The 72,089-nt window shown below is 43.4% G+C and overlaps 1 protein-coding gene across 3 annotated transcripts; it reads left to right on the plus strand.

The window, feature by feature from the left end:
• The first annotated feature begins 10,434 nt into the window (after positions 1-10,434).
• Positions 10,435-54,118, plus strand: LOC121232795 (activated RNA polymerase II transcriptional coactivator p15-like). Of its 3 annotated transcripts, none has more exons than XM_041121264.1 (6): positions 10,435-10,862; positions 12,797-12,869; positions 14,563-14,682; positions 46,290-46,398; positions 48,856-48,931; positions 50,573-54,118. In XM_041121264.1, exons 2-6 carry the CDS (start codon positions 12,798-12,800, stop codon positions 50,658-50,660), a joined length of 465 nt encoding a protein of 154 aa, XP_040977198.1. In that variant the 5' UTR covers positions 10,435-10,862; position 12,797; the 3' UTR covers positions 50,661-54,118. The 3 variants fall into 3 exon arrangements, with proteins under 3 accessions (XP_040977198.1, XP_040977199.1, XP_040977200.1); XM_041121265.1 differs by lacking the exon at positions 10,435-10,862 and adding an exon at positions 10,938-10,989; XM_041121266.1 differs by lacking the exon at positions 10,435-10,862 and adding an exon at positions 11,023-11,063 and having other exon boundaries at positions 48,856-50,117; positions 50,573-52,436.
• Positions 54,119-72,089: the final 17,971 nt, after the last annotated feature.

Genomic DNA, 72,089 nt, shown 5'->3' on the forward strand with positions numbered 1-72,089 from the left:
TCTCCCTGGTTACCCTTTGTCTATTGTTTCAACCATAATGTTAATATATGATCATTTATCAAATCTCACTTATACAGTCACCTAGCAGCAAACCAGTTTTCATAGAAGGTACAAAATATTAAAACCATAAAAGTTTGAACAAACAACATGAAATGTACGGACATATGCTATCAGATTGGGGTGTTACATTTGGATTCACATTCTATTAACAATTTTTACTTTAGAAATTTTTGTATTATCGGTACTAACCCTTTCCGACTTTCCAGTTTTAGGGGGTATTGTTTAATTCTTACCGGACTCGAACCTGGCTTTAAATCAATTCTCACAGGCTCTGCTCTTTTGGATTTACCAGGAACTTCCCCAGCCCAGACAATTGGAATTACAGCATTATCTACTTCGACTGGTATGATCCTCTGCTTTCGGTAACCATCCTGTAACAACAAAGCCACTGCTTCGATATGTTTAGTTTCTGGAATTAAAATTTTAATCTCACCATTTTAAAATTTAATTTCTGCTTCCAATTTCTCAAGTAGTTCTCTCCCTAACAGGGGTTTAGGAGAATCTGGCAAATACAGAAACTGATGAGCGACCCATTGCTTTCCTAATTTCATTGCCAAAGGTTTAAAGAAGGGTCTAGTCTCTCATTCACCTGTCCCACCAACAACACTAATTTCTTCAGAACTTAACTCCCCCTCTAAGGTGTTTAAAACTGAAAAGGTGACTCCAGTGTCAACTAAAAACTCAATTTTCTGTTCTCCCAGGATAGCTGTAACCAGAGGTTCTGCTGGGAGACTCCCCTCCAGTCCCTGTCAGATATTTTCACTCAACTTTCCCAGGAAAGGGAGAACTTGCTGAGATTGTGCGGTCGAGATTGGGATCACTTGTGACCTTGTAGGTCTCAGGGGACATTCCCCTTTCCAGTGTCCTTCTTGTTTACAGTATGCACACTGATTCGGCCCCAGGGGCTGGTTTAATCCCACTGGTGACCCCAATCCAGTTCCTCTCCCTCGTCCCATACCAGCTCCTACTTCCAGAGCAGCTACTAAGTTTGCATTCATTTTACTCTGTAATTCATCTTTATTTCTATATGCCACCCAAGCAACTTCTAATAATTTTCCCCAATCTCAAGAATCTGCTCATTGTAATTTCCTTCTGATATCATCAGAGGATTGTCCTATAAATAAAGGAGCCAATTGAGCTTTTCCTTCTTCAGACTCAGGATCCATATTAGTATATTTCAAAGGTTTCCTAGCATCTTTCCAATCAGGATCCCGAATCTGAATCATTGTTTCAAAAGGGTGGGCTGTTTGATCAGGGTTTTCTTGATAGCTCCCAGCTGCTACTTTCCAATTATTTAAATCCACAATAGAAAAGGGTACTTTAATAGTTGCCACATCCTCAGTCCCAAGCACCTGACGAAGAGGAGCTTGAATAACTTCACTCTGTTTAGCTCTTGTTTGCCCTGTGACAGGACTATTCATGGGCTCTCTTTCATCACTATTTCTGGGAGCAGCTCTAGGTGGGGCCCTTTGAGATCCAATTATCATTTCAGTATCATCCTCTCATTCTTACTGGTATAACTTTAAACATCTTTGCCCAATACTACATGCAGAACAGTACCTTTTGAGCTTATTGTCACCTTTTTGTTTCCTTCTCTTTTTCTAAAGATAGCACAAAAGGATCGCTGGGTGGCATATTAATTCCACAATCCTTTTGCCACTCAGGATGATTCTTTAAGGTAAAGAACAAATTACAATACATAACTTCATCCCATTTCTGCTCATGTCTCAAAAATAACATAAGTTGTAACATGGTGTTATAATTTAGTGTCCCATTCACAGGCCACTTTTCCCCTTCATCAAGCTTATACAGAGGCCACCAATTATTACAATATTTAATCAAATCTTCTCTCCGCATGTTACCACCCGGGACACCCCCAGATATTTCCAGTGCTTCAAAATACACCCCAGAGGTGATTTTTTAGGGAGTTCACTTGAGTGTCCTGTTCCCATTATCAATACCTTCAATATACAAAAATCAAAAAAATCGGAAAGTCAAATATCAGAGCCTCAGTCAAAATACCAAACAGAATCAATCAGAGATCTAATGTCATATCCAAAACAATAGGCAAATCCCAAAGCCTTAATCAAAGTACCGAGACCAAACCAAATGAGTATCTCTGCCTTCAACCAGCGAGACGAATACCCTTTACCAGAGAAGTACTTCTACCAGAATACCAGATTTTTAAGGATCCTTTTATACCTCTTCCTTGCTGACTTCTCTTACTCAGGCTTACAGGTAAGAGTACCAGACCAGAATACCAGAACCAGGTTAATCAAAAGAATGCCTTTAAATAAAATCTTACCAGTGACCTTGGCTTGTGAGCCCGGGGAATGGGGATCAAGTGTCTCCCCGAGAAATCTCGGTGCCGGCTGGAGGTCCTGTGATCCCACGTCCATCGAGTCTCAGAAGCCTCGTCCCATTCTGGGTCACCAAAATGATACCAAAAAGCCGGTTGAAGAAACTGTCTAAGACTCGTTTTGGAGTTTTAGAAAGCAGGCATTCTTTATTGCAGCGCTGGATGCACGGGGGATAATGCCACCTAGTGTGCATACCACAGCTTTAGCACAAACAGGTTATATAGAATAACTAATTGCATATTAATCAGATTAGTATACATATACATAGAAATGATTGCAACTGATTATCTTAGTACTGCCTACATCCGATCATGCGCAATGAAGGATCCATTTGAGTCGAAGGGCTGCTTTTGTGACCACTGATCCATTTGAAGTTCTTGCTGGCTGTCCTTGAAGTCTTTATTCTTGTCCTTGTTCTTTGATCTTGAAGCTTAACGCAGCTTCAATCACATGTGGTCAGTTTCAACATTGTTCTCATCTAGCGTACAGGAACATCTAGTCATAAGAGCCAAGAACTGCAAAACTTAGGAGTAACTACCTCTACTAGTTAATTGCTTGGCTATACTTTTGTCTGTTGTTTCAATCATAGTGTTAGTATAAGATTTCTAATAATTATTTACCAAATCTCACTTATACAGTCACCTAGCAGCAAACCAGTTTTCATAGAAGGTACAAAATATTAAAACCATAAAAGTTTGAACAAACCACACGAAATGTATGGAGATATGCTATCAAGATGAACTAAACCTACTGCCCTTCAAATCCTGACACAGGAAACAGCATCAGCAGGGCACTTACGATGCAGTATTCTGGTGTAAACATGCTATGGAAATAGGCAAGACTGTCAGATTATATTTTCAATTTTTTTTTCCTTAGAGGGCTTTTAAAACGTGTTTAGAACAGAAGTATTTTTTTAACCTTCTGCCCCCAGTGCTTCAGACCTTCACTTGACCCAAGATTGTTGTCTCTCAAACAGGGTTCATTTACCCGGTGTGCAAGCCAATAACACACAGAGTCGAGGTATTTTCAAATTAATTTCATTGATGCACATGAATGGGTGCCTGTCTCAAGACAGCACACCCTTGTCTCAAAAATTCTCACATTTATATACTGTAGGGAACACCGTTCGGAAGATCTCGCGACGTCACGGAAAGGTAGAAGGCTAGTCGTCGCATCCCTATGACATATCAGTAATCCCACCTACCGTTGTTAGTATAAAAGGAATTAACTGCGCAATAAAGGACGGAGTTGGCACTCACACCATGTGTGTTATCTGTCTCTTCCCTGGTCCAGGCCGACCAGTGATCTAATCGCGGCACCTTGATATGTAGCACTGCTACATAGTGGTGACCCCGACGTGATCGGTCGCACAGGCGACGATGGAGCTTGCGCAAGCGATTAAGGTATTAAAGGTGTTAGCTTATGAGGTGGGTGCCCGCGGTTCGATTAGGAGGGGCCCCACGGGCGAATGCATCCAGTGGATGCTGCGCCGGGGGGACATTGAGTTTCCTAGATAAGTTTTGAGCCCCCCAAATTGGGGAGAGATTCGGGAGTCCTTGCTCCGATCCGAGCGCGGAGCTGCTGAACGATCGCAGAGTTGGGGGAAGGTGGAGCAGGTGGTCGCGGCGGGACGGGAGGCTGAGGCGTGCTGGTTGGCGGCGCGAGCTGCTGCGTCTGCGGGTGCAGCGCCGCCTCGGGGACAGCGGGGACAGCGCCCTCGGGGACAGCGGGGACAGTGCCCTCGGGGACAGCGGGGACAGCGCCGCCTCGGGGACAGCGGGGACAGTGCCCTCGGGAACAGCGGGGACAGCGCCCTCGGGGACAGCGGGTCGGACTCAGACGGAGCGGGCGGCCGTGGAGCGGGGCTCGCAGAGTGGTCCGTCTTTGATCGCGGACATGGGCACGGAGGGTGCGGCGGAGACGGAGGTTTTTCCTGCAGAAGCGGCACCAGCGGGACCTGATGCGCCCCCCCCCAGTATCCATGAGAGGAGTTGCGGCGGGTGGTTCGGCAGCTCATGGGGGAGGGACGGTTTGCAACGCCTCAGGCGCAGGCACGGGGCATACGCGGGCGTGACTTTACGGCAGTTGCAACAACTGCCTTGGCCGCTCTTAGGCGTGTCGCGGCCATGGATAGAGCGGACCCCCCTTGGGTGAAAGTTCGGCAGGGGATTGCCGAGAGGTTTACTGCCTTTTTAGATCGGCTTCAGCTTGCTGTGCAGGCGGCAAACCTCCCGGAGGCGGCTAAAGAGGCGATTGTGGTTGAATGTGCTAGGGCTCAAGCTAACCCACAGAGCGCGGCGCTTGTCTCTCATTTGCCAGCGGGTTCGTCCCTAGGCAACATGATACGCCAGGTACTGGAGAGAGAGCAACACCGGGAAGCGCGTCCGATAGTGGCGGCCTTGCAACAAGTTTTGCAGGCGGGTACAGCCTGATACTGCTTTTGAGGAGGCAGTCTGTGAGCAGGCCGCTAATGAGCAGGATTCTGATTCTGATAATAATTCTTTTGTATCAGGCAGGGTGGACTCTGAAAAAGAGCCGGATTTATATCCCTCATTACCTCCACCGCTGCCTGCCACGGCCTCTGCGCGGCCGGGACCGCTGCCGTGCCGCCGCCGGCCCCCGCCCCCCCACCCCCCCACCCCAATCGCCTGGTACTCCTCTCCAGGGTCTGCAGAACTTACAACGGAACCTGGCTTTGCTGCACTGCCTGTATCTCCTTCTCCTGCTAATCCCTCTAACTCTGTGCCTCTGTCTAATCCATGACGATTCACTTAATGATTTGGGAAAAAATACACATAGTTTGATGCAATGCTGTCGAGGAAAAGCTCTACAGCAAGGAGATACCATGTTTACTTTTCCTGTTGTATGCACACCTGCCTCAAGAAATGCAAGAACCTCAAGAGTTAGAGTTCTTAGGATCAGTCATCATGAATCCCTGTGTGATGTTTAATTACACCTATAACACCACTCGAAAGGGTCAGAATGTAAATGCTATTTTGCCTGTATATAGAAATGCTACAGCTTGGTGTAACTATATCTATTCCAGAATATCACACTCTTTTCTATTCCAGCTGCTTTACCTATGCGGATGTTTTTAATTTGTGGGAATAGAGCATGGGAGAGGAATTCCATCACAACTTAACAGGAGGCCATGTAGCCTTGGACGACTTACGTTACTAACACCCGATATTAATATGATTCACAGTAAAAGGCTCACGATAACTGACACAGGTTTAACTGGATGGCTAACAAGTTTGAGAATTACGGGATGGTTGAAAGATTTGCTTATGCATGGCTTAGTTATTTTAATTGTAATATTAGCGGTTGTAATGATTGTACCACATATCATAAAATAGTTGAACGTATGATTGCAAAAGCATTTCATGTAACTTGGCTTGCATAAAAATAATTTAAAAAAAAAAAAAAGAGAGAGAGGAAGAGACAGAAAAAAAAAAAATTAATGAAAACAAACGGCTGGAGAGGGGGAAGAGAGATGCAGTTGCGGAACACACAGACATGGCAGCTGAAGAGTGAGAACATCTAAGAGAAATAACCCTGCAGACACCAAGGTCAGTGCAGAAGGAGGGGGAGGAGATGCTCCAGGCACCGGAGCAGAGATTCTCCTGCAGCCCATGGTGAAGACCATGGTGAGACGGGTCATTCCCCTGCGGTCTATGGAGGTCCACGGTGGAGCAGTGTGCTCCTGAAGGACTGCACGCCGTGGAGGGGACCCATGCTGAAGATCTTCGTGGAGGACTGTCTCCCGTGGGAGAGATCCCACGCTGGAACAGGGGAAGAGTGTGATGAGTGCTGCCACTGAGGAGGATGAAGTGACAGAGATAATGTGTGATGAACTAACCGCAAAACCTCATTTCCCGTTCCCCTGTCCAGCTGTGGAGGAGAGAGTGATAGGATAGCTATGGTAGGTAACTGGTGTCCAGCCAGGATTAACCCATCACATAGACAAAATGCATTGTAAAATAGAATGAAATTACATTGCAATTGGGAATTTCAAAAACAAGGGCTCTGTGTAACTCCTTTACAAGGGAATGAAAGTGTATGTGATTGGAATTAGGTGAAGGCACATTTGCAAGGTGCATTTGCTACTAATATTGCAGGAGAGACCTAAGACCTTGCACAGATATTACAAGATCAAATGGGAAATATACGAAATTAGCAGAATAAGGTGTTTTTCAAAGAATTGTCTAATACTGTTGAATGCTTAAATCCAAAAACATGATTTGAAGGTTTAAATTTGTATATCTGAATTTATATTGCTATTGGAGAATTATTAATCATTTGTGTGTTTGCAGCAATCAGAATCACCTGAGGAGCAGTACGAGGATTGCGTCAGTTCGAAGCTAGAGTCCTCGCTGCCTTCCTCGTGAATCTGATGTTCCTAAACAAAAAAGGGGGAGATGTGGGAGCAGCTCGGAACACCTGGCATTTGTTTTCAAGAGTGACCGTTAGAATTTGTTGTGCTGCATGTTTGCCAAGCCTTGAAGAACTAGTTTTACAAGGTCAGGTTGGAGGATGGCCTTGTGTAGGCCTGGGAAGATGTGGCTGAAGACACTCAGGAGTATGTCTATGGAATGTTTTTATCTTTAACTGTTCTGAGGACTGGCAAACATCCCAGCTGGGTCAGATGTGCCCTCCTGTGCTAGTAGTATTGGCTGTGAGTCGTTAGTACTTTCTGGATCTTTGTTGAAACATATATAAGTTGGATTCTTTTGTGAAATAAAGGGAATCTTGCACGGAAAAAAAAAAAAAAAAAAAGGGAAATTGTGGGAGATTTCATAGAAAATGGGGGAACATTTCTTTGAGCCTGATTATTTAGAATTAGCATAAGTAGCCCGCAGTCAACATGAGTGGACTGGAGTACGCTCCCTTTAAGCCACTACAGTATTTGCATGTTACCGTAGACACCTATAGTAAATATATTCTCGCTACAGCGCACAGGAAGCAGAATAGCTTGGCGGTTGTACAACACTGGCGTGCTTGCATAGCCCAACTGGAGATTCCACGACAGATCAAGACGGATAATGGTACAGCTTATACTGGGGAAAAGGTGAAACGATTTTGTGCAACCTGGGGTATAGCCCTTGTACATGGCATTCCTTATAACAGCACCAGCCAGGCCATTGTAGAACGCCCTGCTAGATCGTCTTAGGGAGGGGGATCAGGCGGAGCCCTCCTGCTTACGGGATAATTCACCTGTTCTCCGTACACAGCGTCTCCTGTTAACTGCGTTAACTTCATTAAATCAGACAATTCGGGGGGACCTGGACCAGACGACGGCGCAACGACATTTTACGACTACGGAAGAGAAAGGCCCCTACCCACTGGTCCGTGTGCGTGATGCCCAGACACGCCAATGGGACGGACCGTTTGAGCTGCGTTGCCTCGGGCGGGGGTACGCCTGTGTACAGATACCTGAAGGGCTACTGAAATGGGTCCCTAGTCGTATGGTTCGTCCTGCCCTAACCTTGTAGTGTTTGAGTGTTTTTCTTTACAGATTGCTGTTATCCTTCCTGGCTTGTGACGTCTTGGGTATCTGCTACGAATTTCTGACGCTGGAGCAATTAATAAACAAGATAACAGAACTGCAGAAGCAAGAAGGCGCTGCAAGACCTTTATAGCAATTAAGAAAACTGTCATTTTGGCTTGGAGCATTTAGCTGCGGGATGGGGACTTAGGAGTTGGTTTGTATCTTTGTTAAAAATCGGGGTTTCTTTTATTCTTGTGTATTTTATTAGGTATAATGTTGCTTTTACTGTGTTTAATTAATTGTGTTCATATATCTTGTAGGTCACCTTAGCCAACATAACAGGTCAAGATTCTCTGTGCACTGCAACCACATCACAAAGCCCGTGAACCAATAGACAGGATGGCTATGACTCGTGCGGCACGTCTGGCCAGCGACCGCATGTGCCATAGGCTCCCTATGTTTCAACTGAGGCGAATTTTGGCACCCGCTGGCCACGTGTGCTGAAATCCATTCCTCTGCAAATGTACAAATACCGGGATTTTCCGAAGAGCATCGGGCTGGTGTACGGCAAGGCCATCGTTGCCTCTGTGGGGACGCCCACGTAAAGCTGGCACCTACCGATTGCTGGGCTGAGTTCGCGGATGGTGGTGACTAGATCTGCTAATGCTCTTCTAATAGAAAAAGGGAGGGGGAATTGTTGTGGGAACATATTTAGCTAACGGTCACAAGAGCATTCCAGACGCCTTTAGAAGGCCTTGAACAGAATAAACAAGAAGACAAAAATAAGAAAGATACCAATTAGAAAAACACAGGTGCATATTCCACGATAAAGAGAACTTGGCACAAACAACCTCAATTCGGCAGTTTATCTTGACCAATTAGACTGAAACAAGTCTCGTATGTTTTAGTTAGTATGACCAATTATATTTTATGTTTATGCGCGTGTGCAGTGTTGATGCAGCCAATCATTGAGTGCAACTGGATGCGTAGACAGTGCATGAATAGTGTGTGTAACCAATGGGAGCTAGTTGGACATGAGGAGGGGGAGATGTAGGGAACACCGTTCGGAAGATCTCGCGATGTCACGGAAAGGTAGAAGGCTAGTCGTCGCCTCCCTATGACATATCAGTAATCCCACCTACCGTTGTTAGTATAAAAGGAATTAACTGCGCAATAAAGGACGGAGTTGGCACTCACACCATGTGTGTTATCTGTCTCTTCCCTGGTCCAGGCCGACCAGTGATCTAATCGCGGCACCTTGATATGTAGCACTGCTACAATATACTTAAGTAATAGATATTAATTATTATTTCTCTTAACGATTGGTTCTTTCTTCTTCGCCCCTCATGTAAATTAGTGCGCAGACTCCGTCTTCTTCCTTCATTGTCTTCTTTTGAGTAGGTGGTATCACTTGAGTAGGTGGTCAATGAGTCGGTGGTTGCCGTCTCCCCCTGTAGGAATTACCTTTTACCTACTTCTTCCCTAATCTTGGCAGTTCCAAGCGGTTCTTTAAGGTTTGCTGATCAGACTGTTAAAGGTCATATTTGTTTCTCAAACAACCATATAATTCACAAAAAAGGTGCTTGTATAAGCTATCTCTTGAAGTGCTTTGCTTAACAGGAAACAGAGACTAAAGCTAACAGGAAACAGAAACTAAAGCTGACAGGAAACAGAGACTAAAACTGAACATACACCTTGAAGTAAACGATAAATCACGAAACTGTTTGCCGAAGACTCTTGAAAAACAACTCTAAAAACTACAACACAGCAAAATAAAGGTCATCCGAAAATAACTGAGGAAGACTTCAATCTTCAGCCTCAACGACCATCAGGAGACAGAAAACGACCCCCCTAACAATAACTGAAACATGCGCAGAGTATCTCCATTACTTCATGAACACGGAAGTAAAGATGTATAAAAAAGGGACTAGTTAAACTGCTTAGCGCGGCAGTTGGCGGAGCGGAGACTCCCCTGTCGCCCAGCGCTGCTTTTGCTCATATCCTGCTTACTATAATTAATAAAAATTTCAATTGATCATTACGGTTAATAGACTCAATTTATAACAAGACCACAATCCATTACCTTTTCTGACATAAACATAAAGCCCCATTGTCTAATAGTTAGTTCCTAAACCCTAAATCATGTCTAGTTATTGTTTCCCTATTTTAAATATTAACTGATGGGGGCTGTACACAGGACTTTAGCAGTTCCCTGGTTATTTCAATCATATTATACATATTAATTGATAACAAGATGACTACCAAGATGGGAGCCATAAGGCTCACTCGCCCCCCAATCGCGAAGCCCGTCAGGAAGAAAACAAAACGCAAGTTACGCAGTGAAAGGGGAACCGGCGCTTTCCTGAACAGCGCTTCAGGTGCCGCGGTTTACAGTATGCAAAGTCAACGCAGCTACACCACCTCACAGCGTTTCCTCTCCTTCCCTTGGGCACGGCTGCTGGCAGGGCAGCTCTAAACGAGATCGAGGAACCGCTGCAGCGAGGAAAAGAAAACAACGACTTACAGATTTTTTTTTTTTTTTTTTAAGGGTTCCTTTTAGGTATTAAGGGCCCTCCTCCCGGCCCCCTCTCATAGCCCCTCAGGGGAGTGCAGGCAGCTGGTGAAGGCCCGGCCGCGCCTCCCCTCAGCGGGGCCGCAACTCCGACGGGGTCTGGCTCCAGGCTGGGCTGCGGGTAGGGTTCTGTCATCACCCCCACGGGCCTCTCTCGATTAGTGTGAAACAGTAGATGCGGGGACTAGCCCCATGGGAGGCATTTTTTTTTTTTTTTGCTGCTGCCCCAGCTTGGGCGGGGGAGGTAGAAACAAGTAACAAATGGACACGTCCCCTTTAAACACCTCCTTCCTCCCACGTAGTGCAGGGCAAGGGCGGGGATTCTGCGATGCGTCACTTCTGTTTTTTTCGTGGTGTAGAGGAGTTGTGTGCCTAGTAGGATGTGAGTATTGGGGTTTCCCCTTGTGTCCAGTTGGGGCTGCTGCCGTTTTCTTCATCCCCCACCCCTTAGCTGTTGGGGGCTTGGTACCTCCTGGCCTGGTGCAGGAGAAGTGCGTTGGGTAGCTGTGGCGAGGTTTCCCCTTTTCTTCAAGTGTCCGCTGTGCTCTGCGGGAGGAATGCCCCGCCGTGGAGCGGGTCTGGGGTGGGAGGAGGAGCCGCTGCCATGTTGGGGGGGCAAAGAGGATTTGAGTGAGGGAGAAAATGGTGATGGGGAACCGCCCGGCTCCGTTCCCCCCACGTCGGGATCTGACCCTGCCCGCTGACGACCCCCAACCCTTTTTTTTTTGTGTTGCCTCTTCTCTTCTTCGCCGCCGGTAACCTGCACCCCTCTTGCTGCCGCCCTGCCCCGGGAGGACCTGGGTGTCCTTGCCTGCGCCCCCTTATCGGGGCTTCGCTCCTTTTTCCTGGGGGGCAACGCGAGCCATAGAAAAGAGAAAGAGGGGAGGAAAATGGCGGCTGGGATCCACCTACCTGATGTTCCTAGCTCCTACTTGCTTGTCTTTCTCGTCTTCCTTTCCCTCGTCCTCGCTTGGCCCGTCTCATTCCACCCTTGCTCTCTGCGGTGTTTCGGTGTTTCCTCACGCTCTGCCTGCCAGCTTCCGAGGGGTACCCACCACCCCCTGTTTCTTTTTCCTCCAGTTTCCGCCCCCACCTTCCTCCATGTTGTTCCTCCCTCATCCTGATGTGGACTCTGGGGTTATCCTCTGCTGGTGCCCCCGCCTCCCGCGTATCAGACTTTTCTTGTTCGGCTTCCCGATTTCATATTATTGCTGTGCTTATTTTTGCATTGTCCCGTTCCAGCTCTTCTCTGCCTCCATCCTGCAGCGTGTGGCTTATGTGTGCTTCCCATACCCTGTTTCATTTTCAGTGCTACAACTTCCATCGTTGTGCTCCAAACTATTACGACAGAATTTGCCCTACTTTAGAACCACATTGATCCATTAGCATTATTCAGACTCCATTTTTTTCCTTTGCACATGGTTTATTTCATTGCCAGTTTAAAAAGTTATTCCTTTTTCTTTCCTGAGATATGCTGCTTTAATCTTTTATTAGCCTTTCCTAGCTGTAGTTTATTTTATACAGTTTCTCATTGTGATGCTTATTTTTATTCTGAAAGAATAAATGAGCTATTTATTTGTTACAAAGAGGTTCTAGTAGCAGGCAAGATGTTCAACTGCTATATCTAACTACATGCTTGCATACTAGAGAGATGTAGAAGCACACCTGGCGGCATGCGTTCAAGGAAAGTTGAATGTCTGCTTGTCTGGCAAATGAATAGACTCTAGTGACTGATGTGATAAAGCTGCAGTGGAAATATTAATTGCAATACTGTAGTTCACTGTAACTAAGATGTTTTTTTCAGACTTTTTCTGTTATTGATGGGAACTTTAGCTTCATCATATATGATGATTATGCAGCTGTTGCTTGCAAATTCAACTAGGCAAAATGCCCATGTAAGAATATAGATAATGCTGGGGCCTTAATTGTTTATGAATGTAATATTGAGAATTCAGCTGGAGGACAGTATTGTATTTTTTACATTATGGTTTCTACCATACCCGGGGGTATATGTAACTGGTGAAAAATTGTCCCTTTGTAAACAGTTCAGAATCTAAAACACTGCATTTAAGGCAGTTTGCAGAAAAAAAGGGGAAGATAGATAAGAGGGAAGGGTGTTTGAGATCACATCTACAACGTGTATTAAAGCTTATATGAAAAAACAGTGTCCTGGTTTCGGCTGGGATAGAGTTAAGGAAAGTCTTCAGGAGGGCTTTGAATAAGATGAGCCTTTACAAACAGGTTTGAAGATGGCTTTCTAGCCATAATGGGATGTATTCATTGTATAGTGTTCTCATGTTATCTTTCTCTTCCTAGAATGCCTAAGTCAAAGGAACTTGTGTCTTCAAGCTCATCTGCCAGTGATTCAGATAGTGAAGTTGACAAAAAGGTGAACATTATATGCAGTTTATAACTACTGTATTAACTCTTATATTTCAGGCTGGGGTTAAAGAATTAGGTGAGTATTATGTCACAAAATGCATGTCATTCCATATGATTTATCAGACACTTAAACCCAAAACAACAACAAAAACCAACAAAACAAAACCCACCCCCTAAAATTAGGGTTTGGGTGGATGCTTTTTGCTTTGCAGTAAACTTCTTTGCTTAAGTTGCATTTTGCTTTCTTCAGGATTTTTTGTATGGTATATCTAGCCACAAGCTTCCTGGAATTCTTTGCTGCTTTGTGGCAAGTGATAGAAGGCTTCTGTATAAGCTGCCCCTGGTGGCAAGAATTTTGACTAATTTTGAGGACACCCCCTGCCCCCCTTCTTTTTGTTATCTGGATTACTTGCAAGTCCAAACCAAAAACCTCCACTTGCCCTGTCATCCATGTGCCGCTTGCTTATCTTGTTTGCGTGTTCTTTTTCTCTGTTTCAGATTCTTACATTTACTGTAATGCCATGTGCTAGTTTCTCACTTAAAAGCTGAGCCAACCTGAATGTCTTTTGAGTTGATAATTTTAACATTAACTGTTTTAAATGCATGAATTTAGTGTTCTCATTTATTTTTAATAGTTATTTAATTTATAAGTTTGTATAGATGTACCGGTCATTACGAACAAAAATTTGAATACAACAGTGAATTTATCTCTTTAAGAAATGCTAGGTGGTAATGCAGACATCGGGTTTTTTAGTGCAATATGTGAAGAGACTGTCTGCTTTACTGAATTGGTTCAAATGTGACTTGGTTGCACTTTGCAAATTAGGTGTTTTGTCAAATCTTAATATAAGAGAAAATGGTCAGGTGATTATTTTTTGTTGTTGTTGTTAGGGAAATGTATTCCTGAAAAGACATAGTCTAACAGTCTGCTTCAGTGGGCAGTAAGGTTTGGTTTTTTTTCTATGACAACCTCCCATATTTGTTGGAACTGTTTGTCTTTAAAAGAGGTTATCTACAATATGGTTCTAGCAGGTGAGACTAATTTTTGGTATCTTTGTATTATTCTTTCCTTGAGGTGGGCATGACTACTATATAACCATTAGTGGAAATAGTAACTTTGTAGCATCTGCTAGCAAAGTAATCTGATTTATAGGTGATATCATCTGAATGTTTTAAAAACATGTTTAATTTATCATGCTATGGACAGAGATTGGACTCAGATTTAAAAAAAAATAAAAATCTCCTCTGTTGGATTTGATTTCCAGATCCTTTCTTCATTATCTCATCTATTATTTTTTCTTTTTTTAGAAGAGTTGTTAGTTGTCCTGCATTTTTCATTGCACTCAGTGGAAAGGAAGGTGAAACTTCCATCAGACTTTAAAATTTTAATTAAAACTACTGAACTGACAATATTGCTGCACAAAAAGAGTAGGCTTTTTGAAATGTATTGTGATCTAATTAAATTCTCTCTAAAGCCAAAGTATTATGGTAAACTTCACTGGGAACAGAAATAGGCTCATTTGAAGACTTTGTTTTTTAAATTCCAGTCTAAATGTATAGTATTGGATTCCTGCTTTCACAGAAGGAAGGCGATAATGTGTATTGCATAGTTAGCAGTTTGTGACCTCTAACATAAACTTTTTTGTAACTTATGAAATGAGTTGTGGTTCATGCATTTCTTTTTCTATTCTTGCTCCAAGGTAAAGCGGAAAAAGCAAGCAGCTCCAGAAAAGCCTGTAAAGAAACAAAAGACTGGTGAAAGTTCAAAAGGTGCAGCTTCTTCTAAGCAAAGCAGTAACAGAGATGAGAACATGTTTCAGGTAAAATTGATGACTCTCTTAGAGCCTGGTTAAGGTAACCATTTACATCATATTCAGTATAAATTTTATGAGACGATCTGAATATCTTAATAGCATAGTGCTTGATCTCCTGAAGCCTTGGCCAAAGGTGGTTACAATGCTAGCATGCAGATGAGACGCTCAGAAAAAGCGTTGTCAGGTTTCAGCAGAGTAAAAGAATCTGAGTTGTGGCAATTGATTCTAACCCTCATGTCTTTGCCCATGGTAACTCTCTGGGTAGTCATTTTATCTGTAAATACAGCACTTACCATGAGTATACTGTAAATATTAGATCGGGACAGTCTCTATATGGAAATGTATTTTAATCAGGGCTCTTGAAAGAAAGGTTCTTGGAAACCAAAGTATGGACTCTTCATTCCTATTTAACTAGGTCAAGGGCAACTTGGCTTCTGTCTTATGAGACAGTGTCTTGGAATAATTTTTGCTTGTTCCTTTATGATGCAGGTTTTCCTCACTGAACATCCAAAAAGATTGCAATTTTTGACATTGTCCTTATTTTTAAGATGGGGTGAGTGTACGTACATTTTTCAGTAGCAAGAAGCATTTGTGAATTCAGGGTATTGCTACCGCCTTGGCTAACCCCAGGAACTGCAATGTGTGCTGAAAGCTGTGCAAGAATATATGTAGCTCAGAATTACCTGTTTTAGGGGTGTGGATCAAGACTTATGTCTGTGACTAGCTGGCTTTAAAGGGGCAGGGGATAGGAAAGGAACTTAAATTCTTAGATACTTTGATTCTTAAGTTTGTGAAAGGGTATGGGAGAGGTGCCTAATAAGATGGTCCCAACACTGAATAAGGCAAAATAACTGGTTTTGGGCTGTAGCTGTGCAAAGTAATACAGGGGAAAAAAAAAAAAAAAAATCTAGAGAGAAGATCTGCTTAATTGATACTGTAATACAGTTATGTATCAATTCTCACTTTCCTCTTCATGTATAGTTGGAGGGAGAGCTTCAATTGAAGACACTGGGCATCAATGCCTGGACTTCCCCATCGAGGGAAGAATATAATATTTTTAGTTCTGTTGAGACATGCTTTGATCCATGTAGGAAAAATGAGATAGTATCTTCTACACCTAATGAGGTGAACTGCAGTTACAACTCAAAAAAACTACATACAGGCTTTATGCTATGTTTGTAATAGGTTCAGAAATTCTAGCCTTGGGGAAAATGGTTAAAATTTTTAATGCTCTCCTGGTGAAAAAAAAAAAAAAACAAACCACAAGCAAAAAAACAAAAAACACACCAAAAAAAAACCCAAACCCCAACAACCCCAAACAAAAAAAAAAAAAACCCTTTCAAATAAAAGCAAAAGTATTTGTGTGCTCTGGTTTCTTTCAACCTTTTTGACCTAAGATAATAAAAAGTTACTAAAAACAGACAGTAGAGGACTCGTATTAGTCTAAGAGCAGGATTTTTCCAGTGTTGAATATAATACAGAAAAAATATTACAATATCACCTTGACCTAAACCATTGGTGTTCCTTAGTCTCTGCCTGCCTTTTAATTACTCAACAACAAAAGTTTTTTTTAGATTGCTTATTGTGTTATGTGAAGCATTGTGGGTTTTTTCATACTACATCAGCTTATGTGCATTTAAGATGCAACTGTTTCAGTGTAGAAATAGCACTGTAGGTCTGAGGATACTTCCCCTCTCTCCCCCCTACCCAGGAGAGCATGCTAGAAGATCTAGTTGCATGCTAATTTTTTAGATATGGTTTTGTTTGTTCTAGGACTATTAGTAATACTAGAAACTTTCCTTTCTGCTTCCCCATGGTAGTAAAATGATTTCTGTGCAAGTGACTTTGCAGTATAACTTACAAGTGTGGCTTCAATTGATGGAAATCGGGCTGTAAAGCATTCATAGGACAGTGTTGTGGTTTAACCCCAGCCAGCAACCAAGCACTACACAGCTGCTCACTCACCTCCCTCACAGTGGGATGGGGGAGAGAATCAGAAGGGTAAAAGAGAAAACTTGGGGGTTGAGGTAAAGATGGTTTAATAGGTAAAGCAAAAGCCGTGCATGCAAGCAAAGCAAAACAAGGAATTAATTCACCACTTCCCATCAGCAGGCAGGTGTTCAGCCATTTCCAGGAAAGCAGGGCTGCATCACACATAACAGTTACTTGGGAAGACAAAATGCCATCATTCTGAATGTCCCCCCTTCCTTCTTCCCCCATCTTTATATGCTGAGCATGATGTCATATGGTCTGGAATACCCCTCTGGTCAGTTGGGCTCAGCTGTCCCAGCTGTGTTCCCTCCCAACTTCTTGTGCACCCCCAGCCTACTCGCTGGTGGAGTGGTATGAGAAGCAGAAAAGGCCTTGACTCTGTGTAAGCACTGCTCAGCAGTAACTAAAACATCTCTGCATTATCAACACTGTTTTCAGCACAAATCAAAAACATAGCCCCATACTAGCTACTATGAAGAAAATTAACTCTATCCCAGCCCAAACCAGCACAGATAGTCAGAAGTTCTGTGGCATCCATATTGTGTGTGGGAGTGGCAGCAAATGATGTGAAACTTAGCGGTTTGCTGTTGTACACCTTTGGGCTATGTTCTTAAAGTATACAGTTTCCCTTAATATTGAGCTCATTGTGACTGCTGTATTTGGAAGATTCAGCATTTTCATAAAGATCTAAGTTTTATTATTTTTGTTTGAAACTAATGTTGGCGTAATGGTATTCTTGAAACTAATTATGAAGAACAGAATAATTGTAAGTAGAAGGGAATTAATTCAATATAAGAGACCAGGTGTATTTTATTTACTTGCATGTCTTGGCTTTAAGTTTTATAGGTAGCCTGGTAAACTTTGGAATTTGTTAAAGGATTTGTGTGCAGTTGGGGTGCAAAAATTTATCTTACTCCTATTTGTGATGTATTACTAGAGGCCCTAAGGACATGCATTATTCCTATTGATGTGGAAGGATTTAGTGTTGATACATTAGATTCCTGTCTGTGGCTTCAAGCCAACATGAGTTCTGCATCATGTGCTTCAGTTAGCTTGACAAATCCACTCATCTACCTATGCCTGATTTGGATAAGGTTTGTTAATGCTGTCAGGATACAGTATTAATGACTATCCAGAGTGAAACCACACGACGTGATCAGGCATTTCAGAAAATTTTTTAATTTTTTTTCTTTTTTTAAGTGTGGGTCGAATTTGCTTTTTGACTTGTGAGAAGTTCTTCAGTTTCCCAGTGTAATGTCTTTACCTATCATAGGCTCCTGAAAGTAGATATTTAAGTTTGTGATGCTCTGGAAGGTGATTGATTGTGAGGTGCATCTGTGACCACCTAAGTTTCAGAATTAATGTGCTAAACCAATTTGCTGTGTTGAAGTTCTCAGCTGTTTACAGGACTCTATTCTAGTTTATATTAGCTTGTGGTGGGTTGACCCTGGCTGGATGCCAGGTGCCCACCAAAGCTGCTCTATCACTCCCCCCCAGCCAGCTGAACAGGGGAGAGAAAATATAAAGAAAGGCTCATGGGTCGACATAAGGACAGGGAGAAATCATTCACCAATTACCATCATGGGTAAAAAAGATTTGACTTGGGGAAAAATTAATTTAATTTAATTTATTACCGATCAAATCAGAGCAGGGTAATGAGAAATAAAACCAAATCTTAAAACACCTTCCCCCCACTTCTCCCTTCTTCCCGGGCTTAACTTTGCTCTACCTCCTCCCCCTGAGTGGCACAGGGGGACAGGGAATGGGGGTTTCAGTCAGTTCATCACATGTTGTTTCTGCTGCTCCTTCCTCCTCAGGGGGAGGACTCGTCACACTCTTCCCCTGCTCCAGCGTGGGGTCCCTCCCATGGGAGACAGTCCTCCATGAACTTCTCCAATGTGGGTCCTTCCCACAGGCTGCAGTTCTTCACAAACTGCTCCAGCATGGGTCCCTTCCACGGCGTGCAGTCCTTCAGGAGCACACTGCTCCAGCGTGGGTCCCCCACAGGGTCACAAGTCCTGCCAGAAAACCTGCTCCAGCTTGGGCTTCTCTCTCCATGGGTCCGCAGGTCCTGCCAGGAGCCTGTTCCAGCGTGGGCTTCCCATGGGGTCACAGCCTCCTTCATGGGGTCCTCCATGGGTTGCAGGGGGACAGCCTGCCTCACCATGGTCTTCACCACAGGCTGCAGGGGAATCTCTGCTCCGGCGCCTGGAGCACCTACTCCCCCTCCTTCTTCACTGACCTTGGTGTCTGCAGAGTTGTTTCTCTCACATATTCTCACTCCTCTCTCCAGCTGTAGTTTCTGTTGTGCAGCAACTTTTTTCCCTTCTTAAATATGTTATCACAGAGGCACTACCGCTGTCGCTGACGGGCTCGGCCTTGGCCAGCAGCAGGTCCATCTTGGAGCTGGCTGGCATTGGCTCTGTTGGACATAGGGGAAGCTTCTAGTGCTTCTCACAAAGCCACCCCTGTAGCCCTCCTGCTACCAATTCCTTGCCATGCAAACCCAATACATAGCTTATTGTGCTGCTTCTAATGCTATACATATAGTTATCAGCTAAGAAAGAAGGATGCTTTTTTTGCTGTTTATACTTCCATGGTGTGTATACAGTTTAATCAAGGCAAACTGGAAATAGGAGGAAAAATGTTGAAGGTGATTGCTGCAACTCATACATGTCAGTTGCATAGCTGTGAAAGAAACCTAGACACAGTTCAGTGCATTTTATTCTAAGAAATGGAAACCTGGATGCAAAGTTTTTAATGTCTTCTGATTTTATTTAATTATATAGAATAGTATATCTAAGGAGCTGTGATATTTAATAAAAAGCATATAAACTTGTCTATGAAGGTTGAACTGCAGTAACTACCCTGCTATAAATCAATATAGCCCTTGGAACAGTAATGTGGTTACAGAGATACAAAGGTGTTTTAGATCAGTAAAATTATTCTAGGACTATCAGCTGCTACGTGAACAAAGAATTGGTCAGAAATGACTCAGTGCCAGAATTGCAGTTAACTGATCTTCAAGAAACATCAATTTACTTAAATAAATCTAGATTTTGGTCAAGGTTTTTAAACTGTACTTTAGAAGCCTATTTAAAGCTTTTAGTAGTGGCAACTGTTTTGCATAGAGTTCAGCTAAACATTTGAAATTTAATGTGAGCATTCAGCTGAAATCTAGACAGTGGTGTACAGCCTAACTTAATTTCAGCTTTTTAGTATGGAACTGTTTACATTTAAGGTAGACTTACTGAGTAAATGATGTGTACTTTGTATTATTGCCCCTCGCCTTTAGTTGAATTAAGATGTGTAGTTTTATCTTTAATAGTCAAATCCTAAACCCTTTTACTGTATTTGCAGCTATAATCTGCTATATTGTATCAGATTTTATTTCTTAGAGCAAATCTTGAATTACTTGGCAATGCACTAATATTCTTTGATAGACCTGGAAAAAAAAAAAAAAGATGTTATGGAGTAGTACTACTTGAAGCTGGCTTATAGGTGACCTTAAGAGTCACTGAAGTGTTATAGGTAAAACCAAGAAATGTTCATGTAGGGTATTTAGGATATCCTTTGCCAGTAGCGCTGATGGACTTGGGCATGGTACCAAATTCAGTCTGAAAGAACTCAGCTACTGTGATATCATACCTTATTTTTGAATGTTACATTTGTAGTACTGTGAAAGTATTTAATAAATCAATCACAAAATACTATCTGTCGTGGTTTAACCCCAGCCAGCAATTAAGCACAACGCAGCCGCTCACTCACTTCCCCCACACCCAGTGGGATGGGGGAGAAAATCAGAAAAAGAAGTAAAACGCGGGGGTTGAGATAAGAATAGTTTAATAGAACAGAAAAGAAGAAACTAATAATGATAACACTAATAAAATGACAACAGTATATAATAAAAGGATTGGAATATACAAATGATGCACAGTGCAATTGCTCACCACCTGCCGATCAACACCCAGTTAGTTCCCGAGTGGTGATCCCTCCCAGGCCAACTCCCCCCAGTTTATATACTAGACATGATGTCACATGCTAGGGAATACCCTGTTGGCTACTTTGGGTCAGCTGCCCTGGCTGTGTCCTGTTGCGGTGATGAAGGAGGCACTCGGGATGACAACGAGATGGTTCCAAAGCAATGGCAAAAAAGGAACTCTTTATTGTCTCTTACAGCATACTTATATGTTACTAACATAGGAGTGCATGTCTGGCTCGGCTGGGATGTTTGCCAGTCCTCAGAACAGTTAAAGATAAAAACATTCCATACACATACTCGTGACTGTCTTCGTTCAGCCACATCTTCCCAGGCCTACACAAGGCCATCCTCCAACCTGACCTTGTAAAACTAGTTCTTCAAAGGCTTGGCAAACATGCAGCACAACAAATTCTAATGGTCGCTCTTGAAAACAAATGCCAGGTGTTCCAAGCTGCTCCCACATCTCCCCCTTTTTTGTTTAGGAACATCAGATTCACGAGGAAGGCAGCGAGGACTCTAGCTTTGAACTGACGCATTCCTCGTACTGCTCCTCAGATGATTCTGATTGCTGCAAACACACAAATGATTAATAACCCTCCAATAGCAATATAAATTCAGATACACAGCTTTAAACCTTGAAACCATGTTTTTGGATTTAACCATTGAACACTATTAGACAATTCTTTGAAAAACATCTTGTTCTGCTAATTTTGTATATTTCCCATTTGATCTTGTAATATCTGTGCAAGGTCTTAGATCTCTCCTGCAATATTAGTAGCAAATGCACCTTGTAAATGCGCCTTCACCTAATTCCAATCTCATACACTTTCATTCCCTTGTAAAGGACTTACATACAGCCCTTGCTTTCGAAATTCCCAATCACAATGTAATTTCATTCTATTTTGTAATGCACTTTGTCTATCTCTATGTGATGGGTTGATCCTGGCTGGACACCAGGCGCCCACCAAAGCTATTCTATCACTCCCTCCTCAGCTGGACAGGGTGATGGGAAATGAGGTTTGCGGTCAGTTCATCACACGTTATCTCTGTCGCTTCATCCTCCTCAGTGGCAGCACTCATCACACTCTTCCCCTGCTCCAGCGTGGGATCTCTCCCACAGGAGACAGTCCTCCACGAACTTCTCCAGCATGGGTCCTTTCCATGGCGTGCAGTCCTTCAGGAGCATACTGTTCCAGCGTGGTTCCCCCACAGGGTCATAGGTCCTGCCAGAAAACCCGCTCCGTGGGCTTCTCTCTCCACGGATCTGCAGGTCCTGCCAGGATCCTGCTCCAGCGTGGGCTTCCCTCAGGGTCACAGCCTCCTTCGGGCATCTACCTGCTCTGGCGTGGGGTCCTCCATGGGCTGCAGGGGGACAGCCTGCCTCACCATGGTCTTCACCACGGGCTGCAGGGGAATCTCTGCTCCAGTGCCTGGAGCATCTCCTCCCCCTCCTTCTTCACTGACCTTGGTGTCTGCAGGGTTGTTTCTCTTACATGTTCTCACTCTTCAGCTGCTGTTTCTGTGTGCTGCAACCCCTTTTCTCTTCCCCCTCTCTAGCTTTTTTTTTTTTTTTATATACACAGAGGCGCTACCACTATCACTGATTGGCTCAGCTTTGGCCGGCAGCAGGTCCATCTTAGAGCCAGCCAGCATTGGCTCTGTCAGACACAGGGGAAAACCTCCAGCAGCCCCCACAGAAGCCACCCCTGTAACCCCCCGCTACCAAAACCTTGCCACACAAACCCAATATACTCCAAGCTAAATTACCACTGCTTCTAAAGCGTCCAATCATGCTAGTATTGTTGATCAATTTGTACCTGGGTATTCATTTCAGCTGTAACATTTTCTAATACATTAGCTACTGTGTGAGCAGTCTGAACGGATTTCGCAAGCGCCGTGGTAGCAGCGGCAGCAGTAGCTGCAATAATGATAGCTGATATTATAAAGGCAATGAGCCATCCTATAAATCGTTTTGGGCGACTAATTGTCCGCTTCAAAAGCCTTGATAATTGACTTAATCCTGATTCACCTTCCCACGATTTGGTCATATTTACAGGGATCCACAATTCAGCATGTAGCGTTGCTACATATCAAGGTGCCGCGATTAGATCACTGGTCGGCCCGGACCAGGGAAGAGACAGATAACACACATGGTGTGAGCGCCAACTCCGTCTTTTATTGCGCAGTTAATTCCTTTTATACTAACAACAGTAGGTGGGATCACTGATACGTCATAGGGAGGCGACGACTAGCCTTCTACCTTTCCGTGACATCGCAAGATCTTCCGAACGCCGTACCCTACATCTCCCCCTCCTCATGTCCAACTAGCTCCTATTGGTTACACACACTATTCACACATTATTCATGCACTGTCCACGCGTCCAGTTGCACTTAATGATTGGTTGTATCAACACTGTACACGTGCATAAACATAAGACATAATTGGTTATACTAACTAAAACATATGAGACTTATCTCAGTGTAATTGGTCAAGATAAACTGCCAAATTGAGGTTGTTTGTGCCAAGTTCTCTTTATCGTGGAATATGCACCTGTGTTTTTCTAATTGGTATCTTTCTTATTTTTGTCTTCTTGTTTATTCTGTTCAAGGCCTTCTAAAGGCGTCTGGAATGCTCTTGTGACCGTTAGCTAAATATGTTCCCACAACAATTCCCCCTCCCTTTTTCTATTAAAAGAGCATTAACAGATCTAGTCACCACCATCCGCGAACTCAGCCCAGCAATCGGTAGGTGCCAGCTTTACGTGGGCGTCCCCACAGAGGCAACGATGGCCTTGCCGTACACCAGCCCGATGCTCTTCGGAAAATCCCGGTATTTGTACATTTGCAGAGGAATGGATTTCAGCACACGTGGCCAGCGGGTGCTAAAATTCCCCTCAGTTGAAACATAGGGAGCCTATGGCGCATGCGGTCGCTGGCCAGGCGTGCCGCATGAGTCATAGCCATCCTGTCTATTGGTTCATGGGTTTTGTGATGTGGTTGCAGTGCACAGAGAATCTTGACCTGTTATGTTGGTCAAGGTGACCTACACGTTAGTTTTTGGCTGAGGTGGTATTCACATTGTCGCACCATCTAGGTTGTTCCAGATGATGATGGTCGTACAAATCGAGCGGGAGTCCATCGTGGGCCCGTGAACTCAGCCCTTTGCAAAGATCTATGAATACAATTAATTAAAACACAGTAAAAGCAACATTATACCTAATAAAATACACAAGAATAAAAGAAACCCTGATTTTTAACAAAGATACAAACCAACTCCTAAGTCCCCATCCCGCAGCTAAATGTTCTAAGCCGAAATGACAGTTTGGTTAATTGCGATAAAGGTCTTGCAGCTCCTTCTTGCCTCTGCAGTTCTGTTATCTTGTTTATTAATTGCTCCAGTGTCAGAAATTTGTAGCAGATACCCAAGACGTCACAAGCCAGGAAAGGATAACAGCAATCTGTAAAGAAAAACACTCAAACACTACTAGGTTAGGGCAGGACGAACCATACGACTAGGGACCCATTTCAGTAGCCCTTCAGGCATCTGTACACAGGCGTACCCCCGCCCGAGGCAACGCAGCTCAAACGGTCCGTCCCATTGGCGTGTCTGGGCATCACGCACACGGACCAGTGGGTAGGGGCCTTTCTCTTCCGTAGTCGTAAAATGTCGTTGCGCCGTCGTCTGGTCCAGGTCCCCCCGAATTGTCTGATTTAATGAAGTTAACGCAGTTAACAGGAGACGCTGTGTACGGGGAACAGGTGAATTATCCCGTAAGCAGGAGGGCTCCGCCTGGTCCCCCTCCCTAAGATGATCTAGCAGGGTCTTTAAGGTTCGATGTGCTCGTTCTACAATGGCCTGGCCAGTGCTGTTATAAGGAATGCCATGTACAAGGGCTATACCCCAGGTTGCACAAAATCGTTTCACCTTTTCCCCAGTATAAGCTGTACCATTATCCGTCTTGATCTGTCGTGGAATCCCCAGTTGGGCTATGCAAGCACGCCAGTGTTGTACAACCGCCAAGTTATTCTGCTTCCTGTGCGCTGTAGCGAGAATATATTTACTATAGGTGTCTACGGTAACATGCAAATACTGTAGTGGCTTAAAGGGAGCGTACTCTGTAATATCTGTTTGCCAGATCTGATTTGGTCGTAAGCCACGAGGGTTGACCCCGGCTTCCCAAAGAGGTCCTTGGGCATAATGGGGACAGGCCGCGACAATTTCTCTAGCTTCGGCACGGGAAATACCCGTTAGTGCCGCCAAACCTCGGGGACCACAATGCAAGAGGCGGTGTAACGTTATCGTGCGTGCCCTTGCTGGCGTGCTGTTATCATTACCGACAGCAGCTAACAATGCTTGTGCTGCGTGGTCGGCGCGGCTGTTCCCTTCGGCTAGCGGTCCAGGGAGACCAGAATGAGTGGTGATATGAATAGGGAAAACAGGTGCACTACGCAACTGTAAGGCGTTCGACAGCATACCGGATATGTCCGTAGAAGAAGCTAGGGCCCATTCTCCCGCAACTAAGAGCTTATACACATGCAGTGAATCCATGACCACATTCAAGGGCTCAGTTGGCCAACGTAACAATGCCATGGTCACTGCTTTGGCCTCCAAAAACTGCACTGAGCGACTTGGCTCAGTATATACTATTTGATGCCATGCCCCATCTTCCTTCCAAACACAGACGGCCTTGCTAGTCTTGGAGGACGCATCAGTAAAGATTGTGCAGCCGTCATTAGGGTGTTTAGCCAATTGCTGTGCTGGGAGGATGGGTAAGGCATGCAAGACCTCCCCACAGGGATGGACCTCATGTCCTGCTAGTGTCCCGGCAAACTCTGCCAACGCACCCTGCAAAACAGACACCTGCGGATAAACTAAATCCCATTGCGTTAGGGAGCAGGGCAAGACAATGCGGTCCGGGTCTTTGCTGATAAAGTGTTGACAAGCCCTCCGGCAACGCATGATCATGGCGGCTACTAACAGCGGCCAACTAATGATGGCTGTGTGCACTTTGCCCTGATGCAGCCACGCAAAAGGCCACTCTGGGCCCTCCGCAGTCTGCATCAACACACCATGGCAACTTTGCTTGGCCACAAAGAGTCGCGCAACAACTGGGCGTGTGGGTTGAAACCTTTGCAGGCCCCATTGCTGAGCCCGTTGGGCTATGTTTTCTAGCAACGCACGTTGTGCTGGTTGCAACACACGTGGCGCCTGCAAAGGTTCTCCTCCCCGGAGTAGTTGGTATAAGAGATTCAGTTCATCTTCAGCAATGGGAACGAAGTTCCTTAGCCACAATAGTTTGCCCACTAACTTTTGGGCATTATGTAAGGTATACACTTGGTCGGGGACTGTGAAACTCTGAGCGGTGATTGTGCGGGGGGTTAATTGAGTGCCTAGATAACTAACAGAAGGTCCTATTTGTGTTTTGTTGGGGGATATGTGTAGCCCATATTCACTTAGTTGCCGGACCATCTGATCATAGAGGCGTTGCAACACAGACTCGTCCCGATGAGACAGCAGAATGTCATCCATGTAATGTATAATGGTGGCCTCTGGGTGGTCTTCTCGCAGAGACCGTAAGGCCTTACCTACCGCGATTTGACAGAGAGTCGGCGAATTTTTCATGCCTTGAGGGAGCACTTTCCACTGATACCGCTGCACGGGTGCTTGATGGTTTCGCTCCGGGATTGAAAAGGCAAACCTTTCGCGATCTCCTGGGTACAAAGGAATACTGAAAAAACAATCTTTTATATCGATCACAATGACACCCTGTCCCTTCGGCACGATGGCCGGAGAGGGCAGTCCTGGCTGTAAAGCCCCCATGTCCTGCAAGCAGGCATTGACTGCTCGCAAGTCATGGAGGAGCCGCCACGCCCCTGATTTCTTTTTTATGACAAATACAGGAGTGTTCCAGGGACTGGTGGAAGGTTCAAGATGGTCCATTTGCACTTCCCTTCGCACCAATTCTACTACTGCCGCCCGCTTCTCCTCAGTCATTGGCCACTGCTCCACCCACACCGGCCTGTCCGTAAGCCAGGTGAGCTTCAAGGGACGGCAGACGGCAGTGGCCTGCATTAAAAATCCGTGGAAAGGTGACATCCCCAAAGATGTAGGCAACAGCGCCCAAGAATGGCTGTTGGGACCGTTGCCACCATCGGGTTGCACCACGCCACTCTGTCAGAGTCTGCAGCAGTTGTAGGCTGGGCAAGAGTGATTTTCACTGGGGCCTTACTCATCCTCGACTCCTGTGCTCCCCCCACTCCTATTAATTGACCGTGTACTGTGGTGGGCCACTCTGGGGGCCAGACATGAACCGGAATCACGGTAACATCTGCTCCGGTGTCTAACAGGGCTAGCAAAGTAATGCGGGGTGGAAAAAGGGGTAATCCCACCTCTAGAATGATCACCCTTTCTGGACGGGTTTTCTTGCTCATGGTCAATGCTATTTGGGCAGTAGGAGGAACTGTAGGAACCGTCGTCACATTGCCCTGTTCATGCCCCTCCCCTTCAGTGGTCAGTTCCACGGGAGCACTGTTTGATCCTGGGTTGTTGTCGCTGGGCCCTGTACAAAAACCGAAGGGGAGGGCCCGGCCCCCATCCCCCCCCTCGTACCGTTTCCCGACATCGGTCCCCGTTGTTTTGCACACCCCGGAGCCCCCTGCTGGATCTTGGTGCGGCATTCCCGAGCTCTGTGCCCGAGCTTGCCACATTTCCAACAATGGAGTTTGCCCGCCCCCTTCGCCTGGTCCGACCCTCCGGGTTTGGTTGCGCAATCCTTCGCTATATGGCCTCTACCCCCACATCGGTGACAAGCGCCTGCAGCCGCCTGCAAAACTTGTTGCAAGGCCGCCACTATCGGACGCGCTTCCTGGTGTTGCTCTCTCTCCAGTACCTGGCGTATCATGTCGCCTAGCGACGAACCCGCTGGCAAATGAGAGACAAGCGCCGCGCTCTGTGGGTTAGCTTGAGCCCTAGCACATTCAACCACAATCGCCTCTTTAGCCGCCTCCGGGAGGTTTGCCGCTTGCATAGCAAGCTGAAGCCGATCTAAAAAGGCAGTAAACCTCTCGGCAATCCCCTGCCGAACTTTCACCCAAGGGGGGTCCGCTCTATCCATGGCCGCGACACGTCTAAGTGCGGCCAAGGCAGTTGTTGCGACTGCCGTAAAGTCACGTCTGCGCATGCCCTGTGCCTGCGCCTGAGGCGTTGCAAACTGTCCCTCCCCCATAAGCTGCTCTATGGTCACCCCCGCCAGGTGATGACCAGGAGCCTGAGCGTCGGCCAGTGTGAAAAATGATCATGTCCAAAACAGGATTCTAATTAAAGTTTACAATTTATTACATGAATAGAGGCAAGCAAACAGCGCTGGGTGCACCGGGAGCCTCTGCTCTACCAAGGCACACACCGTCAGGTCTAATTGTGCAGTTTAAGTACAGGTTCTACATACATATTCACTAGATTCCTGAGAAATGTTTATACATATTCATTAGTTTTCCGGGAAACTATTAGCATATGTAAATGTCCTTTACGCAGGCGCATTGAAGGTCTCTGATGGTCTTCAGGAGTCCTCTGGTGGTCTTTCATAGTCTTCCTCACTTGTCCGCTATTTGACCCTCCTCAGGTGATTCTGCGCAGTATGGTCCTTTACATGTTTTGATACCTTAGTGCTTGTTAGTGTTCTTATTATCTAAGTTCTCATTAGTGGTATAGCACCATATGGTTAGTTTAAGCTAAATTATCTACAAGGATGGGAACAAAAGGCAGGAGTTCTTATCTTTTCCGGCCTTATCTATTCAAGCAAGGCCTCTACTTGTGCTTTTTTAACAAGATCGTAAATTCCTCGAACACTTAATTAAGTCTTGTGATCGCCATTGGTTCCTTCTTGCTCATCATTCCCAAGTACCAGTCTCTGACAGGCTTAATCCTTGACAAACACCAGTCCTTGGTATGTATAGTTACAGAGACAATCATTAAGCAATAAGCAGTTTGTTCTCTATATCAATCCCCCCCCTTTTCTTTAAACCTTTGCAAATTCTTTTGCAACTATAAGATTCCACTACTTCCAAGAGACCGTGTAAAGTATTTTTCAATTTCTACTTGATGTCTGATTTTATTTCGTTTCCAACTTTTGTAATTCCCTACTGTTATATGGCTTTTGCAGGAAACAAGAACTATATACATACTCTCCTACTTCTCTTAGGCCTATGGTTATACAAGATCAAGCAAAACGGTTAAAAATTACATATGCAGAGAGGGTCACATTTCACCATGCAGCCCTATCATTGTTTTATATTGACACGAATCAGGTTAATATATTTCACAGTCAGTATCTTAACTCATTGAGCCCGCCATTCCTCCTTGAACAACAACAGCAATGACGGGGTCAATACTCCCCTCATTAGCTGCATCACATCAAAAGGCGCAACAGGTGTTGAGAGCAGACATTCAAACAAAGTGAGCGCCTGTGAAGAATTCACTCCATGCACCTGCACAGTACTCGCGAGCTCCCAAATGGTTTTTATATCAAAAGGTGTCCACTCGTACCCTCCCCTCGGTGCTGCCCAAATAGGGAGAACGACCGGTTGAAACTGAACCCCTGAAAGGCAACATTCTTTGGCCACTAGTTGCCAGTCTGTGCCCCTCTGGGTGTTCCCTTCCTGGCCATCCCCCGCCCCCGGTGTTGGAGGCATTAAAGGCACCGCACGCTCCGCATTCTGTATAGCCCCGTCAAGCCTCCGTAACAAGCCCTGTAGTCTCTGCAAGGCGTCCTGCCCCCCCTCTGTCTGTACCGGTGGCACAGGTTTCAGTGGCCTCCGTACTGCATTATCCGCCTTCCCTTCGTCAGAACTATCGGAACCAATCTGAGGTGGCACCTCGCGCCACCTCCGGAAGGGCCCAGACGAGGGTTTAATCTGCTCCGGCAAGGGCGCAGGTGGTGGCTCAGCAGGCGTAGGCTCGGGTGAAGGTTCAGGAGGCTCAGGAGGCTCAGTCGGCTCTCCCGGCAAGGGTGTCTGATTTTCCACACAGGGAGGCGCCTTCCCCCCCCCCCCCCCGTAGCTTCCAGCCCCCGCAGCCTCGCAATTATCTCCTCCGTGGGTGGCTGCTCTCCCCATTCTCTCAACTGGCGGTATAGATCACCCTTAACATCCATGCCTGGGACCCAGTCTAAAAGGCGTTCTTCCAAGTCCCTCTGAACCGCCCGCCGCAACTCCTCCCACGGATACTGTGGGGGGGGGCGCATCAGGTCCCGCTGGTGCCGCCTCTATAGGAAAAACCTCCATCTCCGCCGCACCCTCCGTGCCCATGTCCGCAATTAAGGACAGACCACTCTGTGAGCCCCGCTCCACGGTCGCCCACTCCGTTTGAGTCTGACTCAGTGTCCCCGAGGGCACTGTCTCCCGCTGTTCCGGAGGCGGCTCTTTACTCACGGACACAGCGACGCGGCTCTTTACTCACGGACACAGCAACTCGCGTCGCCAACAAGCACGCCGTAGTCTGCTGTGTCGCCGTGATCACCTTCTCTATCTTCCCCCAAGTCTCCAATCATTTAGCAGCTCCGTGCTCAGCCGCGAGCGTGGATTGGAGCAAGGACTCCCGAATATCTCCCCATTTTGGGGGGCTCAAAGCTTCTCTAGGAGACCCAATGTCTCCCCGGCGCAGCAACCATTGGATGCATTCGCCTGTGGGGCCCTTCTTAATTAAATCATGGGCACCCACCTCATCAGCTAACGCTTTTAACACCTTAATCGCTTGCGCAAGCTCCATCGTCGCATGTGCGACCGATCACGTTGGGGTCACCACTATGTAGCGTTGCTACATATCAAGGTGCCGCGATTAGATCACTGGTCGGCCCGGACCAGGGAAGAGACAGATAACACACATGGTGTGAGCGCCAACTCCGTCTTTTATTGCGCAGTTAATTCCTTTTATACTAACAACAGTAGGTGGGATCACTGATACGTCATAGGGAGGCGACGACTAGCCTTCTACCTTTCCGTGACATCGCGAGATCTTCCGAACGCCGTACCCGACATCAGCATGACGTCACATTGGCATGATTACTGTAAGACTTAGTTCAGATATATTCTTATGAGTAAAACAGCTAAAATACCAAGGTTAATTCAGATTAGTTTCAAAAGCATGGTTATGTAAAGCGATATCTATAGATTGAGCTGCTACAAAAACATAAGGATGTGAAATACATATCATCACTGAATCTTTGTGATTCTGTGTCAGGTTCAAACTTATGCAAGGAATTGTTCTTTTGATAATTATCATGAGCTATTTGTCATTTTATAAATGGCATACCTATCACCCATGACTTAATGAAAAAAGGTCCAGTATTATTATTATACTGAGCTTGTAAGACTGGCCGAGACAATCCAGCCTCGGACCATTTCAGGAAATAATAAGTATGTGTGTCATTGACACGGATCCATTCTTTCTTTTCTTCTAGTGGGCCAGGAGGTAGTAACTATACCCCTCCCATCCATTTTGTGTCATTACTAGAGATAGGAATCTCTGAATCCCACCATGTTACTGGCCTAAACAGGGGAGGGTCAGTAACATTGGCCCAATAAAAATGTTGCCTGAGCCATGGTGACTATGTAAAGAAAAAGGATCAGAATTCTTACAATACTGTTGCTGGCCACTATTGCCAGGTATGCTAAAAAAGGTATTCTTTGGAGTAGGATACATGTTGCATCATCACGCTAGCTTGTTGCTGCAGTCTCTTCAAATCTCCCCATGTGATAGCTTTTTCATTTTCGATGCGCTGCTTCCTCCTCATTCGTTTCTCCTCTTTCAGATTCAGAGTCTTCATCTGCGGGATTGGGTTGTTTGAGTGGTTTCGCCAGCTCATGATAGGGTTTGACGTGACGAGCGGGCAGCCACCTAGGTCCTGCTGGTAGAAGAACACACGCATACCCTCTTCCCCAAGTTATTAGTTCAATAGGACCAAGCCATGAGTTAGTTACTAATGGATCTCGATACAATACTTTTGGTCGTTCTGTAAACTTCCCGTGTTCACCAGAATAATGCTTTTCCATGGGTGTGACAGACTGTTGAGAATTCACATTTAAAAAAATTAAAGGTATAAATTGCATTGTCTAATTGTTCCTGTGGGCTCATATTCCCCCATTGTTGTTTTAACAGCATATTTTTTAAGGTCGCATGGCTACGTTCAATTATACCTTGTCCTTGTGGGTTATAGGGTAGCCCTGTGACATGAGCTATACCCCATTGTTGCAGAAACAATTGTGTGCTTTTAGCGGTATAACCAGGCCCATTGTCTGGTTTTATTGTTTTAGGAACCCCGAGAATTGCAAAACAACGGGTCCAATGTTTTTTAATATCTTTTACCTTCTTCCCTGTGTGTGCAGATGCACACAGCGCTCCAGAAAAGGTATCTACAGATATATGTACATACTTAAGACAGCCAAAAGAATTTACATGGGTAACATCTGTTTGCCATATTTCATTAGCTTGTAGGCCTCGAGGTGTAACACCACTGGGAAAACTGTGTGTTGTCAGTCGCTGACAATCAGGGCAAGAGCGAATAATGTCCTTGGTTTGAGATAAAGAAATCTTAAATTGTTTGTGCAAGCCAGCAGCATTTTGGTGAAAAAAGGAATGAGATGCTCTCGCATAATCAAATTGTAATACAGCTACTGTCAATGAATCCGCTATTGCATTACCTTTTGTCAAGGGTCCTGGTAAAGTGGTATGAGATTGAATGTGAACAATAAATAAGGGATGTTTTCGATGGGAAATCAAAGACTGAATTTGAAAAAGCAAATCAAAGAACTCTCATTAATTTCTTTCAGAAAGGCACCATTAATACGTTGGACAATGTTAACATACTCAGAGTCGCATACTGTATTTAAGGGCTCATGTGAAAACAAGGTGAGGGTATGCAAAACTGCCCAGAGTTCAATTTTCTGAGTAGATCTGTCATGTTTTGTTACTGAATGTTTCCACTCGTTGTCATGCCACGCTACAGCTGCTTTTCCTGTCTTTCCGGAGCCGTCTACAAAAACAGTTTTAGCATCATTAATAGGTTTCCGTTGAACAATTACATCTTCAGCTAGAGGTAAATATATTAAGTTATGTAAGAATTTATCGGGTGGATAGGAAAATGTAATTCTGCCTACAAAATCAGCCAATGCAATCTGAAACTGTTCAGAATTTTCTAAAAGGAATTGATAATTAGAGGTAGTGAGCGGCAAATGAATTATTTCTGGATCATAACTGGTAATACTTTGCACCCGAGTACGGCCTTTCATTATAAGAAGAGCATACAGTTCAGCTGGAGTAGTGATTGTTTTCTTTAGCATGTTGGGGAGAAAAATCCATTCCAAACAATATACTGTGTTTGTAATTTCTAGCTGTCCTATTAATCCAATTGGTTGATGCTCTGTTCTGAGTACAAAGAAACGGACAGGCAAAGAACTCCTTATGCGATCTGCTTTCATCTTTGAAATGTGTTCAGCAACTAATTTCAGCTCTTGCTCTGCAGCAGAGGTCAATGTTCGCTTCGAAGAGAGATCGGAATCACCCTTTAATAAATTAAAGAGATTAAACAGTTGATGATTAGCTAATCCGAGCGTAGGGCGAACCCAATGAATAGCTCCTAACAGTTTTTGTGCATTGTTGAGGGTGCTGATTTGTACATTTAGTTTTAGTGTCTGAGGCTTAATGTGTCGTTCAGGCAAAACCCACCCTAGATATTTCCAGGGCAGCATGGACTGAATTTTCTCTTTTGCAATTTGCAATTCATGAGCTTGAAGTGCTATCAGTAATTGTTCTAAGGTTTGATCAATATATGTTTGTTCTTTAGCACTGATGAGAATATCATCCATATAGTGATAAATGATACTAGAAGGGAACTGTTGTCGAACGGGTGCCAGAACGGCAGCAACATACATTTGACAAATTGTAGGGCTATTCATCATGCCTTGTGGCAACACAGTCCACTGATATCTATCTATTGGCTGTGCATTATTTACAGAAGGCACAGAAAAAGCAAAATGTTTGCAATCTTCAGGATGGAGAGGGATAGTGAAAAAGCAATCTTTTAAATCAATTATAAAAAGGTTCCAATCTGCTGGTAAAAGGGTAGGATTTGGGATTCCTGGTTGTAAAGATCCCATTGGTTGCATTACTGCATTAATAGCTCTCAAATCATGCAATAGTCTCCATGTCCCTGATTTTTTAGGAATAACAAAAATGGGGGTATTCCATGGGCTATTAGACCAAACAACATGCCCTGTTTGAAGCTGTTCCTGGACTAGTTGTATGGCATGAGTTAACTTTTCCCCTGATCAACCCAAACTGGTTTTTCTGTTAACCATTTCAGTTTGAGCAGGGGTTTAATGTCAGTGACCGCTACAATAAATTTGACTTTTCTGTGGTTAATGTCATGTCCCATTGCTGCAACAAGTCTCGTCCCCATAGATTCATGGGTGTTTGCATTACATAAGGTTGAATCCATGCCCCCTTTTTTTCAGGGCCACTTACTGCTAACAAATGAATGCTCCGAAGTGGTACTTGCAACCCCCCTATTCCTGTGATGGTAGTACGTACTGGTTCTAAAGGCCAATCAGGTGGCCAAACATGCTGAGAAATAATCGAAACATCGGCACCTATATCTACTAGTCCCGAAAACGTTTTTCCCTGTATTTGAATTTCTAATGTGGGCTGTTTTGTAGTAATAGCTTTTGTCCAAAAGACATTTTCATTTGTGCTACCAAAGTTTCCTTCACCTTGGGGAACTTGTTTTGAATTAGGAACCCAATATGGAAATAAAAGAAGCTGAGCAACTTGTTGTCCTGGCTGCAGAACGTGATAGCCAAACAGGATGGTAATCATAATTTTTAATTCTCCTTGATAATCAGAATCAATAATGCCTGGTAGTACTAATATACCTTGTTTGGAAGTACTAGAGCGTCCAAATATTAAGCCAACCATGCCTTTTGGAAGGGGACCCCAAATTCCAGTACTAACTACTTTTATTTCATTCGGTGTATGTAATACTCCTTCTGTGGTAACTGCCAAGTCCAACCCGGCACTTCCTGAGGTTGCTGAGCATAGGTCTGTGACTCTGTATCATTTCAGTTGGTTAACAACTGATTCGTCTGCACCATATGAGGCTGGGCCCTGTAATTTTGAGGGGCGCAGGACCGTACGCCCCTTCTCCCGTTTCCCAAGAATGGGCGACCATCTTTATTAAATTTTGAGCGGCATTGATTGCTCCAATGATAACCTTTTGGCATCTAGGACATAACTGAGTTGGCTTTTTGTCTCCTGGTTTTTGTCATTTTTTGGGACAGTTTTTACTGATATGTCCCTCTTTTCCACAACTGAAACATTTCAGAGAAGTCTTTTGTAATTGAAGTTGTGATATCGCAGCTGCTAATGCGGACACACGGTGAATTTCCATGCCTATATTTTGACATACCTTTATATATTCACCTACGTCAGTAGCCTTGCCTTTAATGGGCATTAGTGCCGCCTGACAATCGCTGTTAGCGTTTTCAAATGCCAATTGGAGTAACAGTGCATTAGCAGCTTCAGCATTATCAATTTGTCTTTGAATTGCATTCTGCAATTTGTCAATAAAGGACAGGTAAGATTCTTGTGAACCCTGTCGAATTGTAGCAAAAGATCCTGCTCGGTTTCCTGTCTCAGACACTCGCTCCACGATTGAGTGGCAATCTGGGAAGCTTGTGTAAAAAGTCGATGATCTGGTATGACTTGATTTTGAGGGCTAGTAAATTGCCCTGTTCCCATTAACATATCAATACCAATAGGAACACCATTCCCTAGATTTTCCATTGCCTGCACGGTAGCTAATTCGTGGTATTCTAATTTCCAAACAGAGTACTGTGCTGAGGGAAGCACTGTTTTCATTAATGCAAACCAGTCCCAAGGTGTCATTATATAAGAATTCGAGATAGCATCTACAATTCCAACTGCAGCCGTGCTCTGTAAACCATTTTCCTGTATGGACTTTCTTAATTCTTTAAAGACCTGATAAGGCAAGCCATCGTGAACAGGGTTTTGATTTTGGCAAAATATTACAGGGAAAGCAAAAGTAGTAAGATCTTCTTGTGACATAGCCTCTTCCCTGCACCGCTGTAAAGCAGGAGCCACAGGATTCGACAGGGGCATAGAGTCAGAGGGATTAGCAGGAGAAAGAGATACAGGCAGTGCAGCAAAGCCAGGTTCTGTTTTAAGTTCTGCAAACCCTGGAGAGGGAGTACCAGGCGATTGGGGTGGGGGGAGGGTGGCGGTGGTGGCCGTGGGGACCGTGGGAAGCGGCGGCGGCGAAGCGGGCACGGAGGCCACGGAAGGCGGTGGTGGGGCGGTGGGGACCTGTATGCGGTGGTGGGGGCTGGCAACCCCACGGAGCCCGTGCTGCCCGCCTGCTGCCTGCCTGTCTGCCTGCCTGCTGGCAGGGTGTGTGCGTTAATGGTGGTGGTGCGGGCTGTGGTGGAGGTAATGGGGGATATAAATCTGGTTCTAGTTCGGGGTCCACTGGAGCCGATGAAATAATATCATCAGAATCATGGTTATTATCACCATCAGCCTCAGGTTTTTGTTCCGCATCAGTCTCAGAAGCCTTTAATGGTTGTAAAGCGGCAAAAAGGAATTTCCACGTTACAATAGCTGAATCGGGAATTGCAAGCCCTAGCTCCTTTCTTGTTTGCAAGTGCTCCCCCACTCTTTCCCAAAGCTTTATATCAAAGGTACCGTTCTGCGGAAACCAAGTACAATGTTCTTTTACCAAGAGCAATAACTGTTCTAGTTGCTTTTCAGTAAGCTTAAATCCTGCTGCATGAACTATTTGTTTCAAAACCTTTAAGTATAAGCAATGCTCTTGTGATACAGATTGTCCCATCGTGCTATTCTACACAACCCCGTAGCTTTTCTGTTCAATGGACGCTACTGTTCCTTATTTCTAAGGAATTGTGGCCACAATTACTCACCCGTCGGGTTGCGGGTAGCCGGAAAGTTCCTCTGAGCTTTCTGAAGTCTCCTGCCTCCTCACACGGGGCACCAAAAATGCGGCGATGAGAGGCACTCGGGATGACAACGAGATGGTTCCGAAGCAACGGCAAAAAAGGAACTCTTTATTGTCTCTTACAGCATACTTATATGTTACTAACACAGGAGGGCATATCTGGCTCGGCTGGGATGTTTGCCAGTCCTCAGAACAGTTAAAGATAAAAACATTCCATACACATACTCGTGACTGTCTTCATTCAGCCACATCTTCCCAGGCCTACACGAGGCCATCCTCCGACCTGACCTTGTAAAACTAGTTCTTCAAAGGCTCGGCAAACATGCAGCACAACAAATTCTAACGGTCACTCTTGAAAACAAATGCCAGGTGTTCCAAGCTGCTCCCACATCCTGTCCCAACTTCTTGTGCCCCTCCAGCCTTCTTGTTGGCTGGGCATGAGAAGCTGAAAAATCCTTGATTTTAGACTAAACATTACTTAGCAACAACTGAAAACATCAGTGTTATCAACATTGTTCTCATACCTAACTCAAAAACATAGCACTATACCAGCTACTAGGAAGACAATAAACTCTATCCCAGCTGAAACCAGGACAGTATCCACCCCTTATTCTATACCATTTATGTCATGCTCAGTTCCCATACCTTCAGTTACATCCTGGTCAATGATCATCACCTTTTCTGTCCTTTTGAGATATATAGACAATGATATATATATACACACACACGTATACACGCATACAGCTATCATTCCCTTAGTTTATGGATCACATTCATAAAATGTTTGCTGAGTTCATTTAGTTCCTGACTCAGGGCTCCATCTGTCATACCAGTCTTTTTGGGCAGGAGGGATGATGTAAAGTCCTCTCAGTCGGTAGAGCAGGATTGGGCTTCAGTGCGGTGTGACGAGCAGGTGACATTGGACACAGCAGGAGGATGGTGTGCACCGTTGGATTGTTGCATGCTGGAGTCAGTTCTGGTTCCATCACTACTGTGCTTTGCTCAGTTTTATCACAGTTCTTTCTTGCTTGATCTAAGTGATTCTTACTGTAATACTATGGATATAGTATATAACAGTTATAGTAATGACAACATACAGTAGCAGGGTTATATAGCAACTAATATACAGTTTAATTCTGGCTATTCTCACCTAAAATCAAATCCCCTTGAGGCACATATCGGACTTCCCCATCTTTTCGCATCACTGTGGTAGGTTGACCCTGGCTGGGTGCCAGGTGCCCACCAAAGCCGCTCTATCACTCCCCCTCCTCAGCTGGACAGGGGGGAGAAAATATAACAAAAGGCTCGTGGGTCAAGATAAGGACAGCTTAATAAAGTGAAAGCAAGGGTTGCACGCAAAAGCAAAGAAAACCAAATTATGTTATTCTCTACTTCCCATCAGCAGGCGATGTCTAGCCACTTCCTGGGAAGCAGGGCTGCAGTACGCATAGTGGTTGCTCCGGAAGACAAAAATGCCCCCCTTCCGTCTCCCTTTACTTAGCTTTTATAGCTGAGCTGATGTCATATGGTATGGAATATCTGTTTGGTTAGTTTAGGTCAGCTGTCCTGGTTATGTCCCCTCCCAAGATCTTGCCCTGCCCCAACCTGCCATTGAGGGGGGGTAAAAATGTTGGAGAGACAGCCTTGATGCTGTGCCAGCACTGCTCAGCAGTAGCCAAAACACTGGTGTGTTATCAACACCTTTCTAGCTACTGATGCAGAGCACAGCGCTATGAGGGCTGCTATGGGGAGAATTAACTCCATTCAGGCAGACCCAATACAGTCACCCACCAAGTGCACCCAGGCCCTTGAGCAAAAGCAATCCCACGAATGGGTTTACCTTTGCCTGAGGCAGGAGTAACCCAGACTGTCTCCCCTAACATGTTTTTATGTGCACTACAGGGACTTTATCCCCTTCTACAGTATGTAAAAGTTCTGACTGGTCAGGGCCACCCTGATTGGCAGATCCTCTGGTGTTGACAAACAAGATGGCTTTTGCTAAATGTGTATCTCAGTGTTTGAGGGTTCCACCCCCTATTGCTCTCAATGTAGTCTTTAACAGTCCATTGTATCGTTTGATTTACCTGGAGGCTGGTGCATGATAGGGGATATGATACACCCACTCAATGCCATGCTCTTTGGCCCAGGTGTCTATGAGGCTGTTTCGGAAATGAGTCCCGTTGTCCGACTCAATTCTTTCTGGGGTGCCATGTTGCCACAAGACCTGCTTTTCGAGGCCCAGGATAGTGTTCCAGGTGGTGGCATGGGGCACAGGATATGTTTCCAGCCATCCGGTGGTTGCTTCCACCATTGTAAGCACATGGCACTTGCCTTGGCGGGTTCATGGGAGTGTGATATAGTCAATCTGCCAGGCTTCCCCATATTTATATTTCAGCCATCGTCCTCCATACCACAGGGGCTTTAACCACTTGGCTTGCTTAATTGCAGCACATGTTTCACATTCATGGAAAACCTGTGCGATAGTGTCCATTGTCAAGTCCACCCCTCGATCGCCAGCCCATCTATATGTTGCATCTCTTCCCTGATGGCCTGAGGTGTCATGGGCCCACTGAGCCATAAATAGCTCACCCTTATGTTGCCAGTCCAGGTCCACCTGAGACACTTCCAATCTTGGCAGCCTGATCCACCTGTTGGTTATTTTGATGTTCTTCAGTGGCCTGACTCTTGGGTATGTGAGCATCTACGTGACGTACTTTTACAACCAGATTCTCTAGCCGGGACGCAATATCTTGCCACAGTGCGGCAGCCCAAATGGGTTTGCCTCTGCGCTGCCAGTTGCTCTGCTTCCATTGCTGTAGGCACCCCCACAGGGCATTTGCCACCATCCATGAGTCAGTATAGAGATAGAGGACTGGCCACTTCTCTCTTCTCTCAGCAATGTCTAATGCTAGCTGGATGGCTTTCACCTCTGCAAACTGACTCGATTCACCTCCTTCAGCAGTTTCTGTGACTTGTCGTGTAGGACTACACACAGCGGCCTTCCACCTCCGATGCTTTCCCACAATGCAACAGGACCCATCAGTGAACAGGGCATATTGCCTCTCATTTTCTGGCAGTTCATTATACAGTGGGGCCTCTTCAGCCCATGTCACCTCCTCCTCTGGTGACATTCCAAAATCTTTGTCTTCTGGCCAGTCCGTGATCACTTCCACAATTCCTGGGTGACTGGGGTTTCCTATGTGAGTCTGTTGTGTGATCAGTGCAATCCACTTACTCCATGTGGCATCAGTTGCATGATGTGTAGAGGAGACCCTCCCTTTGAACATCCAGCCCAGCACTGGCAGTCAGGGTGCTAAGAGGAGCTGTGTTTCAGTACCAGCCACTTCTGAGGCAGCTCAAACTCCTTCATATGCTGCCAATATCTCTTTTTCAGTTGGAGTATAGCGAGCCTCGGATCCTCTGTATCCCCGACTCCAAAACCCCAGGGGTCGGCCTCGGGTCTCCCCAGGTGCTTTCTGCCAGAGGCTCCAGGTAGGGCCATTCTCCCCGGCTGCAGTATAGAGCACATTTTTAACATCTTGTCCTGCCCAGACTGGCCCAAGGGCTACTGCATGAACAATCTCCCACTTAATTTGTTCAAAGGCTTGCTGTTGCTCAGGGCCCCGTTTAAAATCATTCTTCTTCTGGGTCACTTGATAGAGAGGGCTTACAATCAGACTGTAATTTGGAATATGCATTCTCCAAAACCCCACGACACCTAAGAAGGCCTGTGTTTCCTTTTTGCTAGGCGGGGGAGACATAGCTGCTATTTTGTTGATCACATCCATAGGGATCTGACGATGTCCATGTTGCCATTTTACTCCTAAGAACTGGATCTCCTGTGCAGGTCCCTTGACCTTACTTTCTTTTATGGCAAAACCGGCTTTCAGAAGGATATGGATTATTTTCTTCCCTTTCTCAAAGAATTCCTCTGCCGTGTTACCCCATACAATGATGTCATCAATGTATTGCAGGTGTTCCGGAGCTTCACCCTTCTCCAGTGCAGTCTGGATCAGTCCATGGCAAATGGTGGGGCTGTGTTTCCACCCCTGGGGCAGTTGATTCCAGGTGTACTGCTCGCCCCTCCAAGTGAAAGCAAATTGTGGCTGGCACTCTGCTGCCAGAGGGCTTTAGAAAAACGCATTAGCAATGTCAATTGTGGCATACCACTTGGATGCCTTTGATTCCAGTTCATATTGAAGTTCTAGTATATCCGGCACATCAGCACGCGTTGGTGGCGTGACTTCATTCAGGCCACGATAGTCAACTGTTAGTCTCCACTCCCCATTAGACTTTCGCACTGCCCATATGGGACTATTAAAGGGTAAGCGAGTCTTGCTGATCACTCCTTGGCTCTCCAGTCGACAAATCAGCTTGTGGATGGGAATCAGGGAGTCTCGGTTGGTGTGATATTGCCGCCAGTGCACCGTCGTGGTAGCAATTGGCACTTGTTGTTCTTCAACCCTCAGCAACCCCACAACTGAAGGGTCTTGAGAGAGACCAGGCAGGGTAGACAGCTGTTTAATTCCATTTGTCTCCAAGGCAGCTATACCAAAGGCCCAACGGTACCCTTTTGGGTCCTTGAAATACCCTCTCCTGAGGTAGTCTATGCCAAGGATGCACGGAGCCTCTGGACCAGTCACGATGGGGTGTTTCTGCCATTCCTTCCCAGTTAGGCTTACTTCAGTCTCCAATACAGTTAGGTCTTGGGATCTGTCCCCATCCAATGTCGGGGAAGGTTTCGATATGATCCCAAGAGCGAGATTAAGACACAAACGAGGTCAAATGCCGTACAGTCAAAAGAGCTTTTATTATCAAAAGTATCAAAAGTGGAAAATGGTGGCGATAGGATAGAATGGAAGAAAAGGTAGAAATTAAGCAAGCAGTCGGGATAGGATTGCTAGGATAGTCACCACCACGGATCCAGCGGCATCCCGTTGGTCCTCAATCTTTAATTCTTTGGTGGTGAAAAAGGCCGCCACAGCTTGTCTCTACGGGTTTTTATAGGGCATATTTCGATGATGTCATGCGCTGCAGGACCTTCGCGTGATCCACACCAGATCAGCTCCAGCCCCTTTCCTCCCCTGGATGCCTCAATGGCCTGGTAATCATCCTTATGGACAGAGGAGTGTCCTGCTTAAAGAGGCCATCTCAGAGACAAAGGGCTCGAGATGAGCAGTTCACAGTTCCTTGAGATGACAGCCCAGTCCCTCACACCTAACAATCTTTGAGGCAAATGGTTCAGGATAACAATTCAGTCTCTTACAGGATCTCCCTGTCACACCAGAAATACAGATGGGTTCTGCCCCTTTATAACTTGATGGCATTGGAGTGCACTGTGCACCGGTGTCTACTAGTGCTTTATACTCCTGTGGGTCTAACGTGCCAGTCCATCGAATCCACACAGTCCAATAGACCCGGTTATCCCTTTCCTCCACCTGGCTGGAGGCAGGGCCCCTCTAATTCTGGCCAGAGTATCCAGTACTCACTTCTCGTAAAATTGGCTCAGAAGTGCCTTGAAGAGGATCAGAAATAAGATCAGCCTTTCTACTCTGGAAACTGGAGCAGCATTTTTCCTGGTAGAATCCCCTTTTGTGGTGGTTTTTCCTCACAGCTCACGTACCCATGCATCTAGGACTGAGGTAGGTTTTCCATCCCATTTCCTCATGTCCTCTCCATGATCACATAGGTAAAACCACAGGGCACCTCGCGGTGTGTACCTTCTATATTCTCTCTCTTGGGCAGAGGAAGGCTCACTCCTAATAGCTGAGACATTGGCCCGTACAGGTGGGGAATAGGACGTATCCTCTTTGAATTGCTGGACATCCTGGGACAGCTTCTCCAGAGCTGAAATGCAGGCTTGTAGGGAGGAGGAGAGATTTTCTTCATATTGCCGGAGTTGGTGAGCCATTTCATCCACCGTCAGTGCCTCTTCATCTTTCCAGGTCATTATTGCCAGTGAGTTGGCATAGGACGATGGTGCGCTCCGTACAAACTTCCGCCACATGGGTCGTGTGCATTGGACTTCGTTTGGATCTTTGGGTAATTGTGGGTTGTCCAGGTCATAATGAATCATCTCTAGCATGGCTAATTCCCTCAGATATTGGATACCTCTTTCCATGGTGGTCCACTTGCCTGACTGACATATAACATCTTCCTTAAAGGGGTACCTTTCCTACACGCTTGACAGGAGTCGCCTCCAGAGGCTGATGGCTTGTGTTCCTCTTCCAATTGCCTTGTCAATGCCACCTTCCCTGGCAAGCGATCCCAGCTGCTTGGCTTCCCTACCTTCTAATTCCAAGCTATTAGCCCCATTGTCCCAGCATCAGAGGAGCCAGGTGATAATATGCTCACCTATACGGCGGCCAAAATCTTTTTGCATATCCCGCAGCTCACTCAAGGACAGGGACCAGGTTATTACCTCTGGTTCTGCCTCTTCCTCCTGTTCCCGTGATGACCCTGGCTCATCTTCATCCTTTGCTAAGCAAACTGATTTTTTTGTATATTTCTTCTTGTGTATGGGGGCAACTGATACTGGTGCAGGTTGGTCTGCTGGTTCAGTTGCAGTTCCGCTTGCCGGGGTTTGGGTAGCTGCAGTGCCCGTTGCCAGGGCTGGAAGGACCGCAGTGCCCGTCACCGAGTTTTGGGTAGCCGCAGTGCTCATTGCCGCGGTTTGGGTAGCCACAGTGCCTGTCATCTTGTTAGATCCAGAGACCTTCTCTTCCCCTTGAGGGTACTAAGTGGTGTTGAACAGGGCTCTATAGGCATAAGCCAGGCCCCAGCATGTTGCAGCAATTTGTATGTCTGGAGTTGCCAGGGCGACAGCATACCTTTTCCAAATATTTTACTAGTTCTTCTGGATTCTGCACTTGTTCAGAGGTGAATTTCCAAAACACTGGAGGTGCCCACTGTTCTAGGTACTTGCCCATACTACCCCACACACCCTGCCACTCATAATTGTCCAGCCTCGGGGCAGATCTCTGGGTGATCTTCTTAAATAGTTGTTTAACCTTAAACAAGAGCTGAACCACATTCAGGAGCATGCTAATTCCTAGCAGTAAGGCTAGGACCATGCTGATCTCAACATCCCAAGGGTATTCAAATTTTTCAAAATTCCCAAACACCATTGTAACTGGACTGAAGGAGAAGGGAAAAGGGAAGAAAGGTGCCCCACCCATAGATTGGCTCTCCGAGGAGGAAAGGTAAAGGGTGTAATTATTAATAGTTTCCCACAGATGGCTTCCGAAGTATAGAGGTGACAATGCTGAGTGCAAATACCGGATTAGTCCCACAACCAATGAATTTATCATACCATAAACCAGTGTTATACAGTATATCAAGGCAAAAACCTTAATCCACCTCCCACAGATGATAAGCAGCAGAAGAGGGACTACATACAGCAAGCGAGGTGATACATAACAGAACTTTAAAAACCAGAGCAACAACTCTAAGAACACATAAATCAACATAGTGACCAGCGACTATTAGACCAATATAATGAATGCTTATAACAAATTTGTTTTAACGAGCTTTGGTCAGGTTTGTCGTTATCTCAACCCTTCATGCCCCACGTTGGGCGCCAAAATGGACTGTCGTGGTTTAACCCCAGCCAGCAACTAAGCACCACGCAGCCGCTCACTCACTTCCCCCCCACCCAGTGGGATGGGGGAGAAAATCGGGAAAAGAAGTAAAACCCACGGGTTGAGATAAGAACGGTTTAATAGAACAGAAAAGAAGAAACAAATAATGATAATGATAACACTAATAAAATGACAATAGTAATAATAAAAGGATTGGAATGTACAAATGATGCGCAGTGCAATTGCTCACCACCCGCCTACCGACACCCAGCTAGTCCCTGAGCGAGCGATTCCCCGCCCCCCACTTCCCAGTTCCTATACTAAATGGGACGTCACATGGTATGGAATACCCTGTTGGCCACTTTGGGTCAGGTGCCCTGGCTGTGTCCTGTGCCAACTTCTTGTGCCCCTCCAGCTTTCTCGCTGGCTGGGCATGAGAAGCTGAAACATCCTTGACTTCAGACTAAACATTACTTAGCAACAACTGAAAACATCAGTGTTATCAACATTCTTCTCATACCTAACTCAAAACCAGCACTATGCCAGCTACTAGGAAGACAATTAACTCTATCCCAGCTGAAACCAGAACACTATCTTATAAACTTTTTCATTTTAAAGGATGCTTTGAAGTAGGAAAACAACTGCTTCAGGCTTATAGTATCTAAAGATGGCCCAATTGTTTTAAAATAAAATTTAGAGTTAATTTAGCATGATCTGCATAAGAAGAAAAATTACTTTAAAAATACATAAAGCACACTTTTTTATAGACATTTTGTGAAATTACATTTTTTTGACTTAAACATCTGTGGATGATTTTAGTTGATTGGAGAGTTGTTCATGCTTCCTGGGTAGACTTAATACTAGTAAGATGTGTTTGGCCCCTGTTAAATTATGTCTAAGTGCAAGATGCATAAATTAAGGAAGTTGAAAACTGAAACTAATGTTTTTATTGGGAAGGAATATTATATTTTTAAAACTGCTTACTTTATAATGTGTTCTTTCTTCATAAAGTGTATCCAGAAGGTGCATACAGAATACTAAGAATTTCTTACATGAATTGTATTTGATTGTGTTTTTATTATCTAATTTCTGATTCTCAAATTCACATTATACTATGAATTTATGTGAATGAATAGGTTTTTTTATAAAATTTGGAAAAATTTGAGAAAGCCTAAATATGTAGTGTAATGCATAGTCATCATTGTGCCTGTTGTCTCTCTTCCCTTCTTCCCCTCCCCCCCCCTTTTTTTTCTTGTCCTAAGAAAAGAGAAGCCCTCATAATTCAGTTAAGCTACTGTTGTGTGAAATTATGAAATTCCAAAGTCATTTCATACTGTGCTACATGCTGGTAAACTTAAAGGATTTGGATGGGTTGTTTCTTTGGGGTTTTTTTTGTTTTGTTTTGTGGGGTGTTTTTTTTTTTAACATCTGGTGCAGTGTGATAGTCTTTTAACCACAGTTCCATTAAGTGCTATGAGGACTTTGGAGCAGGCACAGTTGGTGGGTTACTTTTGTTTCCATCTGTATTTACTGTGTTTAAAAAAAGAAAAGGGGGGGGGGGGAACAATCCTCTAGAAATTGTGCTTATCTCATGTGAATATCTAATTTGCTTTCTGTACATGTGGAATGGACTAAAAGTTAGATTTGGGAGTAGAGCTCTCTCTTCCCTGTTTGTTTACAACTGCTACTAACAAAGATGGTTATAATAGAGGCAAAATTTTATTTCAGAAAACAGTAAATTAGTGGTTTTTGTAAGAGGTAAGCTTGTTAAGAATATAAGTATTTTTATTCCAGGAGAGCCACTTTTGCATTGAGCATTAAATGCTCAACTGGTTTTAAGTTGTTCACCCATTTATATTGTCATTACTTATTTGCCTACTGACTACTCTGGATTAAGCTCTTGATCTAGTTGTTTCTCTGGTGTCTAAAATAAGCTGCAGTGTGCAATGTCACATGTCCAAGTGTGATACTGCTGGGAAAAGTGAATGCTGTAATATGTAAAATATCTAAAAGATATTCTTATATGTATTTTGACAGATTGGCAAAATGAGATATGTCAGTGTTCGTGACTTTAAAGGGAAAGTCTTAATTGATATTAGAGAATACTGGATGGATCAAGAAGGTGAAATGAAGCCTGGCAGAAAAGGTATTGTTCTGCTTCATGTTAGTTTGTATTAAAACATTGTCTGCAGTTTTCTGGAGAACTTTGTGTATCAGATTTTTATACTTTGTTACTACATGGTATTTTTAGAGTAATATGTTTACTTTTTTATAACTTATATTTTAACAAATGATTAGTTTTATCTGTAGGTTATAAACAAAAGCAAAGTGGTTTCTTTGGCCTGAGTCTGTTTTCCTAAATGGATCCCCCATGATTTATGGAAAAAAAGGCATGAAATACAAGCAAATTTGGTATGGGAGTTATATACATGGCCACGCATTTTCCCATTGATTAACTTAATGCCATTTCTTGCTTTTATTACAATTGGATTTCTTATTTCAAATGTCACTGAAAAGATTTAAGTTATTCATTTGTAATAAGATGTTAATTTCTTTAAAACAATGATCTTCAATTTCTATCAAATTTTAGATTAAAATAATTAAAACATTTAATGTGACTAATTTTGTAAAAAATATTTCAAGATTTTAGTTCAGGTGAAAATACCTCAAGTGTTCAAGTTTTGGTACTGTGCTTCTAATCTGCAACACAGCATAAGCCATTGTACCTTTAATTGCTACTCCCATACCTACTTTTTATGGCATGCCTTCACTGAACCATTTTCAGAACTTTGCTGCCCACAAGATGGGGATGTGAGGATAGTTGCAGTAGTAGTGCTTTCCTTAATGTCACGTTGCTTCTGTTAGAAAAGCTTACTTTTAATCATTTTTTATATTGCACCAAGGAAAGAGGTAAGTATGAAACATCCTGTCCTGGAGATTGAAGACATTTAATGTAGAATCAGCATAAGGCTTGTTACACTCTCCTAGTGTGTCCAGGAGCAAATAGACATTTGGAAAGCTTGAGAAACATTTTCGACAGCTCTCTTAAACCTGTTCTTAGTGGTTATTTGTATGAACAGGTGTACTGGTACTGTAAAGGAAAATTTCTTGGTTTGGATGTGTTGCTGCTACTTAACAAAAAAGATTACTCCCAACTTCTAAGGACTTTAAACTGCTGTGTTTTGAGGTGGAAATCAAAAGTATATGCAGTTTGAGTGGTAAACTACAATGAAACTTGATGGGTATGCCAAGTGACAAAAATTATATGATGTAGATAGAAATGTTTATCAATGTGCCAAAAGGATCTGAATTTTATTAGGATAAAATTAATAATAATTGATACAGTATGTGAGTCTAATGTTCCATTGATGCACTTATGAGCCCCTTATCTAGCTATCCTAAAAACAGTATGGACAGTTGAAATTGTGTAATAAAATATAGAAAAAAAAAATCCAACAGTTCAGAATTGTTGTGTCAGATTGTTTCCAACAGCAGGTCTGAACTGCATGCAGTTTATCTCATATGTTGTTCAGGGGCATCTTGATGACTTTTGGTCCCCTAATAATGGTTAGCACACCTGGCCTGTTTTCAAAAGAAACCTGCCCTCTAAAGACTGGTGGAAAACCGCTTAGAATAGCTCCGTGCAGACTGCTTGCTACTCTGATAAGTGGTGCTCTGATAAGATAGTGATGATAGAAGGAAGAAAAAAAAAAAGGTGATGAGCCCCAAAAATGGGATTCGAAATTTTACCTGTTTTCAGGTCCTGTTCCACCTACAGGGAGAAAGCAATGAAGTAAGCCTTATCACTGAGGCGGGGAGAGTGGGGGTAAATAGTAGAAGAGCCTTGCTGGAGAGAGTATGAGAGGTAGGCCTGTGAGTCTGTACTTGCATAAAGTTGGCATATAGAGATTTTAGGGGAAGAATGAGGAGACTAAAGCACAAAGGAAGCATGTGCCTGGACTTGAACTTAAGGAAGTACAAATTTAGAACTGAGGAGATGGGTTGTGGGGCACTGAATAATTATTGATCGAATGTCACTAGAAGCTATAGTGAACTTGAAGTGAAAAAAATAACTTCTGTGTTGGTTTGTGAGTGCTAGGGAGTGGAATAGAGTCTCTCCAAAATGTTACTTATACTATGTTATTCACAGTGCTTTGAGAAACAGGAGGAAAAAAAACCCAACCCAGAATTATGGTACTTTAAAAGTGCATAGAAGTTCAGTCCACAGAGGTATGGCTTTTAGGAGCCAACAGGAATACGGTTGATTTCCTACATTTCTTTTGTGCTGCCTTCTATCAAGGCCAGAGCTGTATTTCACTTCCTGTGTTTAGCCTAACACTTGTGAATGAATTTGTTATACTGCACTCGTTTTCTTCATAAGTTTAATTTCTCCAGAGATAAGCTAAGGTATAAAGTTAAACTGAAGTGTTCCAAATTAGTAGTTTAACTTTGTAACTGAGATGGTTGTTACACTTGAGGTAGCTTAAGCATTAATAGTCATGACATAGACTTTGTGTATGAAACCAGCCTTGACAGTAATTATGCAAGATCCTGCACTACAATTTTCTTTTTGTCCTAAGTATTTATTTTTAATGCATTTCAGGTATTTCTTTAAATCCAGAACAGTGGAACCAGCTGAAGGAACAGATTTCTGATATTGATGATGCAGTAAGAAAACTGTAAATACAGAGCCATACAGAAACCTTTATAATTTTAGTTGTTTTGAGTGGTCTTTTTACATTGGCTTTTGTTTTCTAAAATATTGTTTTCCAAGCTATTGTATATTTGAATTGCAAAACGATTTGTAAGATGAATACTTTTTTTATGTGCATTAAAAGTGTATTCTGAGTGAGGCTATTTGTGTATACTTTACTAAAAGGAAATGTGTTGCTTTCACCTCATGGTATAAAATAAACAAATCAAATAATATGTAAAGCATAGGTATTTATGGCCTTTTGATTGAAGTTGTTTGCTGATAAGGCCACCTAATAGCTTTAGTCTTTGTTTTAGTTTCAGTTTAGTTAACCGTCAATATGAATTTATTTTCTGAGGAGATTTCTTAAAATGTCTTCATTTAATTTTTTTTATTTTTTTTACTTTATTTCATACTCTTTGGTATTGCCCTGACAGCTTTCTGTTTTAAGACTTGATACAAACAGTGAATACCTGGTAAAACACATTTTTTAAGATAATTTTAAATACTGTATTTGCTAATTTACCGTATTTATTCAGATGTAAACAGTCCTGAGTATATAGACTTTTTTGCATTACTTGCATGAAGTGTTATGCTAAACAATAACACCTGAATGCAAGCCACACACTATTTCTTCCCGTTTTTCTATAGCTTGCTTGGCTTAGAAAATATAGCCTTTATTCTTGGGCCCTAGATTTTAGAATGTGATGCATAAACTTTTACAGTAATAGACATATACCTCAGAGTAAGATAGTATTTAAAAGCTCCAAATGTGGTTATTAGTTAGGTACCCTTTTCAAGCTTTGCATTAAATTCATTCTTGAACACATACTGACTAGTTAGTCTATAGAAAAGAACAGTTAACCTGTCTTTGTAGGGCTTTTGTTTGTTTGAGAGTATTGTATAAACAATGATGCTTAAGCTAGGCTGTAACACAGGTTAAACAGTCAAACGGGGTTAAAATTGCTTCAGCCAAAATGTCTGGCTATCATGCTTCTGCCCTGTCCACACTGCCCACTTAAACCATTTAACTTGGCTCACCTTGTGTGGCTTACATGCGTACAACTGTTTTATCTTTTGTACAGAAGATACTTAGTGCTTACAATGGAGCGCTGGTACACAGTGGATCATGACTCTAGAGAACTTTGCTTGTCTACCAGTGTACTATTCTGGTAAGAAAAGCTTCTGTCCAGTGGAAGCTCTATTAGACTAGATGCTGCCCCAGTTGAAGGGCTTCTTGGTAGGTGTCACAAACTATGGAATGAAGAAGGGAGAATATGATGTTTGAGTAGAACTTGGAGAGATAAGGGGCATGCCAGTACAGAAGTTTACGGTGAAAGATCAAAGTTAGCTGACACGTAACAACTACAGTGAAGAAATGTATGTTAGCAGAATTGGAGAAGAGTTTTATTTTCTGACTTAATTCAGTTAATCAAAGGAAGAAGATGAAACAACTTCATGAAAATTGACATTTCAAGGCTATGTAGTGAATGTACAACTTACTGGTTCAGCTGTAATTCTCCCATTTTATGTTAAATTTAATGTATTTTTAAAATTTTGTATACATAAACAGGATTTACTATTTGTTTAATTTTGGAATATCTTAATATAATTGTTTATATTGCAGACATGCATGGAAGTCCTGTTCTGCTAAGTGCCATACACAGACTGTTCCTGTGCTGCAGAGTTCAATACAAATGGGTATTGAAGGGTGAGGAAGGGCAACTTCATCAAATTAGTTATATATTTAATTTAATTTAAATATTATGTCAGATACCTCTACCTGCTTTTTAACTTATCCATTGTTGACATATTTCAAATAAAGTTAAGATCTGGGGTTTTTTATAGCTCAGGAAAACTGAGTTTTTAAGAACTGCTTGAGGGTGAATAAAAGGATGAAGAGATGTTTTGTGGTAGCAGCTGCATTTTTGGGCACAACATTCTTTTTTGAGTGATTCTTAATGGCATGTAGGGATATTTGGACCAAATAGAATAAATATGAAATATCTGCTAAAATTTTCACAGATAAGTGAATGAGATAAATTGCTTCAGATCACTAACAACAGATTCTAGGTGTTTTTTGTTTTTTTTTTATTTGTGGTATGTATATATGTTTTTTTTTCCTTTAAATCTGAAATTTTACAACCAGATTTCAACCATTTTACCTCAAAACTTTCATGTGGCTACTTTAAAGTGCATGATTATCATAATAGAGGGAACATTGTCCTCACTTGGACTACTGTGGTAGTAGGTCATTGGATGACAGTTGTGTATCAGAGTACAATATAATTGTGGAAGGTGGAGAATTAAATTCATTCATTTTGGGGGAGTAAGTGAAAAAGTTTTAAGATAGTGATTAGTTCTCTTGTGGAAACTGATGGTAGAGATGTTCAAAGAAATTAGTATTTGTTAACCAAGAACTATTAGTTCCTCTTATAGATAACACCCATGCTGAATTTGTGATGATAATTACTGGAGCCGTTTATCCCATTTTACTTGAGAAAACTTGGGGCAGTTTGATTTTACTTAGTTTGTGTGTGTTAAAAATAGTTTTCCATCTGCCAGTTATATTTCTGCCTGTAATAATGATAAAATATCATATATTTTACCTGAGCCAGTCTTAATGTCTGCATGACTGTCCTACAGAAAAAGTAACTAATAAACTAGTCAGTTTCACAAATGAACTCAAAATGGGATGTGTTTAATTGTGAGGGAATTAATTGCATCTCAGATGGCTGATGTGCTGGTTACTTGATAAAAATTTGACACATTCAATGTTATTTTGAAATAAATAGTTGGTAGTGATAGTGATTTGTCATGTAATTGTCCATGGCTGTAGTCTTTCTAATTTGAGAAGAAAATTCAGATTTTTTTTGAATAAAGATTATTTTCTTGCAGACAAAATGGTAGTTAGGGTACATGTAGAAGCGTCCATGGAAGAAAATTGTGCATGTATGAAAAGACTGTGTAATATGAGATAAAAAACACTGCTTCCTTTCCCATTGAAGTGGCAAAAGAAAGATGCATTTGATTCTTGATATTTATGCTGGGCATATTAGCAATGTGTTTTATAAATTAAACCTACTATGGAGCTTACGAGGAAAAATACATCAGAGTTAGAGCTGCCAAAGTACCATATGTGTGCTAAATCAAACTCATGTACAATGTTGCTCTTATGTAGAGATGTTCATATTGAAGTTAAACAAATGCAGTACTAAGTTTGATATTTCTGTTAAAGGAAATGCCCCAGTTATGTACTTATGTGATCTGTTAGCAAAAAATTGATGATTGTAATTCTGGTAACTCAAATGTCATATTGTTAACCACGTGGAATGTTTCATGTTTTGTTCTGGTGGTATCTACTGCAGAGAGGCCACTGGAAATATGTGCCCTCCAACTGTAATTATCTTAATGTTCAAATAAAAGGTAGTTAAATGGCATATGTGTAATAACAATTTGAACACTTGGAAATAAATGAAGACTTCTGTTGACATAGCATTATTTTTAATAGAAATTTAGCTGCACTAAAACTTTTTTTTCTTAAATAGCCATTTTCATAACAACTTGTTTCTTGCAACTGTTGTAATTTGGAAATTTGGAAACTTAATAATTTTATACTTGGTCCATGTTTGTGGGTGGGTGGTTGCTTGTGTTAGCCCAGAGGGATAGAAATTTTTCATTATGATAGAAGAACAAGTGTCACGTGAATATGGAAGCAGCAGATATAAACACACTTTCAAACACCAAACAGAAGGGAAGTGCCTGATAAGTTGCTACTGTTAAGAAAATGGCTGATTATCTTTTGAGTGGAGTTTCTTTTTGATCTGACAATAAATGTAACCATAGATTAAGTAAATAAATGGGTAAGAAGCTTTTTTCTATCATTGGTCATAATTAGATTAGTGTAGGCTTCTTTAGGAAGGATATTTGTTTTTCAAACAAAAATTGCTTGCTGTGACTGATCTGTAGGGAGTGGATTAACTGATTGTAGCCTTGAACCAAACAGATTTTTCTTCCAAGTAATTTTGATTAGTTTAGCAATTTATAGCCGCAGATTCAGAAATTACCTTGGCTCAAAGGGAAGAAATGCAGTTTGGGGTTGATGGAGGGTCATCGTGTCCTACCTATTTCCCATTTACTGCCACTTATTGGTAGGATTCATCTTTGTATCTCTGGTGACTACATATGGAAGAGCAATCTGATAGGCAATGTTTTTCCTGTTGTGAATCAAGCTTATTGTCTCCTGCTCTCAACTTAATATTGTTATGTAAAAATGTGAAGATACCTGCTGAAGAACTGAAATGTTCCTTGGCTCGGTGATGGTTTATCAGGGAAGCTTAAATTGTGCTGTCTTGTGAGCAGAGGGACATGCCATTAGTCATGGAGATAACTTAGACTGAGAACTTGGTGACACAGCTGTTCCCTTGGTATGGCACTTCATTGAACAAAAATGTTATAATTTTTTGTAAGATCTGCTTAATTCTGTTTTCAATGTACTTTTTGCTTTGAGTGAATCCATATGCTCGTCATGGATGGGATGGCGAATGAAGTAGGAACTGAGGTTGGGTTGAGGAGTCAAGTTTTTAAAAACATTATTGTCCTTTGGAAGGAGGTAGGCTCTCCATAATCCTAAAGATGAATAGAGTTTGCTGTAAAACTGCAAAAGTTGGTGTAATGCACAGACTATGTTCTTGGAAATCTCTAGGTGCTTTTGATAAGGCTAAATAAGAAAAACATTTTATGCCTCCTTGGCCAGCATGCCTAGTAGACTACTGTTAGATATCAGTTCACTTGGGCAGAAGTTAATGAGGTAAAAACTGCTGAAGTAAAGAAATGGTAAGATTTTTACATAACCCTGTTACTTGTGTTGCATAGAGAATAGCTAGCTAAATAAGAAATTTCACACCTTAAGAATGTAAATGTTTTCTGCTTTCACCAATAGGCTAATGTGTCAGAATAATTTTCGGGCTGTTGAAAATAAAGTCCATTTCATCTTAGGAATGAAAAGACCTAAGTTGTTCTATTCACTAAAATATCATTGCACAATATATCTGAGGGAGAGATGAATGACATTGCATATATTAAGAACAAACTTGAGATTGAGGCAACCCTAACAATTAACTACTTGAAATTGAAACTTAAGTTGTATATAGCAATAAAACTTTGCAGTCTGCTTATGGTGTTGATTTTATGTAATCTTTGAAGCTTTTTGCTAGCTATCTCAATGTGAAATGGCCTTGTGGAGCTCTGCTGTTTCCTCTGCTTTCTGTTTGCCATCCCTTACCTGAGACCTACAGCTCCCTTTGTGTTTCCTCTAGTATTTGTATTCTGACCGGAAGCATCTTTCCATCTCTTGGAACACAAGCATATCTGGCTACACTCACGTTATCACAAGAAAAGGAATATCTTAATAATTGGATCCTAATGATAGTTGGCAGATATAGCTGCTATTGCTAACAGGCAAATTAATGGTCATATGTCTTTATTATTTTTTTTTAACATTGTGATAAAGTATACTTAAAATAGTTGGATTACTTTTGCCAACATGCATACTTCCCAAAGGAAATAATTTTCTTCATGCTAGCTTAGATTATTGTCTGCAGTGAAAGTACTGGACAAATGCTTTTTCCCCTGAAGTGATTATTAACAACTCAGAAAATTCTACAATGAGACAGTTCCTGGGGTAAAAATGAATAGAGTTATCACCTGGATATCTGCTTGCCATAAGCAAGGGTATTTGTAATTGCAATGGTTTGGTTAATGGAAAGAAAACTCAGTTGCTTGGGTAGCCTGAAATAAGTTCCTAAAGTGCCATGTAAAAACATGAATAGGTAGCATTTATGATGTAAAGACTGCCCTCCTGTCTGTTCAAAGAAACCTTTGATCAATGTTAATTTGCTGCATGCTTGTCCCTACATATACCCTACTTTTTTAATCCATGATTACTCTTTTATTTTATTATTTTTGGAGATTTGTCAGCATATGTTGTGTAGTCCTGTTTCAGTAATAGGAGAACTAGTCATCCTGATTTACTCTGAGTCACTCTGAGATTGCTGTAGGGAAAGTGCATATCTCTCATTTTCACACAGCATCTATTATGTTGCTATTCCTCAGTAATGTGCCTTTTATCTATCAGAACAATTTGTAGTAACCTGTGGAAAACGTTTGGGGTGTTTAGGGACAATTTTCTGTAAATAATTTATCTAGCTCTTTTCCCCGCTCCTACAAATTTGTTCATGCCTTGGTATTTTAATTTTGTAGCACTGTTTTGCAGGAAACTGAAATTATTTTTATTTTTTTTTCTGTGATCACTAAGGAGTTTTGCAACTCCTTATTTTTTAGCATGCTCCAGTTGCAGCTTTTGAAAATGGACTTGCAAAGGTCATGTTTGGATGCATTTCTTACTAGATTTTGTTAGATTCCTAGATTATCTGGCTGAAACTGTTTGCTCTGTAGTCTGAACACCTGTTGAAAAGAGATAGAAGCATCTGTCAGGACTATAAAATTGCAAGCTTGTGATTTCCCTTGTGAAAAGGTGAGGAGAGGGAAATGTGCAGCTAAAGAAATGAGTTATTTTCTGAACTTTTTCAGGACATGTTCCAGAAACAATATTTTTCTCAATTTGAAGGCAAAAAATAAACCCAAAACTGTTAAAAAATGCTAAGCTTAAATTTGGAACTGCTTCTATTCAAATGTGAGTTCATCAAACGTGCCTTTTTTAATGCAATATTTTTAAAAAACTTATAGCAATTAATTTTTTAAAAAAACCTGCCCAGATAACACTATGTTTAGCACCACAACATTTTTAAAGCTAATTGAGTCTATAACAATATATAGGTTTTAAGTGTTTTTATTTGTGCTTTTGATAATTTGAAACATTAATCTTGACTGAGTAGGTGTGCTGGTTTTGGCTGGGATAGAGTTAATTTTCTTCATAGTAGCTAGTATGGGGCTATGTTTTGGGTTTGTGCTGAAAACAGTGCTGATAATGCCAAGATGTTTTTGTTATTGCTGAGCAGTGCTTACACAGAGTCAAGGCTTTTTCTGCCTCTCACCCCACCCCACCAGCGAGTAGGCTGGGGGTGCACAAGAAGTTGGATGGGGACACAGCCAGGACAGCTGACCCCAACTGACCAAAGGGATATTCCAGACCATATGACATCATGCTCAGCATATAAAGATGGGGGAAGAAGAAGGAAGGGGGGACATTCAGAGTGATGGCATTTTGTCTTCCCAAGTAACTGTTATGTGTGATGGAGCCCTGCTTTCCTGGAGATGGCTGAACACCTGCCTGCCGATGGGAAGTGCTGAATTAATTCCTTGTTTTGCTTTGCTTGCATGCACGGCTTTTGCTTTACCTATTAAACTGTCTTTATCTCAACCCATGAGTTTTCTCACTTTTACTCTTCTGATTCTCTCCCCCATCCCACTGTGAGGGGAGTGAGTGAGCGAGCAGCTGTGTGGTGCTTAGTTGCCAGCTAGGGTTAAACCACAACAGTAGGTAAATTTCTGTGAAGCTTTGTGAGAACTTTGGAGCCTTCCACAGATGGAGGTCACATCCTTGGTGTTTTGCTGAATGGCGGGATTCCAGGTAAAAACACAGACTCCAGTCTAATATATAAAAATTAATATGCTTTAATATATATACATATATTATAGTAATAATAAAAAAGGAAAGATAAGCAGAGTAGCGATGCACCAGTTCATTACTGTAAAGCAAGGCAGTGATTAAGAAAAGGATACATCGCCAATTGCCACTTCAAAACCATCATCCGGGTTCACACTTTGGCTGGGAAGCCCCTCGGCAGCCAGCCCCTGGAGATCCTCAGTAATTGGGAAGGTCCTATGCAGTGCATCCACCCATAGGTGAGGCTTCAGGAGTCAGCTCGAGAGCTTCCTGCTTTTTATAGTAAGTAACAAACATCTTGCATAAGTCTTTTTGGCAGTGTGAACGTGCAGACTGTTATGCTCCCTTTATCAATCCCATCCGGAACACTGGCCAGGTGTTCCGGACGTGACCGAGAAATGAACCACGTCCAGTCAGCACACAATAAAATATTGTCCAGATGTTCATGTTGCTATTTACAGAGGTAGATAATGATAAAAGTTGTAATCAATCATAAGCAGTAATCAACTATTCTCATCACACTTGGCTGAAGGAAGAGATCTGTTAACTTCTTGTATGGAAGTTCTTGAACAAAGAGGCTGCTGTGTGCTTTGGGCAATGAGTTTGATGTGCTTTAGGTCAGTGTTGCCTCAAAGCCTTGGTATTAGCAGTCTGCTATATTAATGAAGGGCACAACTGACATTTTTAGGTTTTCGTGTATTTATTCTATTGAATTCAACTTTGGATGAATATTTAGCTTTTTTAATTAAACATTCTGTTTTGTGTGGTTTTTGTCTTCAAGAGGATTGAGATTAACACATAGTCAAGAAATTTATAATTCTGCTAATTGATACATAGTTTTGATAATTTTCCAGTTCTGTATTGCATCTGGTTACATTTTTGCTTGAGGCATTGCTGATGTACTTCCATAGGCATCATTGGTACAGCATTAAGGATGGGAGTCATGGTGCAATATAAGGTAATACTGTTCTGTTGCTAAGCAGATCTTTTTATCATTATGGATCTTTCAAATGCAACATGTATGGAAGGTGTAAAAAGTGGAATAGAAGAACTCAAATCACTACTTTTCACATTAAAAGTATACAGGATCTGAATTTAAAATCTTTGCATAAAACAGTTTGATAACCTGTTGGTAAATCACTGTACATGATATTTCAGAGAGGTAAGATTTTTTTCCTGCGTAAAGCTCGATTAACTACTTTTAAATAACTTATATTTTCTCTAACAAATATTCATAGAAAACTCTATATAAGTGGCTACTAAATGTAAGTTCTGTGCTGACAACAATGCTTAAGTAATAATTCAGTATAGGTTAGTGCAGTATATGTGTGTACTGCAACTATAAATTTATAAGTGGTACTAAGTCTCAATCTATGCACTTGGATTTCTTGGATGTTATAGAGTAGAAAGGTCATTGCAAGTATTTGTTGTAGAAGAAATTAAAATCTACATGTGTGCAGTCCATAATAACACTCCGTTATTGGATTGGAATCCTTCACTCTGAAAGTATTTCTAAACCTCCTAGAAACTTTCTGTACTTTGCTTGATCTTTAGAGTTTGACCACCTCCATATTTTATGGAGGACTGTTGTGAAAAGTCTGAAGCTAGCTCAGAGGGAATATTAGGTTATGATGGCAAATAGTTTTGAATAAAGCTTGTTTGAGTGTTCTGTACTGCTGGCTGCCAATAGTGCTGAGGCACTTGCAGCATTTAGAAATGAAACATCTGTTGGAGTGCTTTCCTCCGCTTCTTGACACGTGAACCTTCGGTCAATACTTTGACTTCAGAGGGACAAGGATTTGAGTCGTCGTTTTTAAAGTAATGAGAGTTGAAATTAAAAGCATTGTCTTAAATAACACCCTCTTATTGTGTTAATGATGGGACTGGGGATATTAGAAAACAGTTGTCTTCAGCCCTCAGGAAAAAAGTTCCTGTGTTAGTTCCATTTGACTCAATTGGCCAATGTTTTGCAGATACTTTTTTGTCTTGGTGTGACTACATTGAGCAATATGTTCAAACAAGACATTGTTCATTGTTCAAGATATTTAGAATAACATATGTGTTTACTTGTCGCTAAGAATTTTGTTTCAGCCTGTAGGAAAGTTGCCAGAGCAATGAGATGAAAACCAGCACAGATCACGCTGGCCACATAGGGCCTCTGTTTCTTTGGGACTTCGCTATTTCAGACAGCACTGAGCATTTACTGCTGTAAAATATATGAAAATTTGAGGAGTCCTTTGCAAAATTTGTGAAGATGGATTAATGCATGTGGGCTTCTTGGCTTGTCCTGTGATGAGGTGGGCTCTGCTCATATCTGTTCTGGTACTGAAATGTGGTATTTTTTGTGACGTGAAGTGTGAATTCATCTCTCTACTACATATAGGTTTTACTGAATGATCAGCAATCTTACTGTGGTCCTACCTTTTGTAATTCTCCCTAAAGTATCTTTCACCCCGTCAGCTTCTCAGTGCCAATAGGTATACCTCCTGGGATACTTGTAGCAGCAGCAATGGCACCTATGAGATCTTGCTGTCTGCTTTGGTACCTGTTATCTCCAGCACTCCTTGGCACTTGGAAAAAGGAGAATAGTCTTCCTCCACCAAAGTCTGCTCTGAAATGAGGCATGGTACTGTTGCAAAGTACAGCAACGGTCTCTTTGGACTCTTATTAGGAAAAAAAAATGCAAGAACAGCTGTATGAAGTGTGTCTCTAGTCCAGTAACTTGTTTCTAGACAACATGTCTTAGAGATGAGCCAGGGCCCCTGAGGTAATAGAAGCCAACAGGGAAACACCAGTGAAATACCTCAAAGGAATTAAGGGGTGTTCCTCTAAAAAAGGTGACACGGCTGACATCCCAGCTGAAGTGCCTCTACACCAATGCACACAGCATGGGCAACAAACAGGAGGAGTTGGAAGCCACCATGCTGCTAGAAAGCTACGACCTAGTTGCCATTAATGAAACTTGGTGGGATGAATCCCATGACTGGAGTATGGCTATCGATGGCTACAAGCTGTTCAGAAGGGACAGGTGAGGAAGGAGGGGCAGAGGGGTTGCCCTCTTTGTCAAGAAATGGATAGATTGTGAAGAGCTGTCTCTGAAGAATAGCCACAAGCAGGTTGAAAACTATTGGGTAAGAATTAGAGACTGAGGCAACAAAGGGAACCTTGTGGTTAGTGTTTACTACAGGCCGCCCCATCAAGGGGAGCCTATTGACGAAGCCTTCTTACTCCAGCTACAGGAGGTGTCGCACTCGCGGGCTCTCATCCTGCTGGGGGACTTCAACCACACTGACATCTGCTGGAAAAGTAGCACAGCGAGCTGCAGGCAATCCAGGAGACTCCGGGAGTGCATTGAGGATAACTTCTTAGGCCAGGTAATAGACAGTCCTACCAGAGAGGATGCGTTACTGGAGCTGATGGTCACCAACGCAAGTGAGCTAATCGATGACATTCAAGACTGGGGGCAGCCTGGGCTGCAGTGATCATGCACTGGTGGAGTTCACAGTCCTGAGGGATATGGGTCAGGCAAAGAGTAAAGTCAGGACCCTGAATTTTAGGAAAGCAAACTTCCAGCTGTTCAAGGAGTTAGTCAATGGGACCCCCTGGGAAACTGCCCTCAGGGACAAGGGAGCAGAACAGAGCTAGCTTCTTTATCTCTGTTGGTGATGCCCTTGTTGATGCAACCCAGCATCCTGTTGGCTTTCTTTGCCGCAGCAGCACGCTGTTCACTTGTATCGAGCTTGTCCACCAGGACCCCCAGTTCCCTTTCCACAGAGCTACTCCCTAGCCAGGTAGATCCTAGTCTGTGCTGCACTCCTGGATTATGTTTTCCCAAGTGCAAGACCTTACACTTGTCGTTGAACTTCATAAGGTTCTTGTTAGCCCACTCTTCCAGCCTATCCAGGTCTTCCTGCAGGGTGGCTCTCCCTTCCGAAGTATCCACTTCCCCATTCAGTTTGGTATTGTCAGCAAACTTCATCAGGATACACTTGATCCCATCATCCAGATTGCTTACGAAGGTATTAAACAGCATTGGGCCTGATATCGATCCCCGGGGGACTCCACTTGTGCCAGGTTGTCAGTTTGAAAAGGAGCTATTTACCACCACCCTCTGGGTGTGGGCTGTCAGCCAGTTCCCCACCCACCACGCAGACCCCTTGTCTAGACCGTAATGCATCAGTTCCTCTAGGAGGAGGCTGTGGGAAACCATATTGAAAGCCTTGGAGAAATCCAGGTAGACAATATCCACTGCTTGCCCTACATCAACCGAGCAGGTTACTTTGTTGTAGAAGGCGATCAAGTTTGTCAAGCACGATTTGCCCTTGGTGAATCCGTGCTGGCTTTTCCCAGTCACGTGCTTCATTTGACTTGTGATAGCCTATCATGGTTTAACCCCAGCCAGTAACTAAACACCACACAGCCACTCACTCACTCCCCCCACCCAGTGGGATGGGGGAGACAATCAGGAAAAAACAAGTAAAACTCGTGGGTTGAGATAAGAACAGTTTAATAGAACAGAAAGGAAGAAACTAATAACGATGATAATAACAATAATAAAATGACAATAATAATAAAAGGATTGGAATATACAAAACAAGTGATGCACAATGTAATTGCTCACCACTCGCTGACCGATGCCCAGTTAGTTCCCGAGCAGTGATCCCTCCCAGCCCCACTCCCCCCCAGTTTATATACTAGGCATGACGTCACATGGTATGGAATATTCATTTGGCCAGTTTGGGTCAGCTGTCTTGGCTGTGTCCTGTCCCAACTTCTTGTGCCCCTCCAGCCTTCTTGCTGGCTGGGCATGAGAAGCTGAAACATCCTTGACTTAGTCTAAACACTACTTAGCAACAACTGAAACCATCAGTGTGTTATCAACATTCTTCTCATACTGAACCCAAAGCATAACACTATACCAGCTACTAGAAAGAAAATTAACTCTATCCCAGCTGAAACCAGGACATAGCCCTGTAAGAGTCGGTCAGAAAATCAGCATTGTCTCAACATTGTCATCAGGAACATGAACAGTACGTTACCTGACAACGGCCTGTTTGGAGCGCAGCGGCCAATCCCAAGGACAGAATGTGCGGTACAAGGCTCCTGGAAGGTACCTGGCTAGAGCCGTTAGAGATAACCGCATAGCTACTGTCAAAAAGGATGGATTGCACCTGTTGCCATAACATCGATGAAGAAATCATGAACTTTAGACGAACTTTGCTTCATTATAATACCAAAACACACCTCCTGGTCGAAGGCTACCCGCCTCCAAGACTTACCACGCCTCGGACACTGACCCTGCGCCTGCGTGATAGCCTCGCTCGAGAAGGGCGGAGATATGATAATTGTATTCTGAGAAGGGTGGAGACTCCTGAGGCAGAGGTGGAGCAAGGTGTGTTACTAAGCATAAAAGATGACTTCTAAACAACGGAAATTTGAAGCTTCCCCACCAAGGACCACGACGATCGACGACACAGCATTAGCTGGACCCGGGACCGTTAGGACGTCTTGAGATCAGCGGTGGTAGCTATAACCTCTCTTTCTCCTCTCTCTAAAACTTTACTTTTCTCCCTTCTTTCACCCATCTCTAACTATCGCGTGCCTCTTCACAGGCAATACAATAAAGTTTTACTGTGTGATTACTGCTATCCCCTTTGGTGTTGGTCACCTTAATTTTGCACTTTCGAGATCGTAGCAAACGAACCATCACAAGTCCACCGAGAGGACCGTGACATGCCCCCAGGAGAATTTGTTCCATAGCTTTCGCAGGGACTGAAGTAAGACTGATGGGTCTATAATTTCCTGGATCCTCCTTTAAGCCCTTACTGTAGATGGGGGTGACATTAGCCTTCTTCCAGTCTTCTGGGGTGTCCCCCTGTGGTGGGTTGACCCTGGCTGGATGCCAGGTGCCCACCAAAGCCGCTCTATCACTCCTCCTTCTCAGCTGGACAGGGGAGAGAAAATATAACAAAAGGCTCGTGGGTCAAGATAAGGACAGTTTAATAAAGTGAACGCAAAGGTCGCACACGAAAGCAAAGAAAAACAAATGATGTTATTCTCTACTTCCCATCAGCAGGCAATGTCTAGCCACTTCCTGGGAAGCAGGGCTGCAGTACGCATAGTGGTTGCTCTGGAAGAAGAAAATGCCCCGCTTCCATCTTCCTTTACTTGGCTTTTATAGCTGAGCTGACGTCATATGGTATGGAATATCTGTTTGGTTAGTTTAGGTCAGCTGTCCTGGTTATGTCCCCTCCCAAGATCTTGCCCAGCCCCAGCCTGCCATTGAGGGGGGGGGGGCAAAAATGTTGGAGAGACAGCCTTGATGCTGTGCCAGCGCTGCTCAGCAGTAGCCAAAACACTGGTGTGTTATCAACACCTTTCTAGCTACTGATGCAGAGCACAGCGCTATGAGGGCTGCTATGGGGAGAATTAACTCCATCTCAGCCAGACCCAATACACCCCCGATCTCCACAACTTCTCAAAGAGTATGGAGAGCGGCCTCGCAATGACGTCAGCCAGCTCTCTTAACACCCTTGAGTGGATATTGTCAGGGCCCATTGATTTCTAGGGGTCAAGCTCCTGTAATAGTTCACATACCAACTCTTCCTTCACTGACGGTGGGTCTGTGTTTGCATCAACCTGGATTTTTGTTCCCAAGGCCTGGGGCCCAACAGTGCTGGTAAAGACAGAGGTGAAGAAAGTGTTGAGAACCTCTGCCTTTTCAGCATTGTTGGCGACTAAATCACCTCTCCTGTTTAACAGTGGGCCAATATTTTCCTTCTGTTTCTGCTTGTTGTGTACATACCTGCAGAATCCTTTCTTGTAGTTTTTGACATCTCTGGCCAATTTCAATTTGAGCTGAGCTTTTGCTTTTCTAACTGCATCTCTGCACACCCTGGCAATGCACTTGTAGTTCTTAATGGGTATTTGTCCGTTTTTCCATCTCTGGTATGCTTCTCTTCTGGTTTTGAGCAGACTCAGAAGCTCACAGTTAAGCCAAGGGGGGCAACCCCTGGTATCAATACAGGCTGGGGAATGAAGGGATTGAGAAGCAGCCCTGCAGAGAAGGAGTTGGGGGTACTGGTGGATGAAAAATTGGACATGAGCTGGCAATGTGCGCTCACAGCCTAGAAAGCCAACTGTATCCTGGGCTGCATAAAAAGAAGCACGCCCAGCACGCTGAGGGAAGTAATTCTGCCCCTCTACTGTGAGACCCCACCTGGAGTACTGCGTTTAGCTCTGGAGTCCTCAGTACAAGAAAGACATGGCCCTGTTGGAGCAGGTCCAGAGGAGGGCCATGAAGATGATCAGAGGGATGGAACACCTCTCCTATGAGGAAAGGCTGAGAGAGTTGGGTTGTTCAGCCTGGAGAAGAGAAGGCTCTGGGGACACTTTATTGTGGCCTTTCAATACTTAAAGGGGGCTTATAAGAAAGATAGGGACAGAGTTTTTAGTAGGGCCTGTAGCGATAGGACAAGGGGTAACAGTTCTAAACTAAAAGAGGGCAGATTCAGACTAGATGTAAGGAAGAAACTTTTTACGATGAGGGTGGTGAAACACTGGAACAGGTTGCCCAGAGAGGTGGTAGATGCCCCATCCCTGGAAACATTCAAGATCAGGCTGGACGGGGTTCTGAGCAACCTGACCTAGTTGAAGACGTCCCTGCTGATTGCAGGGGGGTTGGACTAGATGACCTTTAAAGGTCCCTTCCAACCCAAACCATTCTATGATTCTCATGTCACTAGAAAATGGCACAACTCAATTTCCAGCAGGAAGGCTGACTTGCTTGTCTCTAGACTATCTGGTTTACTCCTGTACCAGGTAAGATGCAGGATCAGCCTATGCTCTTCTATTGCCAAACGCTCTTCTAACAACCAACATTTTGAGAAAATTTCAGATTGGCTTTGCAGAACTCTGAAGAGAGGGAACCATATCACAGTTTAGTCAGCATGTGAATATATATGTAGCTTTCCGGTCTCATGTTCAAGGGCCTCACATTTAGGTTACACTGGAAAATTTAAGTGCACTGCTGTGGTGGGTTGACCCTGGCTGGATGCCAGGTACCCACCAAAGCCGTTCTATCACTCCCCCCACCACCACTCAGCTGGACAGGGGGGAGAAAATATAACAAAGGGCTTGTGGGTCGAGATAAGGACAGGAGAGATCACTCACCAATTACCGTCACGGGCAAAACAGACTCAACTTGGGGAAAATTAACTCACTTTATTACCAGTCAACCAGAGTAGGGTAATGAGAAATAAAACCAAATCTCAAAACACCTTCCCTCCACCCCTCCCTTCTTCCCGGGCACAACTTCACTCCCGGATTCTCTACCTACCCCCTGCAGTGGCGCAGGGGGATGGGGAATGGGGTTTACGGTCAGTTCATCACATGTTATTTCTGCCGCTTCATCCTCTTCAGGGGCAGGACTCATCACACTCTTCCCCTGCTCCAGCATGGGGTCCCTCCCGTGGGAGACAGTCCTCCACGAACTTCTCCAACGTGGGCCCTTCCCATGGGCTGCAGTTCTTCACAAACTGCTCCAGCATGGGTCCTTTCCACAGGGTGCAGTCCTTTAGGAGCACACTGCTCCAGCGTGGATCCCCCACGGGGTCACAAGTCCTGCCAGAAAACCTGCTCCGTGGGCTCCTCTCTCCACAGATCTGCAGGTCCTGCCAGGATCCTGCTCCAGTGCGGGCTTCCCATGGGGTCACGGCCTCCTTCGGGAACCCACCTGCTCCAGTGTGGGGTCCTCCACGGGCTACAGGTGGATATCTGCTCCACCGTGGACCTCCATGGACTGCAGGGGGACAGCCTGCCTCACCATGGTCTTCACCACGGGCTGCAGGGGAATCTCTGCTCCGGCGCCTGGAGCACCTCCTCCCCCTCCTTCTTCACTGACCTTGGTGTCCGCAGGGTTGTTTCTCCTACATGTTCTCACTCCTCTCTCCGGCTGCCGCATCTGCCTATCCCAACTTTTTTTCCTTCTTAAAAATGTTATCACAGAGGCGTTACCACTATCACTGATTGGCTCGGCCTTGGCTGGCGGCGGGTCCATCTTAGAGCCGGCTGGTATTGGCTCTCTCTCGAACACAGGGGAAGCTTCCAGCAGCTTCTCGCAGAAGCCACCCCTGTAACCCCCCCTGCTACCAAAACCTTGCCACACAAACCCAATACAACTGCATAAGTAAGTGGTCTCTTCTTGCTTTTTAATACATCAGGAGGCAACTGCAGTATGGGAGTGGTGTATGGGCAGTGATGTTAATTTGTTGGAGATGTATCTATTTATATTTTTCCAGTTTTCTGGCAGTTAAAGTGAGCAGAGCTGCAGTCCTGGGCCAAAATGAGATCCACGCAAATGTCTTTGCAGAACTTCCTTATAAATAGTGTCATCCTTGTAAAGCTTTATTTGATTTGTAGCTTATAGGTGTCTCAACAAAAATCTCACTGTCCAGATAAGTCAGGACAAGGCATTATTAATCTTTATTTTCCTGGCCGGGTTTCAGGCTCCTCTTTGGCTATCTTTGGGGTCTCTCAAGGTCCTGGCTTCTTCAGGGTGTGTTCTCTTAGTATATGTGTTACTTAAGACACTTCAATCCAGAAAGTCTCCTCCCCACTCAAACTAGGAGCAGCAATGCTCTAGTGCAGAGCCAGCCAGCAGCCATATGCTGCGAGGGGGCCTGTTAGCTGGCACTGAGGAGTAATTGGGGTAGGGTTAGTATTTGATGTGCCTCACTCCAGCTCATCAAATCTGACAATTTTCAAGCACCTGATATTTATGGGAAAGTCTGGAAGACTCTTTAGTTTTCTTCAGCTCCAGTTGGCTGCAGTCTTGACCCCATCAGCTTTTAATCATCTGGCTTCTAATTTGTTTTATCCTGTGGTAATTTCCATCTACAAAAGGGGAAGAAGAATATTTTCTTCATCTCTTTTTTTTTGCCCATCCTTTTTCATTTAATTTATGATCTCTGCAGAACTAGGATACATTTTCTTTGTTTGAATAGTGCATGACTGGGAGGGATGTGACATTTCCAGCTGGAGCCTCTTGCCTCCAAAGGGTAAGAAATGATGCTGGATGCAGATAGACATAGCTTTGATCTGCGCAGACGCGTATGAGTGCAGCCAGCCACTAGATGTCAGCATTATTTTAAATATTAACAGCTGAGATATACCACTTGGCCATTCCTGCTTAAAATGTGTTGAAGTGAAGTTGATTTCTGACACCATGAGACTTGGTAACTAGTGGCAGAGGCTACAGGCTTTTGAATTTGTGAAATGCTCAGTGAAACCCATGTTGCTAGCAGCATACCAGGGTGAATTTTCCTAATAATTCCCCACATTTTAGTCCTTATGAGAAAGATATTGCTACCTGCTAAAATGGCTAAGAACAAAGTGAGATTTAATAATAAGACTTTTGAAGTTCAGTAGTGCTTGCATTCAAGCATGGATCCATCAGAGAGGTGAGGGAGGCTGCAGCCACCTCCTGAGCAGCTCCCTGCCAGCAAAAATGATTTTGCATCATGGAGCCCTTCAGCAAAGCTGAAGAGCTTTTGTGTGCAGATTAGGGCTGCATCTAGGGGGGGGAATTGGCTAAACCAATTTAATGGCTCACTGATGCAGAAAAGATACAGTCCCATTCCTCTCTCCATTGCTCTTCAAGTGGCTAATTTGACAGAAAAATAACCCAGCAGGAACAAGCAAGTAGTTTTCTTTTGGGGAGAAGACAACTCCTCTCTGATCAGACACGTCAGCACCAAGGGTGAGACTGTGCAGCTGTGGGCAAAGGCAGAGGGGCAACTCTTTTTGACAAATGTGAGTCATTAGGTTTTTCCTAATTTCTGTTTGCTTTCTTTGCCCAAGAGGCACAATATCTACCTTTCCTGTATGAGACTCAATTTTCACACCCTCTTGCTCCTTTTGCTTTTCATGGCTATTCCTTCCCTTTTCTGCCTTATCAAAGATGCTGGGTAGAGCTCTGCAAGTGTCTTCGGCAATTCTCTACTCTGTGCCAGTTTTCTTGTCCTCAAGAGAGGACTAATCCATTGTTTCATTAATCCATCTCTTCCCATTGAAATCACTCTTAAACATTTCTTTTTTCTGTATTTCCCACAATAAGTGATTTGTAAAAGTGCAATTAACTGTTTCCATATTTCTAGCCTCGTATCATTTCTTCATTGTGGTTTTTTTTCGTGCAGTCATTGGGTTTGTGTTGGCAGCTCTCTTTATCCATCTTCACATTAGGAGTTTGAGAGGACTTAAGAGTTGGCTGGAACAAATGGCAGAGGGCCTGCAACTGTAAATCTATTAGGACAAGGGCTCTATGGCAAAGAACTGAATACAACATCAGTGCTTAACAACTAATAAAGAATAACATGATAATAGCTCATCTTGGGCTCTGCTTCATGTCAGCAATGAAAACTACCTCTGCTGACTTGCAAAGGACGTATAAACTCCCATTCTCTTCATTTTTGGTATATTGTTATGGTTCCCATGCTGCATAGTTACTACATAGTTCATCATTTTAAGTGGTTTATAACATTTTGTATTTTATGTGGGCTTTTGAACACTTCTGCTAGGAAGATCTTTTGCTGAACTCTTATCTATTACCAGTATTTACTTGGGGTGAATCCCATTTGGGTTTCTGGAGGAAGGAAAGAAGTTAGCCCCTGTGGCTTGTGAATCCATTTGTCTCAAGTGTTGTATACAAGATTAAGAGGTTTTGAATTGTGATTTAGTCCTATACTCCCCAAAGTCCTTGTATGTTTTGCAAAATTGTTGTTTGGTAGAATCTAGTAAATGCCAGACATATACTTTGAGTTGGGAATTTCATATTCTTCTGGAACAAAATACTTTATATTTCCCATGTTTTGACTACATTATATTGGCACAGTTCATGTCACTCCACTTAAAATTGTCTCAGCATTCTCATTATAAGCTGTTTTTCAAAGGTTATAACTTGGACATAAAAATTTACTTCCACTTGGAAACTTGGTCTCAGCCCAGAGGTAATTACAAAAAATAAATACAGATTTTTCCATATAACTTATGTTGTTGTTTTGGGAGGGGAAGGGAGAAGAAAAAAATTAGCACTGAAAAATGGTATGCATTATAATTCATTCTACTTTGACCAATTAAATGATGGAAAATTTAGAATTTGTCAGTCTTGTTCAATTGTAGTAAATCACAATATCTTTTTTAGTTTTATACATTTATTAGGTGGAAAGATGGAGAGAAATAGAACTGAATATGTAAGACAAGATGCATCTAATTCCTACCCCTATGGATCTGCAGGTAGAATCCCTTCAGCATTTTTCAAAAGCTGGGAGGATTGGACATGTTGAGAATCCCCAGCCTTACTCTGAACTTTAAATCCCATCAATTTGAAAGTGCCTCAGCCTTCTGAATTTATTACACCTCTTCTTATGTGTCTCACAATTTATAATGCATGTACCTTTTCTGGGGTGCAAGAAGACATTATATAGAACTAAGGTACGGTGTAACTAAGCAACTCCATTTTTTGTGGTAGGTGCGTGTGGACCGGCTGCCTGGGAGGAGCAGATGGACAGAAGGGAGTTAGGGTGCTCCAGGTGTGGCCTCTCTCTGGGTGGATTGTAGTCAGGAGATACTGTTTGTAGGGCTTCAAAATACATTTATTTTGTTAGTGATAACTGGTTTACTGAAGTTTCAGTGATTCTTGGGTTTTGTAGGATGGAAGACACGTAAAAAAAGAACAAAAGGATTGTTTTGTTGTTTTGATTTGTTGAAAAAGCCCTGCAACAGTCCAGCTAAATCAATATACCTTTCGCCATGTATACTTACAGAAAGCTTCAGGAAAAAGGCTGGTTATAAAAGATAGGGAAGCCAGGTGAATATTTCCTATAATATAAGTGGAAAGGCATGGTTCTTTAATAAATCTACTGTTAAAGTTATTTTTTACTGTGAGAGGGGAATCTAGGAGCAAACTTTAACTGCCGATTAAGTTAATCAGGATTATGTCAAAGATGCACTTACTGCATTTCAGCAGTGGTAATTGCTGAGGATAACTGGGCAAATACCTTTACTGACCAACAGATGAAAAAAGATATCTATCTTGTTGCAGTGAAATGTGAAAAAAATAAAGCAAGCTCTCCTCACATTTAAAAACCCAATGATTACAGAGTGTTTTATGCTTTCCAGCTTGTACAGAATTTGGGGAGATAAAGGGAGACCTTGCATCCAGTGTGAGGCCTTAAACAATATTGGGTCTTTCTTTCCAGTTTTCTAAACATAAGGAAGCGCAAAAAGAAAATCTTCTAAAATTGCCAATCTGAATAATGCTCCATCAAAAATAATGTCAAAATTAAGCCTTATCCTGAAGGAAAATCATACTATGTCTGTGAAACAAAAAGCTGCAGGTTCAGGAATGCAAGTAATAGTGGATGGACCTGGAGAAACCAGTATGGAAATGTGCCTGCCTTCCCCCTGTGGAGTTCTGGATTTGCTGTGCATACTTGGGTAATTTGTTATGCTGTCCTGGTTTCAGCTGGGATAGAGTTAATTGTCTTCCTAGTAGCTGGCATAGTGCTATGTTTTTGAGTTCAGTATGAGAAGAATGTTGATAACACACTGATGTTTTCAGTTGTTGCTAAGTAATGTTTAAAGTCAAGGATTTTTCAGCTTCTCCTGCCCAGCCAGCAAGAAGGCTGGAGGGACACAAGAAGTTGGGAGGGGACACAGCCAGGGCAGCTGACCCAAAGTGGCCAAAGGGGTATTCCATACCATGTGACGTCATGTCTAGTATATAAACTGGGGGGAGTGAGGGCGAGGGGATAGCTGCTCGGGGACTAACTGGGTGTTGGTCGGCGGGTGGTGAGCAATTGCACTGTGCATCATTTGTATATTCCAATCCTTTTATTATTACTGTTGTCAATTTATTAGTGTTATCATTATCATTATTAGTTTCTTCTTTTCTGTTCTATTAAACCGTTCTTATCTCAACCCACGAGTTTTACTTCTTTTCCCGATTTTTTCCCCCATCCCACTGGGTGGGGGGGAAATGAGTGAGCGGCTACGTGGTGCTTAGTTGCTGGCTGGGGTTAAACCACGACATATGCCAAGGTAGTTTCTTTGGATTGAAGCAAGATCTGGAATTAAGTGATAAATGGCAAGTATCTCATGAGTGCCCCAGTCCAGTAAATACACTGGCAAATAGCTCTGTACAGCAGGACCAGTCACCTGAGTTTTCAGGGACTCAATGAGTAGTAGAGAGGAACTGAGATCAGAAGGGAGGGTCAGTTATGTAGCTTTGTTCTTGATGATAAGAGGCTTTATTTGTGATGGCAAATGTTCAAGGGAAGTGGTCCTTCCCCTTTGCTCGGTACAGGTGTGCGGAGGCACAGGACAGCACACACAGACCAATGTGATCAGGTGAAGTCCACTTTACTAGAGCATCAGACATCATTTTATACATTAGTTACATCTGTACATGCGTTTAGCTATTTTACTATTGGTTGCACACATTATTCATGCACTGTCCACGCGCCCAGTTACACTTAATGATTGGTTATATCAACACTGTACACGCGCATAAACATAAAACATAATTGGTTATACTAACTAAAACATACAAGACTTGTCTCAGTCTAATTGGTCAAGATAAACTGCCGAAGTGAGGTTGTTTGTGCCAAGTTCTCTTTATCGTGGAATGCGCACCTGTGTTTTTCTAATTGGTATCTTTCTTATTTTTGTCTTCTGTTTATTCTGTTCAAGGCCTTCTAAAGGCGTCTGGAATGCTCTTGTGATCATTAGCTAAAAATGTTCCACAACACAGGTGAGGCACAGCTGGAGTGCTGGGTCCAGTGCTCAGCCCCCCAGTATGAGAGAGAGATGGACTTACTGAAGTGAGTCCAATGAAAGGCCACAAAGATGATGGAGGGACTGGAGCATCTGTCCTGCAAGGAGAGACTGAGAGGGCTGGGACTGCTCAGCTTGGAGCAGAGAAGGCTTGGGAGGGGGTTATCAATGCATATAATCCCTGATGGTGGGCAGTAAAGATGAGAGTGCCAAACTCCTCTTAGTAAAAGGACAAGAGGCAGTGGACACAATATTGAAATACTGGAAATTTTATTTAAACATAAGAAAACATTTTTTATTCCAAGGGTGATCCAACACTGGAATAGGTTCTCCAGAGAGTTTGTAGAGTCTTCATCCTTGGAGATATTCAAAACCCAGCTGGGCATGACCCTGGGCAAACTGCTCCCCCATCCTGCCAGCAGGAAACAAAACTTCTCCAGGAAGGGAGAAGGGGAAGGAAACCCTGGAGGCTGCAGGTTGAAATTTGAACTGGCCAACTGAGATGCGCCAGTGTGGCAGTGCATTCCCCCCCCCCCCCGTCCTGCTGGCGGGGGGCAGGGCTTCTCCGGGAGGGGAGGTGGGGGAGGAGGCCATGGAGGCTGCGGGTTGAAATTTGAACTGGCCAATCGAGATGCGCCAGGTACACCAAGGTGACCCTCCTAGCCAATAGAATTAAATGACCACA

The sequence above is a fragment of the Aquila chrysaetos genome, chromosome W (genome assembly GCF_900496995.4).
Source record: "Aquila chrysaetos chrysaetos chromosome W, bAquChr1.4, whole genome shotgun sequence".
NCBI lineage: Eukaryota > Metazoa > Chordata > Aves > Accipitriformes > Accipitridae > Aquila > Aquila chrysaetos.

Bases quoted from the DNA above. Each gene is read 5' to 3' on its own strand.
- LOC121232795 (XM_041121264.1), top strand. From the start codon at position 12,798: ATGCCTAAGTCAAAGGAACTTGTGTCTTCAAGCTCATCTGCCAGTGAT. The intron at 12,870-14,562 runs GTGAACATTATA...TCTTGCTCCAAG, and splicing joins ATAGTGAAGTTGACAAAAAG to GTAAAGCGGAAAAAGCAAGC. The intron at 48,932-50,572 runs GTAAATACAGAG...TTTATATTGCAG, and splicing joins GATGATGCAGTAAGAAAACT to ACATGCATGGAAGTCCTGTT.